Raw genomic sequence first — 72,089 nt, 5'->3', positions numbered from 1 at the left:
GAGAATTTTAGAATTGTAGAGTTGGTTAGTCACTTATCAGTGGGGCACAGGGGCCTTATAGGGACAAGGGGTTTCATCACTGAGCACTTATGCTTTCATTAGGGCACAAATATCTTGTGTTTTATTCCTAACTCATATTACTCGAATGTGACAGCAGAAAATTGGCACCCTGATTGGATTGTTAACATAGCGGACTGTTTTTTTATTTTCCTTCTGAGCCCTCGTACAAAAATAAATAAACAAATAAGACCTGAGCCTGCTGCTCTCCTTTCAATTCTACATACAAGCTATTCTGAGATAGACAAAAATGCCACATCCACAAAAGGATTGCGCTGCTCTTGCTTGATTTAAACCTGTGCAAATGATGGAAAGAAATAGCATGGAATCCACAAAGCACGCCCCAAAAGGTGAAATGCCCCAAAAGGTGAAATGCACCCAAACTGCACTGCCAAGCCGATAGTTTCCTGGGTATAGGCATGTAAATTAGGGAAATTCAAAAATTAAATTGCAAATAAGCCTTGTTGGAAATACCATCTTCTCTACAAAGACCAACACTAATTGGCAGTTAGGGGTGCCATTTAATGGCACTGAGACCTGTGTATTAAATCGGCGGAATTTACCCTTGTACCTTTTTTCTCTCTCTCCACTTACTCAAATAAAGGTAAAAAACAAATGACACATTGCACTCAGCAGGTAGTTACTGTGACGCTGTATTTATAGGAGAAGTCACGTGCAACTTTCCAATGATCAGGAAAACAATTCCGCCTTTGTATGAGTTAAAATTAATGATCTATTAAAGTTTGGGAATACGCAGCGCTGGTGGTGCAGTGGTTGGTGTGCACGCCCCATGTATGGAGGCTATAGTCCTCCAAGCGGGCAGCCCAGGTTCAAATCCCACCTGTGGCTCCTTTCCCACGTCATTCCTCATTCTCTCTCTCCCTGATTCCCTAATCTATCCACTGTCCTATCTCTTCAATAAAGGCACAAAAAACCCCAAAATGAATCAAAAATATTCTGAAAATATAACTTTGACATTACTATTATTAACACAATCAGGGTTTAAATCATCCTAAGACTGTCAGCGACTCGAAACTTCATTCACACCAGTGGAAAAATTTGGAGATGTTACTCACAAGGAAGCTAGTCTCTGATATATTCAGCTTAAAATGCTTGAAATTACTAAAAATAGTGGTCATCATCCTATAGTTAAAAACTACACAGAATTCACAATAAATAACAAGTTACAATTGTAATTTTAAATGATGATGAAAATAATGAAAAATCATCTTTACAGGTAATACAGTTAACATCACTAAAGATTATATTCAGGTTTTGTTGGGCTATTGGATATTTTGCAGAATTCACTGCCATACATACATATATAATATATGTATTCATTATGTATTCGCTGGGAGAGTTTTCACAGTTATGTTTATATAGTCTTCCTTGGATGAAGCAGTAACGTGGGAGAAAAGCTGGATTGGATTGACCACTCCAAGACAATCCTGGCTCCTACACTATAGATAGAATGGAATTTTAGACACTTTCTTATTTGGTCCTATTTGAGCTGGATGGCCATATCACTGAGTGACAGGGAAGTGGTGGTGTCAGTGAAAAATGAGTTCTCCCCTTCTCAAATATAAAACTTGGCTATTACCTCAATAGCGATCCCAACTGATTGTGCACATTTTTCATTCCTTTTGACAGAGCTTAAATAACATATAACCAGCTTTCAGACACATTTTACTCAAAACATAACTGCCTGAGCTTTTTTCAGATCATTTTCCTGTCAATATAAAGACTGATTGATTGAGGCAATAAACAACCCCCCCTCCAAGGTTAACTGCTCTACAGTGATGCAAAGTTTTCTAAACTGCTCTAGTCTCTGTATGGTTTTAGCTGCATCCCTTAGAGCTCTGCCACTTTGTGTCTGGAGTTTTGGCTGAGAAAAACCGGTCTCCAGACGGACAGGGATGATATAGTCACTCTTCCTAGGCCCCCAGTACTCTAATCGGCTTTGAAAAAAGAGAGACTGATAGAAGACATCATTGTCTGTTGCTTGGTTTTTCAGCCCTGAAGGCCTCAGCTCCTATGAACCTAGGCCAAGCATCTCTCTGGCCTCACGCAATCCAGCTTGTGTGAAGCATGATCTGTTTGGTGCCCCAGGGAGCTCACCATCGCTGGAGCTCACCAAAGTTTGTGAAGTCATCCCAGACTCACTTCTTTCATGTCTGGATGTGCCAGTGTCTGCAAGATCCCAGTATAGCTATCTGTAGTGACTTACTCTTCCCAAGGCTCTTGTCTGTGTTCACCATAAAGGTAAGCATTTATTTTTCCTTTATTTCACCTGTCTCTGAGAAATGGAGTTGTTATATCAATGCACAATTCCTCAACAGTAAAAGGTTTGTTCTTTTTATTGAATCTTTCGAACTGCCCACAAGGCTCAAATTAAGTGTCTCATAAAACTTCCACTTAAATTGTCCTCTAAAGCGTCTGCAAGATACTGCAGATTCTGCCATTAAAATCTGTATCAACAATTCCCCTGGCTTTTAAAAGTTGCAATGGCTTTTAGAAATACAAAATCCCACCATAATGAGGGGAAAAAATAACAAAGTCCCAATGCACCAATAGTAAAAAAAAAAAAAAAAACCTTTTCATCCATTATTAATTTGTGATTTTAACACATTTTACTCAAAGAGTCTTTTATGTCACCTTGTATTTAGCATAACACCACATTGTGCCAATGAGAGGTTTGCACTTTTTCTCAGATTACTTTAATGTGATCTGTGTGGTTTCATTTAATAATGCATGCTTTAGCAGTTTAGCCATGCATCTTGCTGTAATGTAGCAGAGGTTTCTTTTCACAGATTAATTATTAATACGTCCGACCTTGTCTTTGAAAGACACATTGCATTGTCTTATTATGAAGAAGATGTAGCCGCATTAGTTTCATTTTGGGCACCTGAGAGATTCAGAGATTCAGTACACCTCATGTTTTGGCCCAAAGTAATGAGAGGGATGTATTTGATCAATAATGCATCATCAGGATAAATGCGGAGCACTCCAGTTGTTTTATCAAAGCATACAAATGCTTTCACTATAAAGGGCGATTCAATTACCATTCATTGTAATGTTAGGTCATTCCATGAAAAAAAAGGCGTCAAAAGATGGTATAGCAAAAAAGCTAGGAGCCATCCATTAAAAACCATTCAGATGGATTTAAGGTCTATCAATTATGAAGGTACTGAATGCTACAAAGGCCTTAAAATCAGTGACCTCAAATAATATTTGATGTGTCGATAAAGATGAGTGATGTTGAGTTTGACATATTAAGGGGAAATTAGGAAAGACTCCAGTAAGTACATAACAATACCATATTATAAAACCATGGAACATTTGGGATTAAGCTTTTTAATAACTTTTTACTTTCTTCTGGGCTTTTATCCTTTTATGAGTGGGACAGAGGTAAATATTAATTCAGACAACATGACGTTAGAGTTCTTAGTGCAGGCACGGGACAGACTTTACTGTTGATGGGTCAGTTAATACAACCAATACAAATGCTGACTGCTCACTTCAGCAAAAAATCTGGTAGGGAAAAGCTGCTACATGTGATATGAAGCCATTGAAAAGCACCTTTGACCAAGCTGTGCTGACTATCACAAGTAAGTTAATGAGAACTGTAACTAATTACCCTTTCTGTTGAGCACAGTGTAATGTAATCAGTATTTAATGGTTAATATACAATGAGTAATTGTTGAAATATATATACAAACAGACACTTTTACTGAATATGCTGATGCAGTTTTTGCTGCTACAGCAAATCCTTTATTAAAAACAAAAATCACATTCATCTCACTACATGGGTGCCTGTGAAAGTGTTTGAAAGGGCAGTCCCGCATGTGTTCAAGCTTGTCTGTGGATATTTATGTCTCAGTGTGTATGCATGTGTGTTAGTGGGTATGCTGCTACTTTGCATGGTGACTCAATTCCAAGGCTGTGGCTGAGCACAAAGCTGTCCTTGGCTGTCACTTCTCATCATTTGGTGGTCAGTGAGACAGCTGAAAGGAGGGCAACGTATGAGCAGCGAGGAGACGGAGGGAGTCCTGGTGCTGAGTGACAGACTCTGTCACTGAGTGACTGTGTCTTGTTAGGACCCCTGTAGACTTCATGTGGAGCCTAGCCCCAAGTGGTATAATGGGAGAAATTATGCTGCACATGTACAGTACACATCCACTGGTCCATGATTCCCCACAAACATGCAAATAGAGAAACCAGCAGATGCAGAGGTAGTGGAATATATGCATTTAAATATACCTGCATGTATGCAGAGACTTATACAGCCACACATGCAGCAGCAAGAGGCAGAAATGCATATATTCAAGTATCCAGAAGAAGTAATTCAAACACCTACAACTACACACATAGACAAACAATCACAGTGTTGTCTCGTATCAAACTATTGATATTCCTCATGGCTGAGGCCTTCATGCACAAACAAGTCATCATAGACTTCAGCCACCATATGTATATAATGGAACTCAGCAGCACTTCATCTCTCTATCTTTTTCCTCTTATAAAGGAGTGTGCTTGCAATAAATGTGCTTTTTCCAGCACCTCAGATTCAGGTGACTTTATTTGTACCCGTAGGTAGATTTGTTTTCAGCAAGCGAGATGGACGTCCATTATGACAAAACAGATTACAAAACAGATGTAACAGAGATCAATCAATTGTTACACCTGTAGATGAAATGATACAACATAATGCAGCTAGTTTGGCAAATTTAAACCAAATCAGAAATACTCATACTGACCCAGAAATGTATGCATGTATTGCCTTAGCAACCAGATAAACCATTTTAAAACTGCAAAGACATTCAGACAGAGAGGTTTGTGATTAATGCAACGAATATATAAAATTCACAGAGCACCATAACAAATGGTTCCTCCTTGGGAATATTAGACAAAAGATAAAACTAGTTTCACCCTGTGTATCAGAGAGATTCTCTTAAAGCCCAATCTCTCCCGACAGAAAAAACCATCAGCTTCATCAGCGAGGAAGCTGTAATACACAGAGGACTGAGAAAAGGAAAGGCAGCAGTGCTTGTCAGAGATTTAGTTGAAGTTTAGAAGGCTGACAACAAAGTAAAAGCACGAACATCCAGGCTTTAACTTTCCCTGCATGATCCAGATTTGGATAACCCTGTAGTGCTGATGTTAAAATGTAATCATCTCTGATTGGTTAGTAGTTATATGTGGGGAATAAGAACGAGGTGATGGATATTTCAGATATAAAATGAAGAGGTCACTGAATATAGTAACAAAAAATGGCATCCAAATTCTGCTTCTTCTTCTCTTTTTTTTTTGGTTGCAATAATCCCCGATGCTTGATGACAGGACAATCAAAAGTTAAATACAGCCCTGAGCCTGTTTTACGTAATATCAAAGGAAATTAATTCATCTTTTACATGAATGACAGGGTAGTTAATGCTGCAATGTTTTACTGTGCAAAAGTGTGTATGGATATTTTCCATAAATTCTTTGTGTTGTGCGATAGAGCTGTGTTCCCCCCCCTTTGTTATAGAAAAACACCACCAATTCCATACCCAGATTGGAAGCTGTGACTGTGTTTTGTGAGCTCTGCAAAAACATCTTAATAAGTAATTTGATTTTGTATTCTGCCCTGAGAATGATTTATGAGTAAGTAAGCACACAGCCAGTGGAATGAGCTAAAGTCACCTTCTTTCCAATTCCATCTCAGTTGCCTCGAGTCGAGACTATTCAAGAAAATAAGTCTTTTTAAATAAATCAGGGCCAAAAGATTAATTTTAAGCAGAACAATGATAAGAGTTTGACAAATGTTTTCTATACTGTCATTGTGCAAAAATGTTTTTTTCTGACCAAAAAAAACAATCTCCTTTTGTACTTTATCAAACACCTAAACTTGTATCCTCCCTGATAAACCTTATTGAAAGCATGATTTGTGATATATTTTAATCTTAACTTAAAGTAACTTTCATTTCATGTGGATTTATGTGACCCCTGTGGACAAAGCAGTTCCTCTAATCTCCTCCTGATCCTCTTGATCCCAGTCCTCTACATTCCTAAGTAGTATTGTGCAATGAAAAACCTCTCCTGCTGTCTTTTAACTGTATCACTCACTGTTAATCTATTCCATGGAATTAGGAACAAACGCTTTTGGGTAAGCGCACTTTAAATAGCTTTGGCAAACCAACCAGGTGGCAATGGTGATGAGAAAAAAATAAAAATAAAAACAATCAATTATTTTCCTGATGATCTTGTTTGTTTTAATAAGCATCAGTCTGTTTAATAACCAGATAAAAACTCATCACAGCACGTTTTAATTATTAACTACTTTCAGCTCAAAACAAGAAATGAAAGGCCTTGACAGTTACTTGATTACAAGGTAACTAACTATTACCACCATTCCAGTACTTTTAAAAAGAGGTGGGAACAGTTATGTTGATGTTCAGAGGTCATGATGTCTTAGAAAACTCAAAAATGACACGCGTGTCTGTATTGAAAATCTACAAATAATAGAAACGTTTCCGGCGCTCTGGAAATACCTTTATGTAGGTCAAGTAGCATTTCACAATAAAACAACTGGGGCAGAGACCAGCACTTTGGCTCAATGTTCAATAAACTTAGAAAGTCAGTAAATAAGTACAGGAGGCAGTATTCTCTTGCTCAGGTCTTGCTCATGATCCATCTTACCATGTAAGAGCAGGGTTTGGAACTTAACAGAAACCAAATTTACCGAAAGTTAAAGGTTTAGATAATAGTTTTTCTAATTAACGTCAATGTTAAAAATTCAGATGCAAGAAATGAACGCTGATATTTAACATTTAACAGATTAAGAGACGTGTGCACAGCTCTGCCTTTAAGCAAAACAGATTTGTTAATGCACTGAAATCTTCATGAAATGCACAGATTCATTGCTCTTGCATGACTTCTGCCAGGAGTTTGGTGATGGTTAAAACTCAGCATGTTATAAACTAAGCTGTAGTTTTGTTTCAGTTTCGCACGACTAAGCCCAGAGCCGCTTCTTTGTGGCGGGCCAAATTACGAAGAAGAAACATAAATCTGTATTTCTTTAATAATCCTTTTTAAAATAATACTCAAGCACCATTCTTTAGCATGGACACTTCTTTTCAGCAGACTTTCCTGAGCCACATGCTTTCTTGTCCTTTGCTCCTTATCGTTGCCCATGTTTTTCACGCTCTCATTAGCACTGACGATGGAGGCATAAATGTCTGCTCCATGCATACGGATATTTTATAAACCCAATCCCTAAAGACAACACACAGTGGGTACTAATCTTTTTGTGGTTTTTCGCTCTGGTTACCTGCTGAGATACTGCGTGTGAGCTGTGTATGTATGTAAAAGTGAGAGAGACATTGAGTCAGAGGCGGTGGGTACTGCATGGCGTGAGAGATCTTTTTTTTCCGAAAGCCAGCTGTGAGCAATTGTGTTAAGTATTTAAGAAAGGTATTTTTTTTTAGTAGATTACATTTTTCCCTCTTCTTTCTGAGGTTGTTAAATTCCCAATGGCAGTGGCTTCATTACACCTTAAATGACCTTATTCTATAGGTAATAAAACGATAAGCATGATCATTCTGGGGCATTTTACCAAATGCAAACTTTTATAGAGAGAACCTATGTATGTTTTACTGATAATACATTTCAAGACAGAAAACAGCTTTTCATGCAGACACATACAGTATCTGTTTATCTGAGTGGGCATGTATGTACTTTTTAGGCTTGTGTGCATTTGTTCTTCTATATTAAAGAAGCCCGACTTCATGTCAGCATGTGGCTCAGGATGACAAATCTCCTCTCACTATCTACAGCAGCACAGCTCTCCACTGTGTAGCTGGGGCCATGTTTCCCAGCCTCTCTGACACACAGGCAAGCAGCCTGCCTACTAAACTACCCCATGCTCCCCAAATGGAGTTCTCATTTTCAAGGGGAACGGCTGCATGGCATAACGCACTTTGTCTTGGGAATTACTTTTTCTCTGCCTGTGTGGCTCTTTGGAATGGACATGGCTGGCTGGCTCCAGGGGAGACAGATGGAGGCCGCTGGCTGGCCTGACACATGTTGAGAGGCTGTGATGAGCCTGTGACGAGGGGTGGGCAGGATACGGGGCCACAGCACTCTGTCTATGTGATGTGTTGATGAGAGTGAGGAGGATCTGAGGGCAGAGCATAGACTGTAAAAATAATGGACGGGACAAGCTCCCCGGTGGAGTGAAGCTTTTATTTTTAGAGCTCCCCCTGCTGACTGGCCGCAGTATAGGTCATAAACCCCGCCTCCTCAAGGATAACAGATGGGATGTGGGTCAAACTGTAAAGTTAAAATACTCGTCACATAATTTTTTTTGTAAAACTCTGCTGTGATCATTAGTTATTATCACACTACATTGTGTTCAAGTGCAACTTTTTCGGTGAAGTTTCTTTTAAATAAGTTATTTAAGGTTGAAAAACGGGATTTTACGTCATATTTGACGATGATTGACAGCCACCGATCTTGCGTAGCTCTCTTTGGGAATAGCAAAGCTACGTAGCGAAGGAAAGCCGAGACGCCATTGAACTTTCCCACTCCGTGTTTGTCTCTGTTGGACTGACAGAATGAGTTGTTCTGCTGTAAACACATCTAACCAACCTGTGGGATTTAAGGATATCTGCGTTAACTTGGTAAGTTGAAATGTTTGTTTAATGTGCTATTCGGTGGTAATTTCGTTAGCTAGCTAGCTAACACTGAAGTAGGCTAACGGAGCTCATGTTATGGTGGCAATAATATGTTACTGATAGCTGGCTGTGACGGACATTATTTATCTTTTTATTTCAGTAAAGAATCGGGGGGGTAGTATGCTTCATGATAGCATAACTTAACTGTGCTCGAGATTCATATTAATGAACGATCAGATCCGTAGTCAAATTCAGCAGATAGTTGCGCATCACCGACAATGACTTTACTTTACTGTCTGTTAAAGTCAAATAGAATATGTCCTGATGGTCTGTATTATTAATAACATTAACAGTTGGTCAGTCTGCTCAGTGTGCACAGACTGTAAGAATAACAGGCTCGACTTTCTTCCGCTCCCCGTGATGCTGCTGCGGGGCTGAAATTTAACATTAATATTTGGAACAGAACGGACGTGTTAACATCAGCAGCCGACGGTGAAATGTAATATGAACCAAACATGATTTGTATCTGTCAGGTAAAGAGCTAGCTCACTTTAAAGTGATATAAGAAGGTGGAGTATTACAGACTCATACTAAGTAAGCCATAGTCGGTCTAACACTGAGTTAATGTAAACTCTATGTATATTAAATTATACAAGCTTCTGATTTCTGCCTCTCAGGTTGATTCTGCTGTTTCAGTTTTTACCTGTTAGCTCACATCCCTGGCTACTAAGTTATAGGCAAAAGTTAATTATTGTAACCCTGTTTATGTCATGATTATATGAGAATATTTAACATTAGTTTAATTTATCAGGCTGGCCCATGTGATGACAGTTTAAAATAATAATAGCAAAAATGCCAGACTGTCTGACAAGTGTGTGATTGAATAAATGGAAATGGAATCTCATGCATATCTTGCTATGCTTATTGGCTTTAAATGTTTAATATTAAATAGGTTTGAAGGCCATTTAACTCAGACGAGCCCGGCTGTGACAAGTTGAGCTCATCTGTTAGCTTTGCTGTTGTCTTAGCTGTTGTTGGTCAAGAAGAAATTAATGTCAGTTCAAGGCCTTTTCAAATGTGAGCTATAAACTTAACTGCTAAATTATTTTACTGTGACCAACAATTTGTCGTACTCCAGTTAATCAGAGACAGTCATGTCAGATTTTTTAAAAGTTTATTTAAACATTTTATGAAAAAACTTAATTAAACAACCCCTGGCTTCATTAACCATGTGGAAAATAAGTAAGGGAGACCATCAGGTCGAATTGCTGGGATATAGGAGAAAGTATTAAAAATAATTTAACAAAGAAATCCCAACAAAAATCAAATAAAGTATAAAGATCCTGGATGATTTTTTGACTGTTAAAATATGATGGAAAAGCAAATCCAACACAACCCTCCAGCATCTGGCCTTTCAAACACAGGGCAAAATCATGTAAAGAAAAATAGCACCATTGAATATTGACCAGGATCTCTGTGTTTTATCTGAGGATGACTATGGTAGCCTTCTCACTGTCACAAAGCACCAGACTCTGTCCACCTTCTTCAGTTGTGCAGACGTTGATCAGCTCCTCTGGGTGATGGCAGAGAGGACTCTTCATCTGGGAGAGCTGCTGGTGTAAGGTCATTTCTACCACAGTGGATGAGCAGGGCGTCTGGCACAGCTCTTAGTCCAAGCACAGGTGAAAGAAGGGAGGAGGTTCCTTCAAACTATGTGACCCCAGCCTGACCACTGTACACGGGCGTGCAGACAAAGGTTGAAATTAGTAGAGTCATATTTAGGTTCTGTTGATTGTACAGTGGAAAACAAAACATCACCTTTCTATTTAACATTTAGCTGGTGTATGACTCAGTGTGATTTTTATTTTATCTTAGAAGACTGTATTGTTAACAATAGCTTGTTTTTACAATCCTCTTGTGAAAAATCACAGGATATAAACTTTTAACAGATGATTTTAACTTACACTTGGCCTCAGTGGAAGATGTCAGACCAGCTGCTTTTATCTCTTCTTTGTCTAAATGAAGACACAAAAAACAATTTATTTACTGTTCACTTAAATATATTAGAGAAGCAGACATGAATCACATTGCAAACTACCAGTTTCTAACAAAATACAACATATCTTACCACCTGTAACCTACGGTCTCTGGTGCTAACCTAGCGTAAATATAGCTTAAATATAAAACGATTTCGGCAAAAACAGAGGACCCAGCAGCCCACGTATTTTCAATAATGATCAAAATAGCGGGATTTGTTAAAACACAGTGTGTTTAAATATTAGACTTTGAATACGGTGGTTTGTTGTACTTACACATTTCTTCATAAGACTCGTAGACCGGCGGAGCGCTTTCGGCGTAGCTGGGCTGCGTAAGTCATCAGGGCAGTACGCTAAATGGGCGGGGCGTCTTACCAGGGCTCCTCCCGCCGGACCCTACTGCGCAGACTCTGGCTCCAAATGACGTCAAAATCGCAAGATGGAAGCGCCCGTTAGGGGCGTATTTTGGCTTGGGGCAGAGGCTTCGCTTGGTCTGACATGGGCTGTACGGAGACTACTTAGTGCTATTTACTTTGTATTTAATATTATATTATGTTTAGATTTACTAACATTGTGTTTTTTACTCATATTGTGTGTTGGATAACCTGCTGCTGTAACGCCACAATTTCCCAGTTTGGGATCAATAAAGTAATTCTATTCTATTCTATTCTATACAGATAGCAGCTGCACTCACCTAAATAGTAAACGTGATTAGGATAGGAATAAGGACAATCATCGCTGTTGGGAAAACAAGAAGTACACAGAAAAATGTGTTAACCTATAAAGATGTGCTGAAATTACTTTATGTATCGCTGCTATTCATTTAAACACACTCATGTTTTTTCTTATTTTTTGACATGCAGTGCCTCAGTAAGGCTGTACTAAGGAAAAGCAAAGTTGGAGCCAAATGCGCATGTTAACAGCCAGCATGACTTAGAAATAAGAACTGACGACAAAGATGTGTGACTTCTGCCTGTACAAATAAATTAATTTATAAGCTATAAACACTCTTCACATATCTTGTTAAGTGTTGTCACATTGTTATTCAATCAAAACTGATAATAGTGCAAATCAAGGTTAAGGTATTATATGTGATTTCATTGGTAAAACTGGTTTACACTGGTTGAGCCTGGTTTATATGTTTGTATCTCAATTTTAAAAATCTACAACCCCAATACCTGAAAAGTTGGGATGCTGAGTTTAATGTAAATTAAAACACAACGTGATGGTTTGTAAAACATTGGAACCCCATATATCACAAAGACAAATGTTGAAACCAAGAAATGTCAATGTTTTTGGAAAAATAATATTTGAAGTTGATTCCATCAGTGTTTCAAAAAAGATGGGACAGGGTCATGTTGACCACTCTGCTGCATTTATCTTTCTTTCAAAATCACTGTAAGTCGTGGAATATTTTACCATTCTTTAAACTGCAGCATTTCAGCTGCTCAACAGTTCAGGGTCTCCTTTGTCTTATTTTACACTTCATAATGGTCCAAACATATTCTATGAGTGACAAGTCAGGCTGCAGGCAGGCCGACTTGGTTCATCACTTAGACCCTTTTACTACAGAGCCATGTTGATGAAATGCATACAGAATGTGGTTTGACATTGTCTTGCTAAAATAAGAAAGGCCTTCCCTGAAGAAGTTGTGTATTTGGCAGCATATGCTGCTCCAAAACCTGTATATATGGTTCAGCATTAATGGAGCCTTTTCAAATATGAAGGGTTACCAATGCCATGTGCACTACTGCACCGCCACACCATCACAGACTGGCTTTGAACTATGCACTTGAAACAAGCCGGGTGGTCCCTTTCCTCTTTAACTCAGAGGACACAGTGTCTGTTATTTGTGAACATGATTTCATATTTGAATCATCAGACTCAGGACAGTTTTTAAATGTGTTCCTGAGCTGATACACTGATGTCCATTGTCCACCAAAGAATCGTGTCTTTTTTGTATCCTGCAATTCTCTGAATCTTTATAATGATAGTATGAACTGTAGCTGATGGCATCCCCAAATTCTTTGCAATACATTTTTAAAAACCACTGTTCTCAAAGTGGGACCCTCCCATCTTTAGTAAATAAAGACTCAAGAGAGTTCCAGAGCTGGGGAGCAGAACAGCTGAAAGCTTTCATGATGTCTTTGTGCTGTTTCAATCAAATATGGGGTTTCAATGTTTTGCGACAAACATTTTATTTTTTTTATACAACGACCCAAGTTTTGTCCAAATTAGGGTTGTACAACTTTCTTGACAGACAAAATATTTGCTTCTGAAACAAATAGGGCAGCGTGTTTACTTTAAGTGTGTTTAAGGCCTCTATGCTGTGTCTGAACTGTTTCAGCCTATGGCTCTGTGTGGTTGAAGTACCTTTGTTTTTCACTTGAGCTGTGGATTTTCGGTATGTCAGTGTTATGATGTTTTTCCATTGTGTATCTGTTGTGTCTTGATGTCTGCAGCATATCTATTTTCTTTCAGGATAATAATAAAGTTGAAGTTAGAAAACTGGTCCATTAATTCACGTCATTTGCAGTTCCTTACAACAAACATGACAGTTGCTCTACAAATGCTAACTAAAAGAAAGCAGCTTTCCTATGCTGTGTTCTGGTAGATACCAGACTGTGGCGTTGAGAGAGTTACTTGGGCTGCCTTCGGCTATGAAACACGAGTGGCAGTAAGCATCAGGGTCGAGCTGAATAATTCAGCCCCTGGATCACAGTACGTTTTCATATTCATATTTTCACTGGCACATTTATCTGAGCGATCCTCCCCTCTTCTGCCTGAATGCATCTTCCTCCTCAAACCCCATAAATATCTGAATCAACTAATGACTCCTCTTGAGGAATTAAAAAGGCATCATTAGCCGGCACCTGAAGGTTGGGTCTGATGTTGTGTGAGGACTTTGTCGATGCTGATTAAGAAAACAGTCTCAAGGGTTGATCTGTTTCACAGCAAAGTCATGTGTAATGAGTAAAGGCGTACATTTAATGTACAGAAATTCCCATTTGACTCTTAACAATGCAAGGATTAAAGATGAATTACTGTATTTTCTGTTGAATAGGAAGCAGTGGCAAATCTTTGCTGGTATTATGTACAATTAATTAAAAGTAAACAGTGTCCAGGCCATCCAAAAGAAGGTAGAGACTCATAGAAAATAATTCAATGTGTTTTATCTATGACAGACATTTACATCACAGACCGTGTATGGTGACTTTATAAATGTATAAATAGTAAAATTTCCTTTTATGAGTCCATTAAACATAAAGAGACTAATGAACAGAGTTAATCTAATGAAATATTGAAGATGTACATTTCTATTCCCCCCCGGTATTGTCATTTCCGCTTGATGCTGTCATCATGGAAATCACAGGTTTGTCACAACAGCTGTGCGTTGTCGCTCTTGAGGTTACTTCACATCCCCAGACACAGAGGATTCTGTATGTTTCACGACAAATCAAACAGTTTTGACACAAGAGAAATGGCAATAATTCTCCAAAGGTTTCTTTTCTGTATTTTTTTCTCAAAAATATCCTACTGTTCTGGGCTCTAGTTCATTGATCCCTTTCTCTCTCTCTCTCTCTCTACACCACACGTCTTATACGGTAAAGTGCATCCATTTCCTTTTAGTGAAGAAGACTTTCAGGAGAATGAATTTTATCCAACTATGCTTGTCAGATAGACAACAGGTGTGCAAAAAAAGCATGTAGGGAAAAGGTGAGGAAACAAGTAAGAAGTAGCAGGGGTGAAGATGACCCACATCGCTGGATATGAATTTGCAATGAAGCTCTTGGGCTTGTTAGCACATGGCCTGGGAGCTAGCGTTGATGGGAGACGCATGGCTATCTCAGCTAACCCCTCTGCAATTCTATTACACTTGTTTATAGCTCTTGGCAAGCAGCAAACCAAAGATACTCTAGCTTCTGAGAGAAGGGCAGGGTTAAAGGGGGACGACTGCTTAGCATTTCACAAGGAGACAGAGAGGGCACCCTGAGCAAAGTGAGCACGCAGGGGAAGTAAGGAAAGAACAGATAAGATACAGATAAAACTGGGCTGACTGTTAAAAGCACTGATGCATGGTAATGGGACCAAACAGCACAAAAACACTGTGGGATTAAATGTTATTATGGATTATCTTTTTTTCATTTTATAATCTTTCTGTGGATTTGACCCTTTATGTCCTTGCCTAAGCACAATTTGAGAGGATTTGTAAAATTCTCCTCAGTTTACTTCAATATTTTGACTATTTTTGAGAGACATTCTCTCATCCAGTTTTGAGTGCTGTGCAGGTTTGAGAGAGACTGTCACCAAAAATGTAAACCCAGAGTTGGTTACACTATGATCTTTGTTCAGAAGTGGGGATGACAGTTGCACCTATAACAGCGATACACAGCAAAGGTTCAATGCTTGTGTATGGAGCATGTGTGTGTTTGGAAGTGATGAAGTGAGGAAAATGGAGTGTTGACTGTGTTATCACATGGAAACTGACCTAACAGGTCCTCATAATACCAAATAAGTTAACATCTGTAAATTCTACCACATTCCATGCAGATGAATCGGGTCTTATACTATAACACCTGCACAGTGCTGTGTTTAAATCAATTGCTGAATAATTTATACACATGTAGGTTGCATAACCTTGTATTGAAGATTTTTGTACGACTTGCTGCTTTGAATTTTTCTGCTATATCTCCTTTATCTTCCTGATCAAAGGCCTGATTTCGCTTTGACAAGGTGTACATCTGATGAAATACTTTTTCATCCTGCCTCTATGGTACAAGATAAATGCATTTCCATTGCTTCTTAGCAGCTCATAATTTTAACTTTTCTATTCTATACGTTATAAGGGTTCCTCCTCATTTGTTAGACAGATAGGTGTTAAAAATAATAATATTGCTATGGGGTGTAAGAAGCTGCTTTTGACTAAATTACAACAGAAGCAAGATGGAACCACCAAACACAGATAAATATCATGAAAGGGGGAAATTTGCTTGAGTAATTGTAACAGCAGCATAGATTACAGGTACATCAATTATTAAATGAATGAGTGATACATCACCTAGTGGCAGTTAAGGTGATGGAAGAATGTGGACTCATTTTGGATTCAAACTGCATATGGCGTTCTATCCTTGGGGGCAGTGGAAGCATATATAATGGAAGCCACAGCATGTCTTGCATGCTGTGGCTTATATTCCAGCTCATTTCTATCGCATCCTTACAGCAGGAGATAACCACACTGCTCCACAATGAGAAGGGCTGAGCCGTGACAGCGCTTGACCTCGTCGTGCGGTGTTGATGTCACAGTAAACTGACTGTCTCACCATGTTTGTGTTGATGGTGTTAATGGGTGCTGAGAACTTCTTGCTGCGCTTTCACAAAGGTGTAAAGCAGCAACAGGAAGTGTCATCCTAGTTCATCTCTCATCTACATCTAGTTTGGGACATTTTTTTTATTTTTTTGGTACTTGTCTCATGGATTGAACTGATATTATAATAAATGACAAAGATAGTTTGAAGCTGTTTGCTCAGCCTTAACATCTACTTGCATAAAACAAACAAGTTATCCGCAAACTAATGGTGTTCAAGTTCCCATGTTTTCCTGTTCTTAAATGGCTTTGAGTCATACAACATTTAAAGAGAATGATAGGGAGAAAGTGTCAAAATGTAAAAAAAAGTTTCTGATCATTGAGCCTATTGTCCCACTACTATCGAGTGGTTTGTCTCTTATTAATTAGCATATCGACCTCTGGGATTTGATTAAAAGTGCTCACTCATGGGGAAATACGAGATGCATTCTATTTCAAGTGTAGATGGATGTACTCAGAGATGTCCACTTGTGATGGAATAAACCAAGACCCTTGTTATAACAGGTGTAAGAAGTGCCTCAGTGAACAGAGTATAGATTCTCTAGCTACGTGAAATGTTTGTTTCTTCAAATCTATGATGAGGATAAATGTGTTCAGATATAAATGTTGTGCAATTCCACTCGATTGTGATTTCAAAAAGAGCACAATAGAAGCATGATAGAATCACATACAGACACAGATATTAAGGTAACCCTATGCCATACTCCACATCAGAGAAATTCACATTGATATACAATGAGGAGAATGACGACACTTAAGTAATGTATGCTCAGAAACATGTGTTGACTATGACACAGGAATAGCCTTCACAATGACACAACACCCCCTCTCAGACCAAGACCCCCCCAGTGTGGCTTTACACACTGACTTTATTTCTACCACTGTTGAGGAAAGTAAATGAGAAATCAATCCAACACTTAAGTTTCATTTCATTGTGTAAGAGTACTGATCCATCACAGGGTGCTATGGTCTGAGACAGCCTCTGCATGCTGCGTGACTGCTTAAATAAAACACACACACACACACACACACACACACACACACACACACACACACACACACACACACACACACACACACACACACACACACACACACACACACACACACACACACACACACACACACACACACACACACACACACACACACACACACACACACACAGCAAGTTGGATGCAGACTGAAATATCAAAAGGTCAGTAGACAGGCAAGTGAAGAGGATGGTGTTGTTGTAAGACAGGCTGGGCCTCTGAGATCTCTGTCCCTTAGCGTTTGTCTGTGGAATATCAAGGACATAACTGGAAATCATAAACAGTTCCTGATGTCTGTGTTTGGTCATGCATATTGTAGATGCCAGATGTGCCAACTGATTCCTTTGGTCCATAAATCATCATTCAGTCTCAGTCGTCATAAAGCCAAAAATTCAACTGCGGATTTATGATGGCAGAGATTATATGGAAAAATACTTAATCCTCTTAGTGAGAGTGCATTTTTATCAGTGGGAATCATTTGACTATACATACTTTTAAATAAATGATGCCAGAAATGAACTCTCTGCCAAGAATCTTGTAATTTATTCATGAGTATGTAGTGAATGTGCATTAAAAACTGCAAATAATCCGCCTTTGATTCTGCACCACATAATCCTGTGATTTCTTCTCACACTAGAAGTGTCATGTAACAATTAATATTTCAGTATTCATATTACAAAAGCATGCAACTTTTCTCTGTCTGTCCTCCATTTTAGCCCTCAGTGAGAGCAGAGAAAAAAAAGCAAGTCACAACTACACTACAGTGCCACACAATGGCCAGGAGAGGGAAAACATAATGGAGGCAGATTAATTAAAGGGAGCATTCCAAAATAGAAGCTTATCTCCTGACAAAACGCTAAGAAGGTTATGTTATTACCCCTCCTAAAAAAAAGAAGGATAATACAAACAGATTTGGCTGCATGTCGCTGGTAAAATGGCCCAGCAATCAGAAGATTAGATTAAGATGAAGAATATGGTGGGAAACTTCAGTTTGTGTGCTGTGACAAAAGTCCATGATGCAACTACTACATCTACAACATTTTAACAAATGTTAAAAACCTGCATTAAGTCCATCATTACATTTTCTGTAATCTGTCATAATATGTCAAATCAGGAGATCAAATCAGCCATGTTTAATACTTGATTCTGATTGGTGCTTATCAATGTTCTGCAATCTCTCCATGGCCCACCCTTTGTTAAGAGGAACAAACCACCACCATGCAGAGCAGGTGGTTGCTAGAGATGTGGCTCTAATCACAGATTTTAACCCTGGTAAAACTTTACAAGTAGTCTGTTTACTGTGGGAGAAAAAGAAAGTAGAAAAAAGCAGTGGCAAACAGTGGTCAAAAGTTGCTCAAACTTTATGCTATGACATATAAATCTACAAAATTGAAGATGGCACATGAAGTAACCACATAATGGGAAGTGGTATGGGATATGGTGGGGCTATCGAGAAAATATCATTGGACTTCTGCAGTGATTTGATAAGCAGAAGAAATGTATAATTTCCCCATTAAATACTTTTTTGTTATAGATTTAGAAGTAGGGAGCTGTGTAATAAGAGGGAGGATGTACAGTGAGCATGTTTTATAACAGAATGGAACCTCTTCACTCTGTCAGTGTTCCATTCCGTAATAACAACATGCTCAGTGTACTTAACAGACTGGTTAACACTCACCACTAAGCATATGGTTAATATATGTTTCAGACATTGTGCATTTGAACTCTACCTTTAAGTTTTAGAATGGATGGTGGACAATTGTTGAAATTGGGAGTTAACTTATAAAAATGGTTTTGTTTAAAGCACACAGTAGCATTGTTTCCTCCGCAGACAGAAAGAAGTCTGTGTTTGCTGCTTTTTGAGCGATGAAGGGAATCAGGAGTATTGAGGACTGAATGAGAGCTAATTAGTGGAGAGGGAAGAGTGATGTATTGCTAGAGGAAGGGTGGTTTGTACTGTTGGGATAGAGGGAATAGTCCCACATAGAAATTGCACAATGAAAAGCTACATTATATTTCCTTGTTGCTTGTAATTTGTAAGAAAGTATAGGCTTTCCTTTTCAATCAATTTTTATCTTCTTGGAAATAATGCAGTTTTTATTCTTAAAGTGCAAAAACAACTTCTAGGCAAACATTTTTATTTCTAAAAAAAAAGTAAGTAACCTTGAATATCAAGCAAGGATGGATGCACTTTTGGATCCTGTTTTATATACACATTAAACAAAGGAGTTATATAGTCAGAAATGTTGCATACAAAGGCATTAAGCTTCTCTGCAAGAAAGAACATTTCCAAATGTGTCATCCTCTTTCTTCTTCAATCAAATTTGGTGTTGTTTGCTACTATTGTGCATCACTTCTTTTCTACATTTCAACTGAATCCCATTGTAGAACTTTTGCAACCAGAGGGAGCACACGCCTGCTGCCATTTTGACTTATTTGTCTCTGGTGTGAGACATTATTATTATTTTATTTTGTGTTTTCTACGAGGGGTTTCCAACATACACTACACTGACTCAAGTTGCCCACAAATAAATAAATGAAAATGCCCCAGAGTAATTTTTTGTTGTTTGTGTAACCATACATGTGGATGCTGTGTGGACATAGGGATGATTGAGAGTATCTGTATTGATCTCAGTTATTCACCTCCCTTCACTTCATAGTAAAAAATAAATCCTGTGCACATCTTTCATCAGTGGATGTTCAAGCAGACACTGAGAGGAAGGTAGCTGAAAAAGAACACTAATAAAAAGGACTGTTGATCCCTGATGTATCAAATAAGTAGGAGTATGATATCTTATTGGGAGGTAAACAATGCAAGCCTTATAAAATCTCTATTGGGCTTTACCATATCACCAATATAGTTTCCTCTGGACTGGATAGGAATGCTCAGCCAGGTTTATGTGAGTGTATTTGATGTGTGTGTTTCTGTGTGCCTCTATGTATTGTTGTTTATGCACCTCTGTGCTTCTTTGTGAGCCTGTGCCTGACTAGAAAAAAAAATATGTTTGATATTACGTTGCCATAAACCACATGGAACAATAAATCCAAGGCAGAAATATTAAGCAGAACCAATATTTGGCTGGACCCACTCCAGATTGCTAGTAAAACTCACCAGTCAGAATGACCTTAGTATTAAAAATATATTTAACAGGGGGAAATAATCCAATTCCCTCCCAATGAAGGCATCATGGACATAGAGCTATATCTATGCTGTGCACCTGGGCCTTTCTACAGAGAGGTCATTTAGTATATGACACATTTGTTCTTATAGGGAGAGCTCGAGTAAATACATCATGAATATCCAGGGGGTAGCAGTATTTTTGCAACGTCAAGAAAATAGGAAATGATGGCAAAAAAGAAAAGTAAAATGAAACCTAAAAATAAGTAAGTCAAACTGTTGCTTTGTTCTAAGAAGGGAGCCTCCCATATGTGCAGAGAGACTAAGAAGTGCAGGTACAAAGGAAACATGCTCAAGGACACCTGTTTCTTGACAGAAGCAGTTTGTGAGAAGCATCTTTTCTGCTCAGAGATGCAGCAGCCATGTGTGAATGCAAGGAAATGCCTAAGATCCCCTTTGCAATCCCCATTCTCCACATTGAGCCACTACGTGCTTCAATATTTGAAAACATTTTCTAAATTTGATGAAGTTCTAAGCTGACACAATGCACATGTGTACTTAGAAAAGGCTAACAAAGAATATGAAGCATTCTTTTTTATTATATTTGTTTAAAGCCACACTCAATCTACTATTAATTACAGCAAACGTGCAAAATATTATTTATTATATTGCAAAATGTCCCCCAACTAGCTTTAAAGCATCAGCATAAGGTCTGGGATCCTAGTAGGGAAAAAACAAAGAGGACAAAAGAACATTCATCAGCAAGAAAGATCCACCTAACCTGAATCCACTCTGCATTTCCCTTTACAATTATGCTATGTAATGCACAGAGCCTATGGCTGCCTAGTACAGCTATCTACCAAACCCCTCTGGACACTCTGGTGCATTGCTCAAGAAGTTGTCATTATGCATTTGCTTTACTGTTACATTATTTTGTTTGGCAAAACTAAAACTAATTCTTATTAGGACAATTGACTCTGGTGGGGTTTTGGAGGGCTGTTGTCCTAAAAAGATGCTGATGAAGAGAACAGGGATGAGAAAAAGTCATGCTGGCCCTCCCTCCCTATTTCTGTCTCTGTCAGATGAGGTCATCAAACGCCAACCTTCTTTTGTCTGTTTGTGATGTCACAGAAAGGGATTTTTTTTGTGGACACCCCATCCCTAGAGACTGCTTGGCTCAAGGCAGAGGAAGACTTCATCTTGATTTAAGAGAGCGATAACATCCTCGATAGCACTGTGACAAAGGCTAGATAGGCAGAGTAAGAGGGGATAGTGAGGGGAGAGTGTAGATGCCAGCAGTGAGAGAAGAAGAAGACAGGAGAGGAGCGAGTCAGAGGAGGGACTGTGAGACACACTGTGCCTTTAAAGCACCAAGCCCCGCCTCCACAGAGCCGAGCAGAGCAGCGGAGTGGTGCTGGCAGGAGCCTGAGCCCTCACGATAAACTCTGGCATCAGCTTCCCTTCATCCGACAGTCAGCGAGGACACAGAGAGGGCGCAGGGGCAGAGAGACGGGGAAGGAGAAAGGGAGAGAGTCAGAGTGACAGAAAGAGGTGAGGGAGAGAGACGATAAACAGGCAGAGAGACTGAGAGGGAGAGGCTGTCATAGGAATCACATAGCTCCTTTTTCTTTTTACAGCAGCAGCAGCCCAGCCAGTTCTGACTGCTACCTCCCGAAGTGGGCGAAAGCTGACGCGGATGACGGGTGGCATGTTTTCAGCAGAACAGTTATCTGAGTGATGGTAGCAGCGGCCGCGGCGGCATCACAATCCAAAGCAGGAGCTCTCGTGGCTGTTAGTTATCCTCAGCCTCCTCTCTCCACTCTCAGAGTGCTATCAGGGCCATTCATCGTTCCCATCTCATGCCTCCAGCCTCCTCCTCTTCCTCCTCCTCCACGGCTTCATCCTCCACTTGTACTCCTCCTCTGATGAGCCACAGCCTCAGAGTGAAATAACCCTGCTGATAGAAGCTTCTCTCTCTGTCAAGACAGTAAGTAGGGGAGGGAGAGGACTGTGTGTGTGAGAGTGTGTGTGAGGATGACAGAGAGATAGTGACAGAGTGAAAGGGAGTGTGTGTGTGTAAGAGAGACAGAGAGAGGAAGAGAGTAGAGCAAGGTGGCGAGTGGAGAAGATGTTAGTGCGACCGACAGAGGGACTGATAAAGAATCAGCAGGTTGTGTGTAGCTTGAATGATCCTGCTGTGCGTGGACAGTGAGCTCTGGGCATAGCAACAGCAAAGTGATGCACAGGAAAGGTGAGTAGGTGTGTGTTCCTGCGTGTATGTGTGTGTGTGTGTGTGTGTGTGTGAGAGTGTGTTTGTGCAGGTGAGGCAAGTACTCAAGGAAGGAATTTCAATTTCAACAACAGCTAAAATATTGTCAACGCAGTTCATCTTTTTTCAAGTCCTTCACTTTATTTGTGTTATTTTTTATGCTGGTATGATCCAGATAAACAAGAAGGAAAAAATAAATGATGGTAGGATGAGAGACTGGAGAATAAGTGATTGCTTTCTTTCTCCCTCTGTCCAGGTGCCATGTGTGATTGGCCAACGCATCCCGTGGTAGAGGCATCGCCTTGGATTTGGCGAGAAGCTCTCCCCCCTGCTTGTTCTCTGGGGTTCCTCTGGGAAGCTTTCATAGGATTTATCAGGTCCTGCTGGATGGCACGGAGCTCTGTGCCTCTCTGAAAAGAGTCCACAGAGAAAACCAAACACTACACAGATAAGAAGTAAAATAATTATCCAATCACAGCACAAGGAGGCAGACCGGGTTCCCTTAGCAACAACTGAAGGAGAGGAGAGAATCCTTTTCTCTTTCTGCTCTCTTGGTTTTTGGGCACACCCCTGTGGACTGCTGTGGGTCAGTGTTTTTCTGAGAGAACTTGGATAACACCGTTGCATGAAGACAGGCTGCCTTCCAAATTCCAGTGGAAGGTTCTCATTTTCCTTCCAGCCTCCCTTGTAACTGTCTCATATCGACACCATGAATTTTGGTTATCCCTCCACAAAATTCTCATCACAAGTCACAGTCTGCTGGCTTGGAAATCAATTCATTCTAATCCCAAGCCACCTGGAATAAGCCCTGCTTCGGGGGAGATTGGACACTCTGTGAAAGGACCCACGCCTACCTTTCTTTGCCTTTCATGGACGACAAGTGAAGGACGGCATGAGTAAGTCATCATCTGCAAAGAAAATGGATGTCAAGCAAAGTTTATTTTGATGTGAGTTCCTACTGACAGTCGTTTTATTTTTCCTGGAGGAGGAAACGCCACACTGAACAGAGGAATATCCCCTTTTTTCCAAACAGGATCAGTCCTTTCTATCTGGAAAGACAGTAGTCCTCACTGAGATACTATATTTAGAAGGAAAATCTTGTCCCAGTTGGCCGATAATGTAGAACACGACCGTTTTGAAAATTGAGCAACTACTGGGAGTTCTATTTTTCTATAGCTTTGTCTATAAAGGGGTTAATATGAACCCATTTTCTGCTTTCACTTTTGTATATTAATCTGCCATTATGTTATTATGTTTCACATGTAAAAAAGATTGTACAGGAAAAGTGGGGTAAGGGAGAAGTCTTTTTCCTCTATAGACAGGCGTTTTAAATAGCATCTCCTGGGGAACAATTTCAAACATACACACTGACACATGAGATGAGTTGGCTCAACATGGTTATGTAAGAGTTTCATACCAGCTTTAGTCCATGTATTTTGCCTCTTCTTTCTCAATGGATTTACAGCGTTTGACATTTCCCATGTTCATTTTCTTGTCGTTTTTGGAAGTGTCTACCAGAGGGCATGGATGTCAGAGTGTGACCCTGTGCCGAGTGTGCGGGCAAGGCAAGGCGTTTTGGCTGCCCAGGTGCTTTTAAGATGTTGAGGTCTCCCTGTGTGGCCGGGGCCCCTGTTCGGATCAGTAGCACTGAGGCTCCTTGTAGCCAAAGACATGGACCCCGACTCGGCTCCCCCACGCCCTCAGCCTGTTGGCCACTGGCCCCACGTCGCCCTGTAAAGGATGTCCCTCAGCAGAGCTCCGGCCCGGGACACCTCTGAGACCCCCAGCCCGAGAGAACGCATCCGCAGCCACATGAAGATGGTGATTAACCAGCTGGAAGGTATCCTCATTGAGCTCAAGGATGTGGCAAAGGAACTCCGGGAGGTGAGGTTCAAATTCAGTTTACACATTTTTTTTTTTTTTTTCCGGGGAGGATTATTACTCAGGGGGGGGAGAAAAGGTGGAGGCAGAGGAGGATGTGGGTGCCATGTGGGTGTGCTTCTTAAGTTGGCTGCCTTTAATTAAGTGTAAAATTATTTCTGCAGCATGGAGATTTTGATTTAGATTTGAAAGTGAAGAGCTCTGACTTTTGTCTTTGTTTTTGTAATATGAGGATAATGTTGATGACAACGACAGCAAGGCAGTCTTCCAAACTAATCAAACAATTGCTCATCAGCAAATACAAATGTCCTTCATGTGTTCAGTGGAGTCTTGTGGGAGGGACAGAAATTGTGAAGAGCTGTTGAAAAGCAGCAAAGCCATGCTGAAAGGAAACAGAGGCAGGCTTAGATAAGATACAAGACTTAGCGCCGCAATAGTTATATAACCATTTTGCTAAGGATCAGCTGGATTTCTACTGTATTTTTGCAACTGCCATGGTAACGCTGGGAGATGACATTTGCGTGTATGTAAGGTGTGTATAGTGCGTATGTACAGCACAGTTTGAACAAGGATCTAGAGAAAGAGACTCTGTTTATGTGCATGAGTTCTTACAAGTATCTACAAGTACAGGGACAAAAAGTGTGAGAGTGTGTGACAGCTGATAATGCGGAGTGCATCTGTTCATGGGTGTGAGAGTACAAAATGGCCCTAATCATCTCTTTGGGATCTTCCCCTGCAGCTTCCTCAAAGCCGTGAACTCTCCTTGCAAAGCTCTTCCAAAGAGAGAGATAAAGGCAGATAGGAAGACAGAGACAAATGAAACCTGTGCTAACAGTTGTGTCTGGCCCATCCCACATCCTCCAAGATCATCACATGATTAACCTCCCACCTGCTTCAGCTCAGGGATGCAGAGGGATTGTATGCTTGTGCTTGTGTTTCTGAATGTGTTAAATAAGTGGAATGGTGGATGATAGTGCATGTAATGACCTGTAGGAGGAGGAGGGGTGTTCTGAAGATCCAGGGGTGAAGCTGCCATAATTCACTCCATCACAGCCTAGGAACCCATCCCTCCCCCCTTCTCCCTCTGTCTCCAAGCTCTGTCCCACTCACTATGTTCTACTTTATGTACCTGCGCATTTGGAGGTGCAAGGGCACAACTCACGGGCACCTTCTCTCTGGTGATCAGGAGTAGCCGAACTGTGTGGGGGAGTGATTGATGATTATGGGACAACAGCAAGTGGAATAATGCTGGCTGGAGCTATTTATAAACAAAAACACAGCCAGTGCCGATGCCAGCACTGACGCATATTACCATTCTTATCCCAGACCCCATCAGAGAGGGCTCTGCACAGTGGCTCAAATTTATTTTTTTATTGGGAGAGCACAATCCCACATATTGAAAGGGCTAAGGGATTAATACAAGCTGCAGTGGCGGTCATAATGCTGGTATCAATATCCTGCAATTATCCGACCTGTGAGATTGTCAATTGTATCAAACGGAGATGAAGAAACATAATCTGTGAAGCACCATCAGATGCATGAAAGCCTAATGTTCCATAAAATCTCTCATTCTTGGCCACATGAAAGGAACAACATAATAGATAACAACTGTCACATAAATAAATGATGAATTGCCGTGTGAATGTAGTGAAATAAATAACTCAGTGAAGGAGCAGTAATGACTGATTATCACCCACAAGGTCTTTGGGGAACTGGATACACTGCAGTGACTCTCAGGAGTTAAAGCCGACACTCCTAAAAATTTAGATCCGAAGAAAACAGGAAATATACTGGTCTGTTGGTATACTTACTTCCTGGTATTGCTATTAAAGCCTAAGAATCAGTTACACTGTGCCAAATGGACAAAAGCTGAAACAAAAAATATTTAAAACGCTTATTTAACCCCTTTATTATTCAGAATCAATTTTCTGCTCAAGCCTGGCCTGGCTGGTCTTTGCAGCAACCATTACAATGTGTGTTCTTAGGCTTTAAGGGTAAATGGAATTATTATTTTAATATCATGATTTCAATGAGAATTTATACAGTTGACCATTTTCGAAATTGAACAAATATTTTTAAACGCTCCAAGGAAGGAAAAAGATAAAAGGTCCCAGGAGAATCACAAATCTCCGGTACTGTATATGTGTGGCACAAATTAAGATCGAAAGAATTCATTTGCCAACAAATGGCTTGCAAAGCAGTTTAGGCAACAGGAATATGAGCTGATATACTGTAGCAGATGTGGGATATTTTAAGCACTATAGACTATATCCAGATATCCAGAATGTCATTTTCTTAACTTTAATTCACTTACTCCAACTCAAGTCAGCAAACCTCATTTGCTCCTGACTCTCTGAATAGACGAGACTGTCAACCCTGTTATCTCTTGTTTTTTTCACCTGAATGTCTGTGTCATTTAATGTAATGCAGGCAACAGAGGGGATAGAAAGAAAGTCACGATTTTCAAGATTTTCAAGATTGCTGTTGACTTGTGAATCCTATTACAGGCTTCACGACAGGTTAAATGAGAAGGATCTTAAGGAAGGACATTTGACGGGAACAAACTTATAAACTACTTCATTTGTTATCGTAATAGTGGCAGCAGTGACAACTCTGGAGGAAATAATTAATGTCAACCTTGGACTCAGAAGTCTGAGGATAAACAAGTAGGGGAAATGGCACCAAGGAGGATGCAAAGCAACCACTGACATTTCTGATATTAAGTTTTCCTTGTGCCCAAACTGAGGAAAAATAAGTAAACCTTAATGTAGGAGGACACTTGAGCTGGTTATTAGAGAATTGAAAGAATGCAACGACAAGGGCTAACGAAAAGGAAGAAGACAGCGGAGAAGAAGCAGTTGTATCAACTAGGGGAAAGGTGGTCGGTAGTTAGCTTTACATATTTATGTTGGACCAAATGGGAGAGACTGACTGTTTTTATGTGGATGTAGTGATTATGCAGAACAGAACCATGAGCAGACGATGCTGCACAACTGTGCTCGTCTCAAGACAAATGAACACAGGAAGGCAATCAGGACTAGTAGAATTACAGCTCCAAATGAGAGAAGTGAAAATAAGCTGGACAAAGAGCAATTATCAGTAGCAGAGTACAGCTTGTCCAGGACACCGGCCTCCATCAGTCAGCCTTGTGATTGTTGTCTGTATGCTCATCATTGTACTGGAGAGAGGTTCATGCTTTTTATTCAGCTACAGGCCTGAAGAGGAGGGATGCAGCAGGAAAACTCTTGTGTCAGGTGAAAACAGTGTATTTAAAAAAGTAAGCTTTTTGGGAGGAAGTCCTGAGTAACAGGTTTATTAACAAGACATGCAACCATGCAGTTTTTGAACTATATAATGGATTTTTTAAAGTGTGTCATGAATGCTTTTGATCTGCTGAAATTCACCTGTGAGTAGCAGACTATCAGCTTTTTAGGGCAGCTTGTTTCACAAAATGTTGTGCTCGACCTAATGTGCAAAAATACTTCCACGCAATCTCTTTGATTTGGGACACGTATTTTATTTATTCATTCATTCATTTTTGAATTATTCTGTATTCCACTTGTGGTCGAGTACTATTGAGGTTGAACAGAATGGTAATATTTAAACTCCAGAACCGTAACTATCATCCGACCACGATTTACTCCAACTTCAACTCCTGAAGGAGCCCTTTGTACGAAAATCCTTTTTATTAGAGCCCGACAAATGTACATTTTTTGAGCCAATGCAAAAATCGATATTGGGGAGAAAAAATATCCAATATTTTGGCCGCCATCTTTCTTAGATCTATCTGCAATCTTTAGAGATAGATAGATATAAATGTATACATTTATTGAGTTGATCCCTCAAATGCAGTTATCAAACACTTTATAAAAAATATAAAGTATAACGAAGACAAGATCACTCAACTGGAAAGTAACTGTGCATGTATGTGCAACAACATTTGACACTCTGGACACTGATAATGCTAATAATTCTTGTTGTACTCTATATATCACAGTTTGCTTGTGAAGGAAAACTGCTAGTGTCATACAATAAAACTAATATGAAATGCTTTTAAACTGGTGAATAAATCTAATAATATCGGCCTATTTATCAGCTGGCCGATAATCGGTCAGGGTCTACTTTTTATGTTTTCTGAATAACCGCTGGCTGCACCAGGAGTCCTGAAAAAATGTGCTTTACTCCAGAGACCATATTTTTATCGGACTAAACCGAGGGGTTCGAAGATTGCATCTCATCTCTGGAGGTACAGCAGACACAGTAGCAAAATGGGGTGGTCTATTCATATCCATTCATCAAAAAATTCCAGCAGCACAATCCCATTGGCTTGGCTGTCAAATAAAGGCTTTGATTTTAGACAGATTCTGTCAAAGAAAACAGCAATGTTAATGATTTGATCAGAAAGGCAATCGTGTGGTGCTCTTTTTTAACCAAGGCTTTTTACATTTTAAAACATTTTTAAAGCTTTCTAAAGGGCTAAGGTACCCAAAAAGTTGGACCCAGATCAGCCAGCCAGCCAGCCAGCATCTCCTTATCGAGACTGAAACCAGTTATGACACATCGAGGGGGGAATCACAATCCCTCTCCTCTGAAGCTGCCGCGCTCAGCACTAACCAAATCTGTTCCAGACCCAAAGGCAACCCAAGGGAGACCAAAACCAAAATCAAAGGGCCATTTTTTCTGCAGGGGCCATATCCTCTCTTCACTGTGTGTTTCCCCCCACTGATGCTGCTGCTGAGCAGGGCAGGGAGCAGAAAACTGCCTAGCAAGACTCCCTCAACATTTAACCATGTGGGGACTCCAGTAATCACAAGCACTTTCACTCAGGGAGTAGAACAATGGAAGGGGATAAACACTTTTTCATTCAATGAAATAGTTGATCCTATTATGGAATCTTTTTTGGAAAGTTTAAGGGCATGGCAAAGATAGTCCACAATTTAATGAGTACTGTGGGAAAAAATGGGTCACTGCAGAGAAATGTGAGACAAAAACCATTATACATTATAGTAGGGGAGTAAGAGAGTATGCAACGGTTTACTGCAACGTAAGCGAAGATTAATTCTTTGTTCTAAATGAATGTTGTCCCTTAGTCACCAAGTTGGGAATATATACACTTTTTGTTGATAAAATTTCACCAACAAAAGTGTTTCTTCTATGGATGCAACAACATTAGGGGAGGGATGGTAAACCCTTTATCATTACCAGCACTATTACATTCTGCCAAGACATGGATATTTGTCACATTGTCCGAACCGGTTTAAATAAATACGCTTGGTTGAAGTGCACACTGATTGTTCAACCAACCAGCAACAGTGGCTAGAAAATAAGGTAGCATTAAATAGTTGACCATGAGAGCAGAGCCAGTGTCTCACACTCTCACTGACAAAACGGCTCCCTTTGTCTTTGTGTCAGAGTGGGTGTCAAGTGTTTACAATGAAAGCAAATTGTGGCTCAGCAATCAGGTAAACCTTTATTCTACACCCTCCAAGTTTCCGCAAATAACAGCAACATTAAGTGGGTGTGATCGCTTGCAACGCATCTTGTTTCTCTGGGGCTCTAACAGGAATGGATGCTGGAATGGCTTGACCCTGTTTCACTTGAGACCAGCGCAGCATGGCTTTATATCTTCATTACAACGAGTCTACCTGCTAAAGGTGTGTTTTAACTGATGTCTTGCTTGTCTTAAGTCAAAGATGAACAAAAGAAGCAGGCTGTGGCGCTGATTCATGGTCAAATGAGCGGCTGTGAACACTATAACCCCCTACGGTGTTGTTGATATTCGTTTCTAATTGCAACACCACTATAGCTCAGCTATTTTGATGATAAAAAAAAAATTAACAAAAAGTTATCTGTTATCAAGAAGTTGGAACACTTTTATTGTGAAAGAGTCATATCAGGAAATGTGGTGTTTTCAGTAGCAGCTTAACACAACTCTGTAGCAGAATTTTTTTTTTTTAAAACAACACAGATTCAGTTACAAGCCCCAATTTGCTGACCACACACTGACTTATAAAAACATCTTACTCTGTTGTCATGCTTAGAAATTAACTAAATATTGTGTTGCAGGTTTCTTTGAGGGGGAGTGGGAGGAGGGTCATAGTGCGTGAATACGAGTTCTTTTCAGTTATCCCTTTTGGATCCGTAATACCACAATAAAATACTATTACTGCAACTGCAAAAAAAAAAAAAAAACATTATATGAATCTCAGATCATATTGCTTATCACTAACCAAGATGCCAAGTAATTTTACTGCAAGTAAAAACTAGGTTTATTCTAACTTCATTTGATAACTTGTTTGTTTTTCACACCATAATGTCATGAGATTGTGGTTCCTTTTTTTATTTTTCTAAATTAGTGCCTATAATCAGAAATTGCAATCAGTCACAAAGCTGTGTTCTGGTAGATCATTTCCGACAGAACCGTTTTGGCTTGGTTGCCAATGTTTTGGGTTTACTGCCCAGTTGACCACAGCCCAATGCTCTCCATTGGGAATGACTGAGCCTGTTGTCCACCAAAGAATTTATTTCCTTCAGAGAAAGGAAGGGTTTGGCCAAATCTCAAACTTGTGAACAAGCAGACCAGCTGTCCTTGTAGGCCAACAACACTCAGTGGGCAACACAGAAAGCTTAACCACGCACTGAAGAAAAGTACCCTTCAACCTGACATACCTGGGCCAAAGGCTCTCATTAAAAGCTATTTTGTAGAAACGACAAGTACCCGCCCGCTGTGTCTGTCTATTTGTTCCTCTTTGCCTGACCTCTTTTTTGTGTGGAAATTAAATTCCTAAATTAAACTTTGTGATGTGCCTCCGGCAGAGTTCTCTTTGCTGGGGAAAACAACAAGTACAAGGTACCTCAAGCCTCGACACAAAACACCCTGCCATCACCACACCTGTGTTGCTGCCTTGAGCTGAGCTCCACAATAAATATTCTGTTCTTGGAATTAATCAAAGACTCCATTGTTCTCACTACTGATTAAATATTGCTTCCAGTGGCGTGAAATGTCACATCATCTTTTGGTCGAACTCACTTAAAACAGAATCCGAAATGGCATATGCATTCTTTAGTTTGTTTTTACAAAACCATAATTGGAACCCATTGACAAAAGATTATCTGATACAAATCAGGGCTCCAAATTATGACAGGCTCGCTAAAAAACTATTGAAAGACTCCAAGCCGGGGGGATTGCATATAACACTGTCCTGCTCCGGCCAGAAAAAATACTGCATTAAATTAAAAAGAAGCAATACACATAGTTCATCATTTCACATCATTTTCCTTTAACATTTCCTGATACTGTGTTTTTTTTCCAGTGATTCTTATGAGATGATCTGGTGAGTTGCTGCTACAGCATAAAAGTTTTAGAAGAGACCGCAGACGCGTTTGTGTCATAGCTGAAAGGTAGCTATCACTTCTGGCTTCATTGCTCTAACTCCCGTGAGCACTCTCTCAAAAAACTAGTATTGTAAAATCTTAAAACAACCTGTTCCTGGACAAAAGCTGAACAAAAATCAACAGTTAAAATAAAAATTAAAGAGTCAAGGGTGAGTGTCAGAGTTTGAAAACAAAAGGAAGAGAAAGTTCCAGCCACATCGGTGAGACTGCTGAAGTTGGCTGGAACAGGATGCAGAAAAAAATCAAGACTTTTGCTAATTCTGCAGATCGATGCAGACAAACGTGGACAAGTAAGTCGAGTATAGAAAGATTACGTAGTTGTGCTCGATATTGTAGGAATTACTTTTTTCTTTTGAGTTTTTAAAATGTATTTTGCAAAAGATCAGTCCATTTTCTTAATTTCAAGAGTAAATTCTTTACTGTTATTTCCAAATCAAAACTAATATTCCTGGGCCAGTGGTTATAATGTTGGGATCAGTGATATCCTTCTAACTATGAAATTAGGGAATAAAAGTAATATTAAAAGTTTAAGTCATTTTAATGACTAAAACCAAAAAAGATTGTCATTAAAGATGTTGGTGCTCCACAGCAGAGATGTTATTGAGACCTCCTAAATTTGATTCCACAAACCAGTCATATGGCATCTGTATGGCTTTTTACATCCACAATTAGCTTTGTCCTTGGGCCTAGTAATGGTGGTTGTGAGTGTTGAGTGTGAATGAAGTGGTCTTATTTTTTAGGCTGCAGGAGCTTTGTTCAGGCTGTTGATGACCCATTGTGAAGTGTTGGTTTGGGAAGTTTGGTTCCTTAACAATCAAGCGCTAAAGCTACAGAGTGGCTATTAGGCATTATATCCTTAGAATGAATAAAACATGGACGTAGCCTCACTGACAGCACCCATTCGTCTGTGAAGCAGGATTTTTGGTCTGAATAGCTCTGTACAGTGTGCACCAATAATAATAACCAATACATAGACCAAAACCGATTTTTTAAATAGGTTATAACCATGTTTATTTCTGCTGCCAAAAAAGGCATTATAATATGGGCGCTGATGGGACATCTGAGGCTTTTGTAACCAGCCCCCAGTGGACACTAGAGATACTGCAGTGCTTCAACACTGGAGGTAGCCACTTGATTATGCAGAAATAGAGGCATCTCAGCCAATGTTATTCATTTTGTATTCAAATTGCATGCTATGAAATGGTTGGCAAAGCCTTTTGTAACTCATCATTAAATGACAACTGGAAATGAATAATTCTAAGATGACAGGGTTTCTGCTCCTTCCTCTTATTCTGACTCAGACGACACAAATGTACTGTTTCAGGCTGCACAGTGAAAAGAATGTTCGGCCACATGCACCTAGCCTTTTTTGAATTAGGTTTTCTAATAGTTATGAATGACGTTTTCAAGCTGATATGAAAATTCAAGCTGATTTGACAATTTCAAGCCATATTTCCAGAGGCTTTTACAAAAAAAGAGGATATCAAATTCATTGCACTTTAAGCTGATCCTTTGGAAAAGCCAAGTTTGCAATGATGGCAGCATCAGAATATCTTATCCCTAGGTCTCTTTATTTAAAGTAAGCAGTATGATGGACTGAAAGGAGAGCAGAATCCAAGAAGGGAGGGAGTAGCAGTAAACAATGGGTTAAGGCTCTAGTGGCGTCTAACCTTGACAGCTGTGTAGAGAATAAAACAGCACCACGCAAAGCATTCCCTTGAGCCTCTTTTACCTAGCTCTGCTGTGGAGCCCCAGCTTCTTTAGGATGCAGGCCCAGCATATTGATGAGCCTATCATGCCTGTAAGACCCACTGGATTAGCTGGCCCTTTGAGCTCTGCCTCCCTCCACGAACCTTACACTCAGCACAGACTGTAATGAGGGCTTTAGGTTAGACCTCTGCTGAGGTAAACACTCCAAAAATTGTGCTCGTCTTGTTCATTGATTTTTATCAACTTACCCGCCTACTTTGGGGCAGTTACAGATAAAGCTGTGAAAAATTTGACCATGCAAGTTTTCACTTTGTGATTCAGCCACGAAGCCTTTTGCCTGTCCCAAGGCAAGGATAGAGCTGAATAGGATGAAAAGAGGAGTGAAAGGCAGAGAATGTGTGAAAGAGAGAAAGGGACAGAGGGAGAGAGAGATGAAGGGAGGATGAAGATAATGGCTTCTCCTGCAGCACAGAATTGCGACAGACTGGGTGGAACAGCTTATATCAATTGTTGCAATTGTGCAAGTTCGTGGGCGTGTTTAGGATTGTTTTGGTCTATCTCTGTGCTGTGAATAAAACCAGTAGGCTGTAGTTAATGGTGTGAAAAATGGCATCCATCGAAAAGCGAGAGCAGCCTCCAAGAATAGCAACATCATTTCATTGTGTCAAAGCATACTGTACACAGAGGGACAGATGCCTTTCCATTAGGCCGTCAGACTGACTGTGTCTTTAGCCAGGTGTGGATACTAGTTTTTACTATGAGTATGGATGCATGCAAGGCAGAACAAGATATATACAAATTAATGAACTGATTTTGAAGGGTTACTATGTTCTTCCTTTTTTCCCTAGCCTGTGAAAGTATTCAGGGCATCGCAGGACAACCCACTCAAAAGCATAGCGCCTTAATCCAGCTACAATCTTTGGGACTGTGTTACACTGAAGGATCATCAAGAGGATTTTTAGTCCTTTCTTTTATTTTTAGCTGTAGTCTGTGCTGCATCATTAATCAACCCTGAGTATTATAAGATTGTTCAGTTTCAATGAGCAGGAATAGCTGGACTGAGATCACATATAAACTGAACATCTGTATCCTCTTCAACATTTATGTAATTTGCACAAAGTATAAATAAAACTGCTTATGGTTAGTTCTGTGTGTAGAGTACAATTGAACTGAATAATAGAATAAGGTTTGGTTTCTTGGTTTGCTAGGTAATATTAGCAGGTAAAAAGTTATTCAAATCATTTTGTAGAATTGTGTGTGCTGGAAAGCTTATTTCCATGTTCATTATTGTAAAATGGAAGAGCCTATGTCATCAAACATTTAAAGCATTGAATATATTTTTTTTAATTTGTCCCTACTATGACAAGTATAAAACAATTAAGCCACTGTACAAACTGGCTTGGCTTAATATTTGACCTGACAGCCTGTAGTATTAATTACAATGTTTATGAATTCTCATCTCTTGATCTGAAAATACAAACGATGCTAAGAAGGAAGGTTAGACCATAATGTACACTTCTCTTTTATTAATCTGCACATTTGTCCAAGCATAGTTCCTTTGTGTTCTGAAAAACAACACACACACAAAAACACACAGACATACACACACAAAATGGTACACACTTTCCATCGTTGTATCGGACACAACACCTTCAAAGTTGTCCTGTCTCCACTTAGACCTGTTTGACTGATGGTTTGGAAATCCAGAAAGCAAACCCCCAAGTTTAAAAAATCTTCATGACATTTTTTTTAAAGCTCTCACCTTTATTGTAAATTAGTAAGGAAAATGTGGTTGACAGTAACAGAATTTTAGATGTGATTGTGCTTCTTTATGGTGGGTTTTAAGTTGTGTCGGAGGACGCAATCTGTAACATCTCCCTTAACCCCTTGTCCTCAACCATCGAAATTGGCCTGCAGTCCATTGCAATGCATTTTGCGATTTGTTAATCTGTCACTGGTAGATTTACTGCATTTTCGTAAATCGTCCATTCAGTACGCTGAGCAACGTTTTATCATCTGCCCCCATCATGTTTACAAAACTACTGTAGAACGTGCAGGGTCATGGGGTGTGACTATAGGGCGTGACAGAAGGTCACAGATTGTGATTAATTTGTGTAATATGTTATTTTTTCTAATTATTAATTATTTGAAAATTAACATGTTATATTGACAGCCCTAACTATTACAGAAAATGAATTATCTTATTCTATTTTTTTAAGAAATAATGTGTGCTTCACTGTGTTGTCGCATCTGATTTTAATTCAAAAATATAAATTGTATATATTTATTTACATCCTGATGGATCCTAATTAGCTAAGATTAGCTATTTAACGTTACCCAATGGTAGCATCAGGATCACTGTTAGCTGTCACCTTAAATCACGAGTTAGTCGAACTAAAGCTGGTTAATAAATTCAGTGGAGTAAGTAGATTGGGTTTAGTTAAATTAAAAGAGACAGCTCCAGGGTAAAGTACGCTACTTTATAAAAAAGTACATTGTTTATCCCACTGAGTCGGGAATTGCAACATTAGATCTGAATGACAGTGGTTGCTGTTTTGTATCAACCGGTAGCAGTGCGGTTGTTTGCTGACAGCAGGTAAGAAAATTGATTTATTATAAACTCTGGCATGTTCACTTTGGTTGGGTAAAAGAAAAAGTTGCATACGACCTCTGATGTTGAAAAATGAAACCAATGCGGAAGTCCAAATAAACTGCAATTCCTCAGCAATTACTCAAGGCTGGTTGCAGAAGCCGCATCAACACCCAATCAAGATGCCAGTTTTTACAACTGAAATATACATTCTTACAGCCTGGTTAAAAAAAACAAATTGGTCTGATTGGCGACCGAAAGATAGGTTGAGACAGCAATTCCAATATGGCGACCACCATGGAAGAGCTTCAAGTGGCCCCTTCAGTAACCAGTGGGTGACTTCACTGAGGCTTTGTTCTTGTCTTTTTACAGTTTATGACTGAAGATTACAAGTCCGGACATGAAGGGGACAGTGCATGCTGATGTTCATTACCATAATAAAAGCCTGGACACTGAGAGTGGAAGCTTAACCAGACATCACGTACCGTAGCCGACGAGATAAAAGTTCTAAATGCCTATTGAAATGCCACAGAAACACAGTGCTGAACTTGTGGTACAGGATTCAGATAAATGCCTGACAGCAAAAGCTGCAATTTACATGGAAAGTTGTCACCAGCCCGCTTCGTTCTCTGAATCACACAAAAGTATCACTGCAATTATGAAATTGATGGAGATCCGTTCTAGCGACGGAGAACTTTAATCCCTGTAAAACACATTGAAAATGGAACTGAGGGTGCTTTTTTAAAGAGTAATCTAAAATTGTTTATTTTACTGGGGAAAATAAGAGCAGCTGTGTTGTTCTTTACACAGTCATGCAGCACAAATTTGCAACAGGTGTTCAGAAAAGGATATGCTTAACACGTTTTAAGCCTAAGGTGAGTTCAACAAAATATAATTGGATCTTTGAAAATGATCAAAGACTAACATACATGTGGTTTCTGATTTTCAACAAATCCGTTATTTATATTTGTTGATAGTAGTTGCAAAGGGATTATAAGAAATTGTTTTACTTTTTTTTATAGATAATTATTTGCCTTTTTTTCCCCAAATGTGCCCTTGATTTTGTACACACTGCAGAATGCGAGCCCAGTCAAACAACACAGACTTTTCGAGAGTATGCTCTAAAGTCTCATTCTCCAAGGTTATGAAAGGTTTTTACAGACATAATGCACCTTTCCAAATGAGCAATAACACTACAATTCTACAATTCATTTAGCCGACGATTTTGTCCAAGGGGAGGTGCATCTAAAAGAAAGTACAACACCCTTTCTATGATCTAGAAAGGAGGTAAAAACATCAGTAAGTGCCAACAAACAGCTCCAAGTCTGATCAGACACAAGTGTACTCACAGGCATTGTACAAAGGAAAAGCACAGGGTACTCTAGAAAGGCAAAAAACAACAACAGACTAACAAAGCAGGGTTTCATAATTGCCTTGCTTCTTGGACATGTGCTTCGCCAGCCTTATAGTGTCTTTTGTTTTCAATCATTTCTAAAGTATACTTTCAAATGGAGCAGTAATTGACACTATTACATTCAATAAACCTGAAGCGATGTAGAGTTGGTATGTTATCATTACAATGCAGTAACCCTGCCACCTCTGAGAAGTGGGCGTCTGAAGAGTGCTATATTAATTGTCAAGACAACAGTGAATCATCAAAGATCACTGAACTCATCCTGAAACACAAAACTGAAAAAAGGAAACCTAGCTAGATTTAGATTTAACAAGTTAAAAAACATATTCACTCAATAGGCCTCTTTGCATGCTGTGAGTTTGGTACATTAAAAAAGGAACAGGAGAATGTGAAGAAGAATGTTTCCACATTTCTATTATTTTGAATGCTTCTTTCACATTTATCTGCACTATTTCTTGATTTCTTTTTGGCTAGGTGGATAGTTGTTTGCTTGCGAATGGACATGTGGTGTTAAATTGCATTGGGGATAACTGAAAAAGAAGCCAAGAAGTATTGTGCCAGCCAGTGTTGTTGTAGCAGCTGGTGAGGCTGCAGGTGAATAAGCTGGACATTATAATAAGTTTAACTTCCAGTACGAATTTAGCTGTGCTCGTATTTCTGAAGGAGAAACACTTCAGTTAAGCTTAAAGGTGGTCTTTGTCATAATGTTTGTACATGGATCACCAGTGACTGTGTCTCCCTGTTAAGGTCATCACCTTTACAATCTTCCAGAGGGAGATGTAAAAAGATATGAAAAAAACCCTGTAGAGTTCTTCAAAGACAGCTCTCCGTGTGACTGGAGTCCCCCTCCTTCTCTTTCAATCCGAGCCTTGCAGAAGCATCTCACACTCTGCTAGTGGCACAGCATGTATATCTGCCACCACTGTCAATGTCGATAGCAAGACAACGCAGCATCTACTTCGATACAGGGCAAGATGAGAGAGGCATAGCACAGAGGGGAGGCTAATTATTCAGAAAGAGTTAAGAGCAAATAGGACAGACAATGTCAGCAAACTGTTTGGGATGATTGATCATTTTTTGTCACCTGTACAGATGACAGTTTATGGCCAGGATAATGAAAACTGAGAATTTTGACTTTTATGCAATGTAGATAATGCAGCAAGGTCTATGAGGGCGAAAAATATAATTAGACTTTTTGGTCTGCTGTTATTCACAAGGATATTAACTGATGATGGCACTGCAGGTTGGTGTGGCTGCAGTGGACTTTGTGCTGCAGGTTCTGATTAGAGAGAAAAATCCTAATTATGATTATGCAGAAAGCAGATTGGGGGAAAAAATGAATTTACTAATGATTTTACAGATGAACATTCGCAAATTGCCAAGGTTAATAGCCTTATGGAGTGACTTCTTTGTTTCCAACACAGTGCCATGACAACCATTTCCCTACATCAAGGGGAAATTATTGTTTGGTCCCAGTAATAAACACTGTTCATTTTTTTTAATTGCCTCCCTTTCATGTATTCCTATTTTCCTGACATTTTTACACATGTTTATGTTGGGTCTTTATGATCCTCATTCTTTAGATGCAACATATTATATAGTCTGTTGTTCTTGGTGTAACATGTTCATGGTTCTTAAAGAGCTAACAAGTCGTGCATGATCACAAGCCTCTTCAGATAGTTTTATGACCAAGCTGCTGTTTGACAACTTAATTCTAACATCAATAATACCTCGAATAATGCCTGTGTTAACTTTATCTAACACTGTATGTTAACACCAAATGTCAGACCACACTAAAGCAATGATGATAAAAAATCACGTGTAAGCATGTCTCTTCTGCAGTTATGTGGTTTAAGTTTAAAAACATATAAAGCTTTTAACTACATGTTATGTGGCCACCTAATTAAAAAAACGTGAAAAATAAAAAGACCGAGAACTTTAGCGGATTAGTTAAGATGAGTTGAACAACAGAAGTGAAATTAACCAGACAAATCTGCAATGTAAACAATGTTTATCTTGGTTAACATTGCAGGGAATTTGTGATTTGGGTTATTGGACCAACATTAGGCAACACAAAAGAAATAAGATGACATCATATTGTACTGCAGGGAATTGTAGATTGTTTAACTGTATTCTGAAATAAATGCAGATGAACACCCAATAGAATATTTGCAAGATGCGGCCCACAAATCATTTCAGCATTTTAAAGTGCAGTTTGACAGCTAACGGAACAGAGAGTAAAAATAACAATAATAATTACCGGTATATGGTAAATGGACTTGAGCTTATATAGGGCTTTTCTAGTCTTCAGGCTTTTACACCGCATGTCACACCTTCACATTCTTACCCATCCACACACTGATCTCAGTGGTTGCGATGTAGTGAGACCATCAGAAGTAACTAATCCCATTCATCCACACTCATACGCCGCAGCTGAAGCAGCAGGAGCAATTCGGGGTTAAGTGTCTTGCCCAAAGACACATCAGACGTGTTGCTGCAGGAGCTGGGGATCGAACCCTCGGCATTCCCGTTGAAAGACGACGACTCTACCAACTAGGCCACAGCCGCCCCGTTGTAGTTGTAACATTATTATAGGTCTAGAGTAATTGAAATGTACGCTTCATTTCATCAATATAAAGATGAAGATCAATACAAAAACATTTATTAAAGACAGATCCCATTGATTTTATTGGTGGTTACCCGGACTCTGGCAGTTGAAGCCTGACAATCTGAGGTCATACACTTCTAGATTGAAGGAAATTAATAATTCATTAATTTCCGCTCCATTGACTGAATTAATGCATGCACTGCTTTCATCACCTCTCCTCAGCTGGCAAAGAGACATGCACTATTCTACACATTATATTCAATACAGCTGTCATGGTTACATGGTAATCGTTTGATATCGTCATCAATGACTGAAATGTGCAGCTGCAAATAGTATACTTGCATTAAATACATTCACTTCAACACAGCAAAATCTGTTTTTGCATGCTATGTGTGGTAAAGTATGAAATAACTGAAGAGTCTGACAAGTAAAGCCGCTCCACTGTCCTCATTTCAACTATGACTCACAGTTCTGTGGCTCTCAGTGAGTGAGCACAGATTATTCTGTGGATGTGAGATGCTTGATAGAGATACTACGAAGGAAAAACAATGCAATGATATGGTACGTTAATAAAAACTTGTTTGGTTTCAGCTGTTGGCCCACAAGGAGGAAGTCATATTTTATATTTTATTTACATCTATGGTATTAACGGTCAATCAATGCAGCGTGAAGATCGATATAAAGTGAGACCCAGTGTGAAAAACAAGCATTTGTAATTAGTGTCCCCAAGGACTTAAGGTACAGTAATTCATGTCTGGCTTTATGTTCTGGTAGTATACCACATAAACACCAAGCTGCATCCTGGACACTTGGTTTCATTTTGAATTCTGTGAGCATCTGTGACTTGCAAAAGGCAAAACTAGGTCACAGATTGACCTGATGTGTACAGCTACATTAGTCTTTCTTTGGCTTTAGTGCTTTTAACATGGATTAGAGAAAGGAGTCATGAATTGGAGGTGAAGCTGCAATAATGACCTCCATGTATGCAATGAAGGTCAGAGCTGGAACTATAACTCCTGGAATCAGCTGTTCGTGTTGGCATAGAGGGCAGCTTGATGGAGTGCTTTGCCCAGAGTCAGGACTTTCAGAGTCAGGTGAGGCTGAAGACACCCAGGTCATCCATTGTTGCATTTGATTAGGGAGTTTTTGTCAGCACAACACAAATAGGACTAGGGTAAACAGAACAGCAGGACATCGGGTATCAGTTGCAGTCCTGTGATGCAGTCCTGTGATGTGTGAAAAATATTTAGGGACTAAAAATGATGAAATTCTGTGTTTAAAATCAGAAAGAGATAAAGACAGGGTGAAATAAGAACGAGGGCGAAGAGAAGGAGGCAGGGCGAGACAGAGAAGAAGGCAAAAAAGAGAGACAGACAGAGAAGAGGCTCATCTCTTGGCCTGCAGACAACAGTTCCTTTTTCAGAGCTGAAGTCGTGTGCACGGGGCCCCTGGGTAAGTGTGCACCTTAGGGCTGCGTGAGCCATGAGGTCAGCAGTTCATCCCATAATTCTATGGATGCATCTCAGTCACAGATGCACAACAATAAAATGGGTCTGGCTATTTAGCACCTGTCATTTCTGCATCATCTCTGTAGGCCGACTAAAGCGGCTGTTAGCCCAAGCATATTTGCAGGAGGAGCATTAAAGATCTCTTTTCATCCATCTGTGTGCTTTAATGTTAATAGTTTTATTTTATTTTAGTATTGACTTATAAATAACTGGTGCTTGAATTTCATGAGTCCTTTGCCCCAAGAAGATTCAGATCCATCTGTCTTGCATCACTACTGCTTTGCAGTGTCATTTGTAACAACCAAATATAGCTTTGGTCTACATTTAGTCAGTGACATCTGCGATGACCTAAATGGAAGCAATATTAAATGGGCAGCAAGTAGCTAAATTTGTGATGGCACATAGTCTTTAAAGAGAACCGAGTCTTCAGTACATCTCCCCAATTTATGAAGAAAGTAAAAGAAAAAATCAAGAGCCCTGCATACATCAAAGAGTAACTCTTCACCAACCACAGGGCTACCTGGATCCTTTAGTTTCTTTTCTGTTTTTTCAGGATATAAAACATTTAGGAGAGAATGTAATTGGTGTATGATCCATAAATGTTAATTGTAGTATCAGAGAGAGAGAGAGAGAGAAAAATATTTGTATGTAATGAAGGGCTAAAGAAGCAACACAGGACGGACACAGAAAGCAAAATAACTAATATTGAATTCAAAATGAATTTAGATTTTTTTTTTTAAACAGCACTTTTTGGGGCATTTATTGCGATATACATCTACATATGAAAGTAGCATACAAAGTGAAAAACATATTTCATCCCACCGCGACATTAAGGCATTTCTCAGGGAACTACAAGAAGTGCTGATTATATTGCATAACCTTTGACAAACCTAAACAAATGTGTAAATAATAATAAAAATATTGAAAGACATTCAAAATCAATCTGGCACAGAATAGTACATATACCTAATCAACAACAGGAGAGGAGATGTTGTCTCTTTGTTTTCTTAAACTACGAATTGTCTGAGTTTGAAAATGTATGACTCAAATTTATCACACGTTTATTGACACTGCTAATTAAAAGCGACCTATATTTTTAAGTACTTCCGCTAATCGAGATTAAAGAATAAAGACAAACTCTTACGTTTTCAGATGTCTTTGATGCAAATTCGCCTCTTCACATGGTGAAATATATGGATTGCTGCCTTAAACATGAGAAATCATCATCACAAATAGCAATCTGGGGAGGCAAAATGTTTGCTCTTTATGGAGAATCATGAGCTGTGAGACAATAAAATTCCCAAATCAATTAAGGAAAGTCTTGGCAAGCCTGTGAGCATATTTCCCCATATTTGCTATGTAAATGAAAACCTACTTTCTCTCCTTATCACACCGATTTGCTCAGATCAATGCATCGTCTCTCTCAGTTTAGGAGCGAGTCCCACAGTGTTTTGTATCAACAGCTTAGTTGCCATTATGATGCCCTACTTTGATTCCTCCCTAAATAAGATCTCGTCCTCACAGAGCTGCAGTACTTTTACTTAAAGCTGCTCTGACTGATTGTTTCAAGACTTCACACAAACTGTTGAAAAGAACCTTAATAGCTGAAGATAAACTATTTTTGACATTTTGTGCTTCCTCTTTGTCATTGAGGACAAAGAAACTGATCATCAGCAGAGTCGAGTGTCTCTCGAGAGGAAAAAAATAATAGAGTTAGAGACATGCATGAGCTCCTAGTTTCCAAAGTTTTCCTTTGTAATAAACTTCAACACAGCTATGAGACAGTGTGACCTTTGCACAGAACATAGTTGCGACTGTGAATCTCACACAAAGCTTTGCAGCTCCACTAATTGATGCCTGCAGCAAATTGACAAAAAATTCTCCTGCTTTGACATGTGATGATATTGTGACACCTTGACAAGTGAACCTTTTGGGAAATGTACTCTGTCAAACAGCCTCTCCTCTACTCGACCAGATGCAGCCCCTCCTGGCACCTGCAGGAAAGTGACACTATTACCTCTCTCCAGTCTAATTGCATGGACACAACATTGGCAGTTGGGGAAACTGTTCTGGAGCCAAATTCTGCAGGAGAGGTAGCGGGGGCTTGATGCTCTGAAATTCTCTCCGACAGTCCCTGCCTGATTGACAGATTGATAAAGGTTGACTGTGGCCTCTGCTAGCAGCAGGTAGATGGGCTGTTTGCCCCGCCTCACAGAGGCTCCAGGGAGGTTGGCTTTAGGAGGAGTGGAAAACAGCTCAGGAAACATTTAGTGTTGGATTTGAATCTGGCTATAGCTGCTGGTGGTCAGGCTATTAGACATACACAGTGCACAACACAGCCTCATGCTGTTCTCAACCCACTCCTGCCTGCCTGCTTTAGCTCTATACATATGCATGAGTGTGAGCTCAGGAAACAAGATGGAGAAATCCACTCATTAGAGCTGTGCATCTTCACTGGTCTCACAATTCGATTCGATTACGATTATCCAGTCCACGATTTGACTCGATTCGATATCACGATGCATCACGATTCATCCTTACTTTTCTATAATACTGCACACTTTTTCATAAACAGAGACAAACAGTCTTATAAATATGAACTCCTTTTGTATAGTTCAAAAAAGTGTTTTAGACATCAATGTCATTATCAATATCTTTACATTGTAAGTTAAAATAAAAAAATAATTATAGAGGTAGCCTACAGTATAGGTAATAAGTATAAGTTTCTGTGTGTTCAGTTTATTAGATGAGTATTATGTTTTTAAGTCACTGTGTGTTCTCTTCTCAGGACGTTGTAGCCTTTAGCTGTGAGATGTTCAGGGTTAGTTTTGTTTCTTCCCTTTTTAGTTCAGACGAGTTGTGTTAAGTTGCTACCGCTGTAAACACCCCATTTCCTGATACAAATGTTTCACATTAAAAGCACTTCAACTACAGATAGGCCTGGGAAGAATTTCTCGGAAATAGAAAGTGTTTATCATCGAACGAACGCAGCTTCAGCGGAGGTGCACTTAGCGGTGATACTGTCGGGAGTCTACTGTGTTTACAGCCGCTCATTTAATCACGAGTCACCGCCACAGCCCTCTTCTTTTAGTTATCCTGGACTTAAGACAGCGAGGCATCAGTTTAAACACACCTTTAGCTGAAATGAAGAAGCTAAATCGTGCTGCGGTCGGCTAAAGAGACACTGAGTCAAGTCGTTTCAGCCTGCAGCGGAGCACTGTGGTCTGAACCTGGAGGACCAACTGACTCTGCTCATAAAGTCAGCAAGCACAGGACCGGGACTCAATTTACGTTGTTTTCTGTTACAAATCCTTCTGTTTACTCACCACTGTGGCCGATAGGTAAAACAAACTCACTCAGCGCTGCGCAAAACACCCGCATTTAGCGATTGGCAGATGCTTTTTTCCAACCCTCGTCAGCATCGATTACGTCCTGTCCCTGCATCAATGCATTAATCTTCAAGTCTGCATCGCGATGCATCGATTAAATGATTATTTTCAACAGCCCTAATAACTATACCTAGTTTTGAGTACAGCCTTTCATAAAGGGTTATAACAGGAGGAAGTGTTTGTTTTGTCAATTAGTATATGTCTTATTTATTGTCCTTTTTGAGGTTTTGTTGGCTTAATAGCCTTCCTTTTTATCAGTCTGTGATACAAGCTTTTGGGGCAAAAGTCACCCGACTTGCTTTTTTTTTTTCTCCTGCCATGGTGGAAGTCTGAGTATTGAATTTAAGCCTGGTTATGCACTAGAACATAGAAAAAGGGGTAACACAGATCAATAAATGCACCTTCACTTGACAAATATGTTTGTTTTTTATCAGTGAAGCTAGTGGAGGAAAAAGATACACTATTGATCCTAGAACACGGTGAATATCCTTCAGGAATAACAAACTTTCTTGCGAAAACTTTGTGAACATTGAGCGTATCAAAACACAGTGGTATCAGGGGTTTAGCACACCAAGATCTAGTGCAACCAAGCCTTACATCCTTGAACAAACAAATGATGAATAAAAATTGTTCCGGCACTGCAATGTCAACAGTTTTGCATTGTAATGAAGTATGCAGAGGTAAATCTCAGATAGCAGCATATTGTCTTCGAATGGCTTTCTTCAAATGCTCTGGATACTAAAACCTCTGATCCATGAAGATTCATAAATTGGATTTTATTTTCTACTCATGTACATCTCTCAACATGCATGTCCTTTGTCTCGGCCCGACAAATAAAAAAGCGGTAGATGATTCCAGCCTGATCATCTTGTTTTCCTTTAAAGGAAAGCAAAGAAAGAGAAAACAAACAATTGAAGGTTGCCTCGGGTATCGTCTCTTTGAGGGGCATTGAGCCATTAAAGGCGAAAACAAGCATCAAGGAAGGAAGGAAAAAGGAGCCCTGGCACTGCTAACAACATCATCACTCAGCCCACCCACCCACTTCTTACCCGCGATTCACAGCACATTGTCAAAATAACTGTCAGAAGTGTCTCATGCCTCCCAACTGCTGGAGAAAATGTTGGACTTTGTGGGAGGTGCTGTGTGCGAGGACAATAAAGAAAGAAACAATCTGGCATAACAGTTCAATTTGGAAATATCATTTATTTGATGAACGGTACACAACAGCAAGCCTTAGTGTCTCTGTTTTCAATGAGAATCCATTTTGCGGGAGTGGAGAACTTGTCTGAGGACAATCTTGCTGCAAACTCTTGTGACAGCCAGTGGCTGTATTTTCCATCCATTTTATACTTTATTGGATTTCTTTCCTTTATCTGCTATTTCTGTATTTAGTGTTGATGATTTCCAATGAGAGCGGAAAAATAGGCCATTGGATTTTCTTAATTCACAGCACACACTTTGCCTGTCATTTAATTGATAGATGCACCCTCTATCTTTTTCTCCCTCACACTCTCCACAAAGCTATCCATTTATTGCCACTTTCATTACTCGGAGCAGAACAGTGAGTTTTTGAGATTGGTGCTGGCTATGTGGCAGCTAATGAATTGGGTGGACTGCAGTGATTAAAGGGGCATCTGCCTTTGCTATCTGAGGACACAAAGTGATATGTTTAAAGTGACAATTAAATAGACGAGGAACTAAAAGCTACTGACACACATTAGAAGACATATAAACCTTTTTTATGCATTTATCCCCATTTATTCCTTCATAGGTGGCAAACCAGTAACATGACTTTACAGCTCTTTTGTTTCCATATTTGTTCATACCGCAGGTCTGATTAAAGCACCTCCACTTAATGCTGTGCAACTTTAGCGATTTAGTATTATGGATGTAAATTCTCTGAGCTGGATCCCAGAAATACAGTAGCAGGGCTGTGTTGGTGCAAGTGTTGCCCAAAGCACCCTGCCAGCAGCACTGAGGCATGTCATTAGAAGCACCCAATCAAGCCCAGACATAGGACTGTTGCTCAAGTCCAGAGATGTGGCCAGAGGCTAAAAAAAAAAAAGATAAACAGTGCTTCTCAAGCAGGTATAGGAGCAGCTCAGGTCTGCTCAGCTGTTATCCAAGTTGGAAAGGTGAGTCCAGTTTCTTATTTTTTATTGGTTAAATTTAGATCAGTGTCCTGTGCTGCAGATAGAATACTAATCAGGCCAGTGGAAAGCCAAAGAGAGCTGCAAGAGACTCCACTCCTGTATTCCTCCTCCGTTTCTACTGCATTATAGCTTTCAGGCTTTCAGGACACTACACTATGTAAGTAACTCAAGCCATACGTCAAACTGCAGCCCAGAGATATATTGACTACATCTCCCATAATTATGGACAGCATTTGAAACACCCAAAGTGTTTTAGTGTCACTTTAAAGTCACTTAGCAGGATGCTGATTTTCACAACCGGACTATCCAAATAAAGTGTGACCCATTAAATGAATATTTCATAAGAATTTTGATGGGATCTATCAGAGGCTCTGCAAACATTACCTATTATTTATTACCCTGCTTACAAACTCTGATTTTTCCCCATTTTGCATTAGAGAGTGAGTGCTTTTGTGCCCAATCACTCATTTGTTAGTATATAAATTATTGAGTAGGTACTGTATATTTACATTCATAATTCAAGAGTTTGAGAAGTAGATGAACATTTTTGTGTGTTTCTCAATGGATCATAATTCAGAATGAATGCTGTTTTATTCTCAGATTCACAAAGATTGTTGAAGTAGACAGACTTTCTTCATTAAAGAAAATCTCTCCTTTGGTAGTTCTCATATTTGTAAAGACATGTCAATCAAATATAGCATGTTCTGGACTTTTTTAATAATATACAGTGGACACATGGATAATTCATGTTGTTTTAAGTGCTTGCATGGAAAGCTTTCCTGGCTACTTATGACGGAGCAGGTAGATAAGATTTTTACTGCCCATTTCTGTTCAACATCCATCACACAGCTCTACTTAAAGACTACAAGCAAAGCCAAAGTAATATTTGTGGATCATCGTGCCTTCTTTTCTTTTGCTCTGGAAATTAGAGCAGATGCCAAATGAAACCACCGAGCAGAGCAGTGCTGAAATAGAAAATAGCTGTAACCGGGACACACTGGGTGAATATTTAGAGCAATGTACATATTTTAGCATGCCATTCCAGGTCAAATTAGATCTTGCCGATACCCACACTGATTTAACTCTTGGTTTTAGGGCTAGTTGGGGTTTTAAAGTACAGTAGAGTAGCATTAAGTGAGCACAGACAATATGTGATGTTTTTCTGAGAAATATGGAATGGGTTACAAAATAGCATGGTCTCACCTGCCTCAAGTCCCTTAGTCCTGGTCTATTCCTTTCTTTTTTATCATGCTCTGTTAGTCCTTCAGCTCTCTTGAGTCAATACAGACACGCCAGTCTGGGGTCTTAAGTCGTAGAGCTGTAGAGGGTATCCAGATGTCAGTTCTACTGTATATTAGCTTTAGCCTTGGACGGGGGGTTGGGGCGGGTTAGGGAAGTTGTAACAGTTAGACGAGACGAGAGTGTGAAAGACAAAAAAAGGAGGGCTGCTTCGGGGTATTTCATCATCTCTAGTGACAAATGCACACAAAAGGGAAGCAAATTCTATGTCCACTTACAATCTGCAACCTTATCCAGACGGCTGCGAGCTAGCGGTCACCTCGCAGATGTCTGGCCAATCCCATCTATTAACCCAGGACAGCTGGCCACTTTCCAGCATGAACGACTGCGCTTTTAATTGTGCTTGTGTTGTGACGGGGACGGGGGACCAGGGGGTGGTTAGCTACGATTAAATTTACATATTGATCATTACCAATGAGTCTCCCTTCACAGGACCACAGCTCAAGAAACGCACCGCCACAACAATCCATAGACAGAACACCTGTCTTCTTATGTTATGTTAAAATAAACAAATCTGAAAAAATACATGTACACTTTTTTGTGTGTGTAGTTTTTTACAACTTTGATAACCTTGATACCCCCCAAAACACGGATACCTAATCTGATGAATCTTGTCGATGCTGCAGAATGCGGCAACATCTCCATAATACAAGAAAACTAATTTCCCTATCTCCTGCTGTTCTTGAGTTCTGAGAAGATGAAAATATTCATTGCTGTTGTCCTGAACATGGAATAATCATCTAGGATTTACGCTTCTTGCTTGTATCAAATTAATTGTGTACGGAGAGAGCAGGGTTGAGAGAATATATCTTGTAGCAATGGATTTCACCATGTCATCACACAAATGCATAAAGTGAAACTATATTCCTTGTTTTCTTCTTTTTCATCTCAGAAAATTCCACACAGCTGCTGCCTCCACTAGAATACAGAATGCAGCACACAGATACGGTGTGGTATTACATATTCATTAATTTTCAAGCTTGTCAGCATGCGGAGAGGATGGTATGCATTTCCATTGAAATGGCTACGCACGCCAATATATGATGAGAGTTCTGCCTTAGGATTATGTAATTTCTTTGAAGTCTGAATAAATGTTTAAGTCACTATCTGAAACTTGTCAGGATGTATTAATGGAGGTCCACCGTTTATAAAGTAAAGCAAGACAGAGTAAGACAGACTCACATATATAGACCATAGGTTTCAGTTAGGTTGTAATTTATCAGAATAATGTACTTCATCACCAAATATTTTGATAGACTCTCTGTCATCTCAGTTAAAATTGCAATCAGAGTCAATAATGTCTACCTCTTTCCATGAATTACAGATTTTTTTGGTTTTATTCAATTATCATTCTATGGATACTTTAAGTCTCAGTGGAGGTACTTTGGTTTAGTGACATAGAGGTAAAAGTGATTCATTGCTGAAGCACTATTTCTAAATCTGGTGATTAAAAGAGTCTAAAAATAGTTTATAGCTTTGAATATGTGAGGAAAATAAGTAAGTGCTCTGACTGGATAACAGCTTGTCATTTTAATTTATTCAAAGGAATGACAAGGTTCATTCCAAGCATACATTCAAGCTGCTCTGTATGAGTATGATTTTTCTATTGTTAGGGTAGAGCAGCAGATTCTGTACACTTCCCAACATTATTTGATAAGGCAAGCTGCCTGGCATTACTTTCTTCTTTAAAAAAATAAATCTGAAAGTTTTCATTTGAGAAGTGAAAATGTCCATTTTACCACTTCAAATTAGAACAGGCTGTTAGATTGGTGTCAAGTTTCTAAGTCCTCCAAACTGAATGACAAAATGACTGCTCTCCAGAATGACACATATTAGCACTTCCTAATTTGACAACTCTATTTAAAAGCATAACTTTCTTCAGTCTTCCAAAACTGTTGGAAATCATCTGTAAATGCTACAGTTAGGGATTTGTTAAATGTAAACACATTAACAATGAGGTTAAGGCCAAAGAAAAATTACTTTCCTAAGGTTGGAAACGCATCATGTTTTAAATTGCAAATTTCTTCAGGTAAAGGGCATGTCCGAAGGTAAACTAATAATAATGTAATTCTGAGGGAATAAAAGGAGCAGACAGTGCTGTTTGCAGTCTGTTGTCCTGTGTATCACCCCAAACCTCGTCCGTTGACTTCAACAGACTATTTCCTGACAGAAAAAAGTAATAATTAAGACCTAAGATTTGTTTCTTTAACCTAAACCTGACATGGTCGGGGGTGTATTTTCTCTCAAGCTTTCTTGAAACAATATCAGTGTTAAAGATTACATCTATCCATAACGGCTGTTTCTTTAAAACTATCATAACTGCTGTGACCACCAAAAAATCTTGGACCGTATTGAGCCAAGATTACACATGGGTCAACACATCATGCTAAAAAATGATAAAACATGTGCCGCAGCAGCAGCTCCTGCATGATAGGCAGAATGACCATGTCACGGTAAAGGCTTGGACAGCGTGGAAAGAGAAGAGTTGAAATAGAAGAACATGCCACATTCATAAGCCCAGAAAAAGGGAGGGGTTGACAGTAAACCCTGTAAATCCATTTGGTTTTCAGACATGGAAGGAGAACGGAACTGACAATAGCTTGAGGGGCCAGTGCTCCATGGAGTGAATACCAGAGCGGAGGAGCAGAAAAATAAATAAACAATGTGTCACCTAGTAGGAGGAGGCACCGAGGCAGGATCTGTCAGAACTCTGCTGCTGTCTGCAGATTAGATCTAGGGCTATTTAAAGAGGGAGAGCACACCAAAGCCCCCCGACGCCAGTGTCCACACTGCACCCGCCACCACTCTGACATCATTGGCAGCCATCGCCTTGTGACAAAAAAACATGAAGCATAAATGATGGCTACAAAGGGGGTTGGGGAGGGGGGCATTTCCCTGTGCCGTGACTGACCTGGTCACGTTGCACGTTCTCTGCATTAGTGTAGATTCACCACATAAAAGCCAAGGTCACTGGAGAGAGAATTTGCCTGCTGATGTCAGAAATACAGACAGAGGCGCAGCTCACATTTTTAAGGGTTATTGTTGGCCTACAAATAAAACTCAATAACCCTGAGGTTAGACACATAAGCTGCCATCAGAATAATCAATGTTTTCCATCAGGATCAAGGAAGCAGGAGGCAGCCTGGCAGTCAGACGGATTTGGCGTGAGCTGTATATGTATCTGTTGTGTGCATATGACAGCGTGTTTTTATTTGAGAGGAGGGAAGAGCTAGTGATTGATTTGCGTGTTTGTGTGGGTGTGTGAGTATCTGCCAGAAGATATGAGATTGGCTGTGTGCAGGGGAGCATGTACACATATACTGTAGTTTTGTGGGTGCTTATTGTGGGTTTGCTATCTTGTGCAAGAGCATGTTGGTTGTGCGTGTCTTACCTCCTCTCACAGTAGATTGATAAGATAGAAGGCCATTGGCGAGGCCTCCCAGTATGTTTGGACACATCACTCTGACTGTCTGTGATGTTTTTTCTTTCCCAAATGAAGCAACATTAGTCCAGTCATGTTTGTCTCCCAAACACAAGCCAAGGATGATGAAGCTTTGTGCACGACCGAACTGTAAGGCCTCATTTACCCTGTGATACCTTCTCTCTCTTCCCGCTTCCTCTCACACTCCTGTCTCACTCTCTTCCTCCAGGCTGCAGCAGACTGACTCTCTGCTACAGACTGAGTCATTCTAAGCCAGTCAGTTATCTCTCCATCCAGCCCCTCAGATTTCACCACTCCTTTTGTTGTCATCAATCAAAGCTCGGCTCTCAGAGAGAGAGGGAGAAATCCTGAAAGGTGTCAAAACAGTAGCCAAATAAGAACTTTCACTTGTAGGTGAGTGCTGCATTTACACATGGACGCAGAATCCATGGATTATTAATAAGGACCCTTTCCCAAATGTGTCTAGGAATCTTGAAGAATGATATGCGGAAAGCGAAAAGCTTGCATCAGAGGGTGCAAAGATGAACACAGGTTATGCATCATGCAGGCTTGTAAAACAGGCAACATAGTAAGGTAGAGGGAGGGAGTTTTGCTGGCAGCCTGAGCATATACGGTGTAGGGGAAAGGGTCATGGAGAAACGCAGGTGAGGACAATCAAGCGATGGAGGCTCGGTCGCAGAGATCCTCACAAATGTTCCACACAGATGGCTCGACGAAGCATCCGCATTCTACCTCTACCTGCTAATTACATGCTGTGCCTGACTTCACACTTTCTCCTCCCTGCACATGCCAATTTTATTGAAAAGATGAATATGCTTTATATGGAACAATACATCTCCATTCTTCACTCCTTCCAATTTGTGTCAATAGCCCAGTACAATGGGCTCACTGTTTATAAACTGGCAATTTGAAGCGTGAAAGCGAGACATGAAGTGAGAGGGGAAAAGGAGGGAAAATTGCCTCTACTGTCCTTCACCTTCACTGTACATTGCTGATTTGTTTGTGGTAATTGGGCTTTTTAATGTTGCAGGAAAATGCAGGTAGAGAACCCCACTGTTATGTGTTTTTACTAACAAGACAGCAGAGCACAATGTAGCTGAGGGGAGCGAGTCTGATGGATGATGCATGTAACAATGGACTATGTTTCATGTACTTTACATTTCCATCTACTGTGTGTGAGCTTGAAGGTCCAGACTAATATATCCTGATATGCACATAGTTCAGGGCAAAGGGTTCAAATTTGACTACTGGCTTGACTTAAACAGTTAAATCAAGCCAGTAGTCAAATTTAAAGAATATACAAATTAAAAGAAATACAAATATTTAGAACTATATTGCGCGTCATTCTCCTGCATTTTTCTGGTAGTGTGCCTTCATCTTGTGAACCTACATGCCTTCTCCCACAGTGGGGACTAGAGCTGTCAAAAATCTGTCCAAAAAGTAGTAGAATGATATTCATGGTGCACTAAAATGCTGCCCTAGTTTAATAGTTTTTTTTCCCTGAGTTTGGTAAGATTTGTTTACCAGGCTCCTCTCCTCTTGCCGGAAGAGCTTTTGTGAGGTAACTCTACACAACACCATATTCCCTCGCCAACTCTGCAACCTATAATTATCTAGAGACACACGCACGCAGGCACGCACACACACACACACACACACACACACACACAGAACAGAACGCAAATCAAGAGAAATGTTGGGAGGAAAATATATTGTGGTAATGCTCTGAGGGGAACATATGTGTATTTTTGACAGACATTAAGCAAGTAATCAATATTTTTTTGCGCCAATGAGTAATATTTCAATATGTAATTAAAGGAGCTGATCCATGAACATAATTGTACTTTGTATGAGATTACTGATGAAATCCATCCAAAAAAGAGAGTGAGAGAAGAGAGAGGCTGTATCTTAATGGGGAGCAGTACGAGCACATGTGGATTTTGATGACTAATTTCAAATTCAAAGGCTGGATTTTATATTGAAATTGTGTTTTCCGTTCATTCTTGCTTTGAGAGGATTACATTTTGGATTGAGCATAAATGGAAAGATGATATGTTGAATGCAAGATGCACAAAATATGAGCGAAATGTGTGTTTGAATGGTGAGAGAACATTTAGTGAGGCTATTTTTGTATCCTTCCTTGCTCAACTTTATTTCTATATGGCATTTTAACATTGGAATGAAAATAATACATCTCTGTGAGGGATAATGCATTCAAAATGCAGTCAACATGGACCTCATCAAAAGGCAGGAAATGCTTCACAAGGTTGCAAAGTGTACGTTCTGTGTTAGACCTCACAAAATCATTCCCTGGCTGGGGAATGCTTTTGTTCAATAATATAAAACCGAATGATCAGAATCCAACCTACTCACCAGAGAGATAAGACTCTAATTGCTTTATTGATAACACAGATAGCCCACTGGTGGTTGGTGTCTGACATTCCACATCATAAAAAAATATGCGTGTATCAACCTGGAATACACACAAGATAAGATCAAGCCTTACACCATCACCATCTGTCACGGCCAGTATCTGCAGTTCTTACCTCACACTAAGGTGCAGCATTTATTTCACAGCTCATCTCACTACAAACTGTAAAAAAGCGAAGCTAAAAATAGGCTAAGAGTTCAGATAATGACAATGAAGGTCACTGCCGGCCTCGCTATCTCAGCAAGGTCTGGCAAAGAGCCGGCTGATTGTTCATTTCTATAGTTAGCGACTGCAGACTGTTAGGAAGACATTACCAACGCATTACAGCGAGATGTGTTGACATGTGTCACCCTGATGATTGATTGCCTGAAGGAGGTTCTTCAGTTTGTAACATTTTGGGTGCAGTTTTGCAAGATGCAATGTGTGGGTGAGTGGACAAGAGTGTCTATAAATAGAGAAACTGGTGAAAGTGAGGGAGTGACAGAGGCAGGTATATGAAGCAGCCAGATGGTGCCTTGTGGGGAATGTCTCCAAGTGATTTTGTTTGCAAATAGGTCTCTGTAAAGTCGCCGACTCCTCTCCTCCAAAACACCTGCTGTTAAAGGCAGAGCTTTGGGTACTGCCGTATCTGATAAAGGTACTGCAGACTCAAAGAAGTCCTGCCGCTTGCCAGAGAGAGTGGAAGTGACGCACTGTGACAGGTTTTGTCACTCTCTGAGGCGACCGCCCTACAAATTGTCACTGATAGAAATGGCAGAACCCTGGAAGCAATGACAAATTATTATTTTTTTTTAGAAAAAGAAGTAGGAGAGTGAGACATGCCAATATCTTTTGGCCACGGTGGTGTGGAAAGAAGGGAGGGCAGCATAGCTTAGGACCTTTGTTGTCACTTTCCATAACTGCCTGTATAGGTTCCATTACCCTTCTTGAATGGTGTTCTCTCTGGGGATAGAAACATGAACAGCACTCCCATTTTAATGTGCCAAAGGTTGTTATTTAAAACTACTGGTTGTAATGCAACTGATCAACATATATGAATGGCATTAAAGGCACAGTTTATTTATGTTAGTCGTATGCTTTTATACAGAGAATGGAAGGTGCAACAGCAAAGCAGGCTGTAAAATCTAAATTGAGTATCAAATTTACCTCAGTGCAAAACTAGCTGTGATGATGGTACGGGGAGGTAATGGAAACCAAGAGAAGCACAACGCCAGAGAGCATAGCTGGTGTCCATCGGAAGCTTCAACACTCTTGTATTCAGTGCTGACTGTCAAAGCAATCTTCTAAACTACTCTTGAGCAAGATGTTGAAACAACCTCCTTTACTGCCATCCAGTGTGACTGGGTGTTGGACTGACAGAGCTGTCAGACTCATGAAGGCTGATGAAGGTGTTCAGCGTGTGTGGCTTTTCTATTGGTGAGCTGAGCTGACACTACATTGGGAAAGGTTGAGTTGATGTTTCCGTGTTTAGTGCCAACAGTGATCATAATTCAGGACAAACTAAATGTACACTTGATGATTCTATTATAAAGTGCAAGAGGTGAGATTATCTATGTCATCAACAAAGCAATCCTTGATCTGCTCGAAGGAGTAACGGCAAGAACAACTCTGTAAACACAGTGACAGCAGCGAGGGGGATTTCATGGAGGTATGGGCACATTTTCTGGATTAGCACTACACTAGATTAAGCTAATTTCTGTATAAAAGCTAAAAAAAAAATAGCAGTACTCAAATTCAATCTCCAATGATTCTTTGTAGTCTTCACTTTTTTGGGCTCTACTTATCCAATCTGCAGCTCAAGATTAAAATGCTCAGTTTGAAACTGTACGTCCTGTCTCTTTTTAAGGATTTCAAATTTACTATGGTATTTTTTACTGTAAGAGGTGTGGCATCAGTTTTGGCGTTTTATCAGTTGTTTTTTAAAAATAGTTTTGAAGTCAAGTGCATCTTAAAAAGTCAACTACACTCTGGGCAATGCATCACTCTAAATGGGTACCAACTGAATTATAGTATATCAGTTACCGTGGTAGAGTGCTCATTTAAAACAGCTCCCTCCTCCAGACTGTGAGTCACAATCACAGACCTGAGGATATGAATGCTTAGTTGATGAGGGGTCATAAAAGACCTGTAAAGCTAACAGACTGGTTACATAGACGTTCTTTGTGCGGCTACAGTGAGAAAAGAAGAATCTGAGAATAAGCACCGACAAGCAAACCTTGGAGGTGTGGATGGGCTGCAGGTTTCACTCCTGTTACATTACTGTATCATTCAACCTCTCAGGGCAAATGATCATTACTACATTTGAAAAGGACACAATAGAGTCTAGGGGAGACAACACTTACAAGTCCCCATCTTTAGAGGCATAATGTGTTTTTCTTGGTAAGTGACGGTAGTAAGTGATTGCCGTACTTACCACTGAGAATATTTTTGAATTTCACATTGTACTCTGCAGCCTTGCTGCTGCTGACCATCTCTTCACAGCCACAGGCTTCCAGCAGAATAATTCACCATGTGACTAAGCATTTATCATATGAAGATTATTCCAGATTCAAGTGCAAATCAAAGACAAAAAAGATGAAGCGCCCAAAAGACAATTCCTGAGGTCGACCACTGCTGCAATGAGCAGCAAATTAAAGGTTAAAATATAAATTAAGTGCATAACTGTTTTCTTTCCAGAATGGTGAGTCCAGCCAAATTTGGTTGGTAATGATATATGGGTTCACACAATAAAAGAAAATGGGTGCACACTCCCATTAAGATAAGCGCTGCAGGCTGAGGAAACCTAGAAATGCCAGTAGCATATTGATTACATGCCCTGAGTTAATAGAAGGGTTAGCTGCTGCTTTCTCAGCCCGGACATTTCATCCAAAGTCATTGCCAGACAACAAGAATGAAAACTAACCTCAAGAGTGCTATTAAACCAAATTCTATTCTAACCCAAACTATTTTCGTTGAAATAATGGCAGGGAAAAGTTGAAGGTGATAGTGTCTGTTGTTTTAGGCTTACAGTTAAAGATGCCACTGGGGGCTTTTAGTCTGTTGTTTTAGGCTTTGATTTCACTATTATAACTTAAGGTTTGTCCAACTTAACGTTTTTATTGTGACATTAAGTAACTAACAACCATTACAGATCAATGATCAACAGCTATTTGGCATCATCAACTATAAGCACGGTAATAAAGAGAGAGAAAAAAGTCCATATTCCTTACTTTCTGCCTAAATGCAGGTTCTGTTTTTCTTTAAAAGGACAGATAGTTTTTGTGTACTGCAAATTCACACTTCTTGTTGTTGATGTGTGACCAAGTGCAGGTGCCAAAGGAAAAACCAGTGCAGCTGTAGAAGAGTTGCAGCCAGTCACAGCAGTTTTACAGCTGATGTTTGTTTGAAACAATGGACATTTTGGCTTTTAAAAGTGTTACATTTTCCATATGAGGTGGGTTGCAGATGTGGGCTGTATGATCATTATTTTAGTTAACTTTTCTATGCCAACAGCTTTCCCAATTTAATGTAGGCTTATACTGCAAAATACAAAGCACCTGTATATAAGTAGGATATATTTTTGGTATATACCACAAGGACCGTCTTCACCTGGAAACCTCCAGCTTTGACTGCTCAAATGATAAAAACAACCACTGTACCTTGTCTTGACAAGTGACCTTTAGTTATACAACTAATGAGTTTACTTGTTCAATGTTAAAGGTAAAAGTAGTGTGAAATTTTAATTACAGCCACAAAAGGGCTCAGGAAGAAGGGAATGAAGGTTAGTTACCAAAGTACATTTCTTTGAGAACAATTGTTCTCCGACCAACAGTCCACTACCTTGATGTATAATAAAGGCTATCATGAAATTGATCCCAATTCTTTTTAATAGTATAAGAAACTGAAAATTATAAAATAATTTAGGTTAATCATTTCTACAATATTATTTAATGTGCAATGACCGCAATATGAAAGACTAGTCTCAATTCAGTGTGTTTAGTAAGTGGGAGTGCAAACAGATATACTTTCATGTTATTCCTTTGTATATTTAACAAAGTAGGTCCTTAGAGTTTTTGATGTGGGATAGAAGAGCAGTTGCTGTCGACCATGGGTCACAAAATCAACCAGGGCTGAAGTTGTTACAGCTAAAAACTGCAGTCATGATGTCCAACCAAAGAATGTACAACTGCCTCAAAATTGTTACATTTGTCCGTTACAAGATCAGATATGCTGCATGCTGATCGAGGCAGACACTGAGCCTGGATAAGCTCAAGGTTCCTGTCTGTTAAAAGAAAGTCTACTTGGTCACTGTTGCCAGATGCATACAGTACAGTACATGACAGATTTATGTTGGATCTTTGTAAATCAATATTTTAAAGAGAACACCTACTCTGGATTTGCTCTTTTGAGATAAGGAGATATCTTTTGTTATAATCAGATAGGTATACATAAAAAATGTTCCGTTCATTTTTAACACGGTGTTTTTAGTAGTTTCAGGGCAGTAAAAACAGGTTTCACTGTTTAAGCATGGCCAACAGTGCTGGTAGAAGAACATTGCTGCACAGAACTCAGTATTGCTGATATATCTTTTGAAAACCTAGAATGATTTCACTTTGTGTTTTCTGATTGAAGATTGTACCAATTCCTTCACTTTAATTGGGGGTTTGTAGCAGCGATGAGAGGTGCTGCTAAAGTCACTTCAAAGCTAGTGTAGGTAGCAGTGGGGAATAGTTATTGTTAAGGGTTGCAGAGAGAGAACGGACAGTTAACAGTCTGAAGCTGACAATGAACTTGACAATTCCTGCCATAAAGACACCATACAGTATAAGGACAATCCTTCTGTTATTTATCTTAAACTGATACACTGAAGCATTTACAGTACAGTAACTCTGACCTGTTAACATAGGTGACGACAACATTTGAAAACAGTTGGACAGCAGTTGTGGATGATACCTGAGTGATTAACACTAAGCTCAGCTGTAGTTGTCTGCACACATCCACATAGCCGATCCTCCACAAACAGACTGTAATTTCACATCGCTTTTTCTTCACCACAAACAGAGCTATTATACCCAACTTGTAGGTGAAACAGTGAAAACATGTTCTTCCCCAATAAAAACTTCAAGCCTATGGGCTAATTTCTGTGCACCTTGGTGTGCTATTGGTGTGATGTGAAAATCCATTTACAACCTTGAATTGTAAAGTAACACGTTGTACTGCTGCATGGAAACTGTCATTAGGCAATATTATCAGTCCCACACCCAAGAAGACAGACAGTGAAAGGAGCTACAACAAGAATTTGGAATGAGGGTTTTTGTTAATTACAAAAAGAACAGGTGATAGCTTTTGCATGGTAACTGTAAACATGAGTCATTCCCACCCAACCATAAATACAGCTCTCAGCTGTGTTGGCTAAAGGGAGATAACACTGCAAAATATTTCGCTGAGTGGAAGGTTTTCAGTTTCCTCCTCACTTAATGATAAAGGCATTGATGGCTGTGTGACTATATATGAGTGATAATGTGAGGCTATAATTTTCTAAGATATGAACATGTTCCTCATAGATACAAAAGTGGAACAGAGCCAACAATGAGATCCTACAATCTAATTTAAATGGGACATAAATTTGGAGGAAGAAGATTAGTTTCCTGCCAGTCAGTCTTTTTCATGCTGTCTATTGGTCTTTCCTTCTTGAGTCCTCTGTCCCCCATACACTCTTCATCTATTTCTTATGTTTCCTCTTTGGCAAATTTGCACCATTACACCTCTTAATGAAGCATTAAATGTGAACTATTAGTTTCTTATTTGCTAGACAAATGGCAAGAAAAGTTTCCCTTATGACAAAAAGTGACTTTAACTATTGAGACTAAAAGAATATAAAATTCAGCTTTTTTTTCTGGTGGTTCTCTTCCCACACACCTCTCTTCAACCGTAAATTGGAAGTTAATTTGTACAATAATTAAAACAACATCTACTTCTGCTGCTACTTCTTTTAGAGGTCAGGGTTTCAACAACAATACAACGATGCAAAACAACCAAACAAGAACAGACATTCAGAATGTTATTTAAACGTAATAACTCAGCTTGTGAGCAGACATGTATATCCTTTGTCAGTCTTCACTTTACACAGATATAAACAGGATTGACAGCTAAGCAAACACTTTATATTATGTTGTGATATTTTATATACCAACATGTTTACAGCAGGTTTGAGTGTCTTTTTACTACCATAGTAAGAATTATGGGGCACATTGTAATTATAACAAATGTGCTTCAACTACTGTAAAATCCTTTTACATTTCCCACAGAACAGAAAGTGATTATTAGGACCAAATGGAAAATGCATGTAGCTGTGTGACTGTTATCTGTATTTATTTATTTATTTGACTCTTCTCAGGGTAGACTTGCTGCTTATCGGCTTACTGGTTTGGCCTGTAGACAAACTGGCAGTGTGAAGTGTCAGGGTGAGGGATTTACTGCTGGATTGGGCTGAGCTGCTTCCTGTAGTCTCCACTGCCAGAGAGATTCTCCGCTTTTTTCCCCCCACTACAGGTCAACTACGTTTACTCTACAACCCACCATACACATACGCACAACACATGAATAGACACACGTTTTGTTCACCCTCTGACCCCCTGCTATGCACCCCCTGCTATCACTTTAGACCTTTGTCAGAGAGACCCTATGTTTTTAATGAAAACTTAAAGGAATCTTTTTCTTTTTTTTTTTAAATCAGTGTGGCCCAGCTTCTCTCACATAAACACCTTTTTTTTCCTCCGACATGTGCCCAGCGTGACCTGACAGTACTCAAGCCTAATCCGTGTGCTATCTCAGGAAAGCAGACAGACTATGGAGCCCCGTAGAATGGCAATAGTCACATCTTTTCTGGTCATTACCGGCACTGGGCCTCTCAACATGGACAGAAGCAATGAAGGAGAACCTCAATAAATGATCTGTGTGCTCTGCCAGAACTAACTCGTGCTGCATCTGGTGCCTCCATGTTACTAGGCTTCCCATCTTGCTCCCTCATTGATTGTACAACCCATAACCTCTCCAGCATAACATTATAAACCTTCCAGATTTGCCATACAGCAGGTGGATACGTCGGTCTAATGACCTAAATTTGGCTAAGGAAGGGCTTGATTTCCCAGGACTCAAGGCCAGCAGAAGCCCACCTCTTCTGTAGCCCCAAAGGGATAAAGATGAGGCCCATTATACTGTGAATTTTGTAATGATGCTTTTGATTAGTGGGTTGTCATGAGGTATTGGCCTGATACTCATCACAGCGTTGTTTAGCACTTTGAGGCCCCAATAAAGATGAGTGGGTTTTTTTTATTTTTTCCCCCAGAAAAGATGAAAAAGCACAGGGCATGTGCCTAATGAAGTCTCAGGCTTATAGCTCCTCTCATGACAGGATAATTACACTAAATGCTTCCAGCTAACACTTCAAAGGACACTTCATCCCTGTGCCAACACCATGCAATACATCTCACCAATCAAGATGGCCTGACCTAAATCAGGTCCCCATGGCTTGTCTGTAATGTCTCCCACCCACAGACCCACTGGACCTCTGCAGAGCCAACAGCAGTACAATCACAGTCACATGACATGTAATTGAGGAATGCAATAAGAGCACAGGAATAAGTGTTTCCTGACACTGCTGTGGAAACATATTGATAAGTAAGACCCACATTTAAAGATGTCACTGGGGGCAGATAGCCTAGTGGTTATTTTGCTCTCATCGCTGCGGACTTGGGTCGAATCCTACCTCAGCCCTTTGCTGCAAGTCAACCCCCACTCTCTCCTTACCAACATTTCCGGTCTCTCTTCAGCTGTCCTATCTAACAAAAGGCAAACAAGCCCCACAAACAACTTTAAAAATAAAGCTGTCACATGTAGTGCTCATGAGGAGAAAACAAAGAGCTTTCTTTATAATGTTGTCCAAGCTTTTGTAGCTTTCAGTGCTGAATTGATATCACAGCATTGTGCATGTTGTTTGCATTCAGTGTGGTTATATTAAGTATGTAACAAGAAATTCAAATAACCCCAAAATGTAGTTTTTATCCAATAATGAATAGAATCTCTAGAAGACATTTCACAGGTTTATGAGTCACTGGATATTTTTTCTAGTGAATCCAGTAAATGTATTCTCCCAGAGTAAGTCAGGATGATAAATTAGCTTCTGGGGGATAAGATAAACCATATCACCACAATGTGAGTGGCTTGGTTGCTTACCCTCCTCACGTCTGGAGGAGAATTCAATTGAGCAAAAAAAACTTGGGAGGAAGTGAGAAACTGCAGGAGCAAACAGCATTAAAACAATATTTACAAATGTTGTACTTAAGAAGCCAGCATGCCAGGCTATTGGGATAATTGCTGCGACTTCCTAACTGGCATAAACCGCTCCCAGCGCAGGAAGTGCTGCACACGGGCAAGCTGGGAATCTACGGTGATGTTGAGCAAGAAATAACACTAAAATGTGTTTGAATGGCCCAATGAATACATTTAAGTTTTCCCATGAAAAAAGCAAAGCCATGTTAAAATGGTGGATGCTACATAATTAACCAACAAGAACAGCAACGTTCTCTCTGTCTACCACCAAAATGACTCCTGGAAGATTGGGTGGCACAGGAACAGATGGAGAGAGGCCACTTGAACACAGTGTGATGTAGCGATGCACAGAAAAATTCACTCATACAGTGTGCATTTCAAATAAACCCAGTGAGAGTGTAATGTCTCATTTATTTTGGTAACTCACACCTGATATACTTTTTACTTGCTACAAATGCCCTATTTCATAAGTGTTTTTTATTTGCTTTTCATTGACATTGGTTGTAATGTGGTACCGCTGCCAGGTTGGTGGCTATAGTGCATCTAAATGCTATTTTTTTACCACTGTTAAAGAACAAAATAAGAAGAACGCATTAGTGTCAGGTTACTGTAGCATTACATTGAGATCACTTAGCTTCTGGAACAATCTACTTAACTTAATATTGCCAAGTAATTTATAAATTAAACAATCTACTTATCTTAATGCTGTTAAGTAAATTATAAAGTAAACATCTATTTAACTTAACATCGTTGAATGAAAGTTAAACATATACCGAGAATGGCAATTTCCATTTTTGGTTAGCATCAAGCTAACAAACTAAGACGTAAACCTCTGTCCATTTGTGGTTGCGGCGCATTTTGGATACCGATGTTTCATAGCTTGCATCTGTGTGATAACTATGCAGATAATTTAGTGTGTTTTTTTCCTCCACCACTTTAGTCAATAGTCATCCACTACTCTGTACCACTTCATTCCTCCATCTCTCCGTACTGGATCAAAGACTCATCATTTGGTGTTTTTAAAGGCTAATGAAGGTGAATGAGGCTCTGTATGCATATGAAGCGAGAAAGTGAGGGGGTTGCTGCTATTCGAATTTCATTCGAAAAATTGTCAGTGACCTGTGAATGGTAACTTTGCTTGAAATGTACATTACTAGTTCCAATTAAATACCTGTTTAAACATCAACAGTGATAAGAATAGTTTGTATATAATCCACTTCATAGGATGTTAAAGAACAGCCACATTTTTTTTAAATTTGGGGATTTGATGTACGCCTTTATATTCCAGTTCCACATTAAACATCGGCAGCAGAACAACTACTACTACCACTACATTAACGTTCCAGTAGAGTTCCAATTAGCTTAGCAGAAGACAGGCACCCCCGTGGGGGAAAAGAAACCAGTCCTCTCTCATAATAAATAAATTATTATACGTGGTGCTGCTGAAGGTAAGAGAGAAGGATTCTTGTAATGACAGTAAGGAATCTATTTTTCAAATCAGCACTCAACAAGAGGAGAAGCTCTTTCTAGAGTTTTTACATTACTGACCATCACTCTGTGTTAAGATTACCCTTGCCTATCTTCTCTATCACTGTACCTTTCTGTCACAGACAAGGCTCCAAGTGCCCTCTTTTGCTCTGACCCTCAATTACCCAGCCCAATCATCTCAGACAGGTATTGAGATACAGAAATAAACCCCCGCCCGATGCTGCCTCTCCTTTAAAGCACCTCTAAGAGCTCTGAAATGACTCAACCCTGTGTTGATCAGGTGTAATGACCACAGTTGACTTGTTGCTGCCGGCTGATTGTGTGCAGTGACTGATACATTTTTCTTACAATACCTCTTCAAGCTCTGTGTGGACTGTATAGACAAGATGTGTGTATGTAGTGCTGGCTAGGTAATACTGCGTTGAAAAGAGAAAGCTGTACACGGTTATTGCTATCATTTGTGTGCTAATCTTTCATACACAGAATCATAGATATTGTTTTATGCATCATCAGAGTTCTTAGTAGCTTTCACGAGACACCATTTAAAGACAAAAAAATGAACTCAAATCCCTGGCACTAACGTCTTAAATATACATTACTGCTTGACTGTGTTGCAAATGAAGTCTTTTCAGTCACAAGTATATTCTGTCACTGCATCATAAACTTTGTGAAGTGGGAGCATCATAAAGTCCAAGAGGGATCCACAACCTAAATCTTAAAAACATCACATTTCAAGGATACAAACAAAGGAGTAATCAAAAATATTTAGCTGTATTTAGTTTAGTTTAGAATAAAAGTATCGAACTAAACGGCTTGCATATCAAGCTTTTATAAGGCTATCATAACTTTTAGGAGGTTGTCACTATGTAATTTCTGCCCACACACAATTCTTCTGGCTTATTAGACTCACAAGTATGTGACCATATGGTGTCCATACATTGAACATGAGTTGGTTATTGTATGGGATGCAGGGTTTTCCATAGGTGTAGCTGGGGTCAGGGCTTTACTTATCAACAAAATAAATACAGGTGTTTTTGGGTCCTTTTTGTCTTTACCAAAACATTTATTTTATAAAGTAAAAAAATTAAACATATTTTTGACACTTTAATGTTAAAAGTAGATGTGATTAGTGGGGACAGTAGGGGTAAAAAATGGATTATTCTGGTGTGTATTGCCACCAACTTCATGCCTCCCATCAAAAAGGCTGGATTCACCTTGGTAAACTAACACGGTTTCATGTTACTTTGTCCAGCAGAACCGAGGGTTGTCTGGGTTCAGAGTTTCTCTTTCACCCAGGTAAAACATCATCAGTCATTCATCAGTCAACCATCTTTTCTTCATCGATCTCCTCCACAGTGACTGACTCCACTTCTGGTGGGCAAGAAAACTGTCTGATTTCATATCTGTGGAGCTAAGATATTACAAATCCTAGAAACAAACATCATCATCATTAACTTTTTAAAATTCATGCCTGATGCTGCGTCTGAAACAAACCATTAAGGTTGTGTGTCTGCGGCTAATTCCAAAACTCCACACTCACAGACTGATGGACATTGTGGGGGAAATACACTACTAAATTTAATCAAAGCAAGCACTGACATGATGGGAAAACACAAGTATGTTGAAATATACGAACACTGTAATTAAAGACATCGGCCAACAAATACATTCTGGAGGTTGGCCTTTAATCTGCTAATAATTTAATTTTTATACCATCTCAAACACTTTCATATTTACACACTCACACACTGCAGACCTGACATCATTTAAGTTCAGGAGGGTTTAGTGCTTAGGCCTCAAGTTGGAGATTTGGATCAGGCCTGTCAGTGTGCTTGTGTCAAAAACTCAGGACACTTTTCCTGATAGGTTCATTCATCTTTTGTGCTAATGCAATCTTCTTCTCCAATTCACTCCTTCATCACACATCCCCTAACAAGAAGAAAAAGCAAGGACTACTGTTCGTTGTTGCTACATAGAGCACGTGCCGCATCATGACCTAGCAAGATTCAGCAGAACCCTTCGAGCTGAGGTACTTATCGAGCTAAATTAGCCTACATACCGCAGGCAGGGGTCAGGCTAACCGACAGTGGAGGCGCGCGAGGCTTACCGATAACACATGGTAATGAATTTTAGGATGGAAAATATGCAGGGTCATGATCTACTGCAGAGTAACAGCATCATTTAAAGGTTCTAACACAAGGAACTTCAATCTTAAAAATCCTTATTGCTGTACCTACACATTCTTATGTGTGGTGCTTGAACAGCTTTGGATACAAAATAATGACATTATTACATATACAACCAGCTGATTGTCTAATGTATTTCAGCCAGCCCTTACAATAGTACTGATTAATGCTTTTTTTAAGTAATTGAATAAATTAAGCTGCTTTATTTGGTTATGTAATCAGGTAAACAAAGCTAGTCGGCCTGCTCCAGATTAGAAAAAATGTCCTACACTAATAAGTCCATGAGTAGAAAGATGGCAAATCACACAGCAAACAGGTTGAGTAATTCACGGCTATGAGGATTCATACAGTCCAATTCCCTCCAGGCAGGCTGCCAGTAGAGAAGCATGGTCCAGGTACTCACGTAGTATACAATGCCACAACTGGCAGATCTGCAGAGAAGCTCATTGACAGATGAGCCACAGCCATGCATGCAGACATATGCAGACAGGTAGGGTGACTTAAAGGCATTTAACATTTCTGGGAAAAGATTCAGCAGCTATATTAAACCCAGTAGTGAGGGAAACAGCCTTCTAACTCTTTCTCTTCTATTTGTTAATATAAGTCAGTGTTCTTATGTTTAAATCCAGGATTAAGAGAGCAAATTTATGTGCAAATGAAAATATTATCAAAAGATATTTGCACAAGATCATCAGGCTCATGGAAATCTGTTGCCATGTTTGCAGTGTAGATAACCTGAGCTTTTGGTTAGCACATGAGCAGCCCATTACTCTTTCAGATTTGTTATCAGTATGACTGCTTTTACAGTTGGGGACATGCAATTTGTCTTAAAGAAGAACCAACAATGACTGGGGATTTGTGCTGCTGATAAACCGTACTCATTTGTAGGCATAAAAGGCAGAAAGTATGACACGTAAAATAATTATAGAGGCAGAAAGAAGGACCATGTTTCACAGATCTCAGGGTAAAAGTACACTTTCCATGCTATTCAACTGCAATTATGTTGCAACCTCACTTGTGCGTAATAAAAAACTTTTCAGGTTCTAACACGAGGCATAATTGCTGCATGGCTTTAGGGGAAAGTATCATTTACAGGCTGCCGGATGCTGAGTGTTTTCATTTTACAATAGATTGTTGTTCAGTGCAGAACATGCTGATTGAAGGTGCAGAAATGTCAAGTACAGAGGGCTTGGATTCTAGGTGTTGCCAGCAAACTAGTGTGATTTCAGCTGAAGTGCTTTCTATTCATCACACACTCAATGCTGTGCCTGCTGATGACAGGGTGATTGGGGTTAATTTTGAAGTATCAATGGATAAAATGCTTTTATGCAATACATTCCCATGCAGTAGGTGAGCTTGTTTTGTTGGACATGGACCGTATAATAGCAATTTAATTTAAATATCCTCCCTTGTAACAGCATCAAAACAAATGTGTGAAGTGTTAGTGCCATAAAGATATATGTCTGTGTAGGCTCATCTCATTCATCTAGAAGGCTAGAGAACACCATCAAGGAAAACTGAATCAGCCAATGGACTGAGGGTGTATCACTTTCACCGCTCATCTGAGAGTCTTCTTCAGCTCCTCTTTCTTAGAGATGAAGAGGCCTCTTTGATAAGTCTGGACAAGTCTTCAATGCAACATATTCCAGTGGCTATTTACTTTTGTCTTACTGTAACATAAAACTAATTTACAACACCTGTCCACAGCAGGCTTCGGCAGAAATAAAAACTATTTTTTTTAAACCCTGAACAAACAATTTCGGATTCCTGGATGAAAAGTAGCGCAACGGAAAGCCATAAGATACAGAGATAAGATAGGCAGATACAGATCTATTGGCAGCTGTGAATAAATCGTAGCTCCTGTTTCACCTTCCTGTGGGGGCTATATCCGTGGGATGTGAACCATCTGGAAATTTCATCTAATTCAGTAAAGGGTACACTGACACAAAGATTTATTCAAAAGTGAGTAAAACAATGAACATTTTGGGATACTTTTTTTAACAGACTTTACCCAGCTAATTTGAGAATGTTAATTTGTGATGAGGAAGATCAGTATTCATTGAACTTTGTATTGCTTCTTAAGGTCCAAAAGAGGAATAATGAACACCAGATTTTTTAAAAAGAGCCCTCTGAAGTTTTCTTACAAGCGACCAAAAGTTATGCAAAGCTTTAGTGTTACTCACCCAAACCTTTCATGTCGATTGAATAGGAATTTTAAAGCCAGAAGAGTTTCACTCCAATTTTGAACAGCTTGGAATCTTCTTTCCACAGTCTTTGCACAATACAACATTTCTTCAATTGGTACCGCCACTTGTTGATCACATAAATAGTGTGAGAGTAGTGAATAGACTGTGTATTGAGACACCTGCATGACATAAAAAAACATCAGACATCATTTAAAATAAAAAAAACATCTCCTAACAGTCTAAAAATCCAACCTCCAAGTAATGCAGAGACAGTGCAACAAGCTTCTGTTTGCTTGTTGAAGTCATCATGTTTAAATCAAACTAAAAGTGTACTGGCTGTGTCAAGTTTATTAATGAAAACAAAAGCTAAAACCACTTCGGATGGTTTCAGATTCAGCTGGGCAGTCTTTACCTGCATTCAATGTTCACAGTGCCAAACACTGATGTTAATAGCATATAAATAAAACAATTACTCTATACACTACGTTCAATAAAATACGATACTGCACAATATGACACAACATATGTGTCATGTGCTGCATACACAAAGCTGCCTCCATAGAAGAATCAATTAATAAGAACAAAAGAAACAAACAACAATCCACAGCAAAACAAAGAAGCACATACCAATGGAAACCACCAACATATGTTTCACATAAGCCATACACCACAAGATCTGCACAGAAAAACAAAACTAAAAAGGAGAAAAAGAGAATAATGTAAAAATACTACAATGTTATTGCAAATCCATGCAGCTTCAAGGAATATTCAATGACAATACCATGCTGATCTTTTATAGGTACAATGTTCTAAATTAGGTTGCCATGCCAACATCCTCAAATAGTTGATTTACACAAAGCACGTTAAAGTCTATAAAGTTATTATAGACCCAAGGAGGACACTTTTAGGATAGTGATAACAAAAACTATTACAAGAGTCCTTTTTTTGGAGATCACCAAAGTCTGTAGTATTTTTCCATTGGGGAACATGTACTGTATGTTAGTTCAAATTTATATGGTTATTTATCTGATGTCGGATCAGACGTTTCAGTCCGGGCAATAGGAGTCAACTGTATGACACACGTATCACTATTTTGTGCATGGAGCACTGCCACTTTTGAGGCTAAAAGTCATGAAAAAAATATGTATTTTAATGAAATCTGTCTGTTCCATTTCTGGTCTAAAAATCTATTTCCAATCATATTTAATCAGTATTTTTCTTCTTGTTCTCTCCCTTCTCTATTTCAGGTGGTGGGTCAGATTGATAAACTAACGTCCGACTTTGACTTTGACCTGGAGCAGGATGACTGGACCGTGGCCACAGCCAGCAGCACGTCAAGCAGTGAGCGGGGTTTGGGAGAAGCCTTCAGACTGGACTTCCTCAATGCAGATGTTTTGTCAGACAGCTGGGAGTTCTGCAGCTATCTGGAGGCTGCTGGAGCCGCCGCTCGCAGACCTGGTGAGCAACCAGAAGATCTGGGACGCGGGACCATCCCCACCCAGACGCAGACCCCCACCCCGCCCCCCACCACTGCCTCAGTCTACTCCCAGATGAATGGTGGGCTGCCTATTCCCAATGGGCCAAGAATTATAACTCCAGATTCATCCAGCGAGGAGGCTAGCAGCTCCACGCACAGCCACAAGACTTCCAGAACCTCTGGCACAAGAGAAAGAGTCCGCTTCAGTGACAAAATTCTGTACCATGCATTGTGCTGTGATGATGACGAAGAGGAGGAGGAGCAAGAGGAATTACAGGAGGACAAGGGTGGCTGTGCTACGCCAGACAGCGATAGTGAACCCAGTCCCCTGTCAAGCTCAGTTGCCCCCAAACGTTCTTCCTCTGAGCACTCACTCCTCCATAACTGTCTGGACCCTTCCTATGTCTCCTTGCCAGCAAAGGGGACGACAGGAGCTCACACACTTCCAAGGAAAGGACTCTTAAACCCCAGCTGCCGCAAAAAACTGTTACGAAATAGCAGCACGCAAACTGTCTCTGACAAGAGCACCCAAACTGTACTGCCCTATATTCCAACCAAACAGAAAACAAAGGACCACTGAGAAAGCCCTAAGTTTATCATAGATATCATGAAGAGGACTGTGCATTATTTAATATTAAATACATAGCTCATAGATTAATACACAAATAAATTAATTACTAAATAAATAAATGATATATGGGAAATCACTCGACTATCTACAGTTTTTCTGAGGCTCAGGGAAAACACAATGAAATGAAATGAAGCAGATCATTAATATGAAAGTTAGTGGCGGACCAAAAGGTTAGTGCCTGTTCTAATGTAAAAAAAACGACAACAAAAAAAACGACAACACTAAATGGGTCCCCATAGGTGTGTTAACTTGAAACAAAGAAAAGAGATTTTAAAACAAACATTTTTACTGCAACATTTGTAGTGTTACATTTGAGAAGTGAGGCCCTTTCTGCTCCTGGTATAGTAGTTTAATTCACAACTAAAGTAAACGCTTGTTCTTATTATAATGTGGATACAAAACACTGCACATCTGTACTCTGAATCTGTATACATTGTCTTTTTTCATGTTCCAGTTATTTCAAATGTCAAGGGGATTGTTGCTTTCAGCTGGGTAATGTATTTAGATGCACATGTCAAGCCTCTTCCTCTCTTTGATGTCAAAAAACAACTTTGAGCGAAGAGCCAGGAAACAACATTAGTTACCTGCCCTTGATTTTTATAAACCGTCTCAGTGTACAATCTTCTTGGTCTGCTGCAGACACAAAAAAAAGAGTGGCAGCAAGAAAAACACATACATAAAGGGATGAAGAATTTGCAGCCCACAAAAATGACATTTCGATTTTTTCCCTGCCTGGCTGTGATGTCATTAGACATAGGATCAGGGCAGAACACAAGTCCACAAAAACAGTACAGAAGGTTTTGTCTCTCTATTCAGTTGCTCAGTGGGGAATTGAACTCAGTATAGCGGCATTTGATTCACAGGCTAACGCCAATAGCCTTTCCTGATCAATATGTTAGAGGGAGGTTGCAGTGAGAGGTCTCTCTGCTGAGCATGCATGCCACTCTCCTGGAATCTGTGAACAAAAACTCACAGTCAGACCTATTTACTTACACTGAGTGAAACAAAAATTAGAATTGTGGACCCAAAGAACTGACATTTCAAAAATGTGTGTCCAGGAGTGAAGGCTGATGGTGGAAAAAGAGAGCGTTACTGTTCAAAGATTTTTATTTTTTTTTACAGAGCAATAATCCACCCTGGGGAATGGCTTTCTGAGCCTGCACCCCTGGCCCTTTCACTATTGCTTTCCTAATGTTGTGTTTTTCAGTTTGAAAAGAAAAGAGTAAAATGTCATAGTCTAAAAGAAGAATATCCTTGCTGACTCCTGTGAAGCTAACCTTTGTGCCTCGGATCACCTTATACGGATTTTAAAAGTCTACAGTAGGCAGTAATGATAGCAGGGACTTCTGCTCAAATAAATAGATACAGCTTAATAATATATATTGTGTATCCATGTGAAATATATATACATTGTATGTGACCAAATCAAGTCCTAAAAAAAAAACAGGATTTTAGTGG

The 72,089-nt window shown here is 39.6% G+C and overlaps 1 protein-coding gene across 4 annotated transcripts; it reads left to right on the top strand.

The window, feature by feature from the left end:
* Positions 1-21,660: 21,660 nt before the first annotated feature.
* insyn1 (inhibitory synaptic factor 1) lies at positions 21,661-71,589 on the top strand. Of its 4 annotated transcripts, none has more exons than XM_061039518.1 (4): positions 21,661-21,815; positions 21,902-22,251; positions 22,790-24,417; positions 69,771-71,589. In XM_061039518.1, the coding sequence occupies exons 3-4, from the start codon at positions 24,274-24,276 to the stop codon at positions 70,578-70,580; spliced, it is 954 nt and encodes a 317-aa protein (XP_060895501.1). In that variant the 5' UTR covers positions 21,661-21,815; positions 21,902-22,251; positions 22,790-24,273; the 3' UTR covers positions 70,581-71,589. The 4 variants fall into 4 exon arrangements, with proteins under 4 accessions (XP_060895501.1, XP_060895528.1, XP_060895518.1 ...); XM_061039545.1 differs by having other exon boundaries at positions 21,662-22,251; positions 22,790-23,429; positions 24,042-24,417; XM_061039535.1 differs by having other exon boundaries at positions 21,662-22,251; positions 22,790-23,480; positions 24,042-24,417.
* The last annotated feature ends 500 nt before the right edge of the window (positions 71,590-72,089 follow it).

The sequence above is a fragment of the Labrus mixtus genome, chromosome 1 (assembly GCF_963584025.1).
Source record: "Labrus mixtus chromosome 1, fLabMix1.1, whole genome shotgun sequence".
In the NCBI taxonomy this organism is placed as follows: domain Eukaryota; kingdom Metazoa; phylum Chordata; class Actinopteri; order Labriformes; family Labridae; genus Labrus; species Labrus mixtus.
This window is presented reverse-complemented; position numbering and strand designations above follow the sequence as displayed.

Excerpts from the sequence above, each read along its gene's own strand:
- insyn1 (XM_061039518.1), top strand. The coding sequence starts at position 24,274 with ATGTCCCTCAGCAGAGCTCCGGCCCGGGACACCTCTGAGACCCCCAGC. Across the intron at positions 24,418-69,770 it reads TGGCAAAGGAACTCCGGGAG|GTGGTGGGTCAGATTGATAA; the intron begins GTGAGGTTCAAA and ends TCTCTATTTCAG.